The sequence below is a fragment of the Anoplophora glabripennis genome, unplaced genomic scaffold, assembly GCF_000390285.2.
Source record: "Anoplophora glabripennis isolate ALB-LARVAE unplaced genomic scaffold, Agla_2.0 scaffold11, whole genome shotgun sequence".
Taxonomy (NCBI): Eukaryota; Metazoa; Arthropoda; class Insecta; order Coleoptera; family Cerambycidae; genus Anoplophora; species Anoplophora glabripennis.
In genome coordinates this window covers 1,984,215-2,056,303 of record NW_019416496.1, presented here as the reverse complement: position 1 = coordinate 2,056,303, position 72,089 = coordinate 1,984,215, and the positions used below count along the sequence as shown (strand labels likewise).

General features: G+C 32.8%; 1 protein-coding gene across 1 annotated transcript; it reads left to right on the top strand.

The window, feature by feature from the left end:
* Positions 1–11,552: 11,552 nt before the first annotated feature.
* Positions 11,553–70,961, top strand: LOC108907985 (the record flags this gene model as incomplete). The annotated part of the gene is given in 9 exon segments (XM_023454749.1): positions 11,553–11,685; positions 22,121–22,829; positions 32,141–32,571; positions 39,291–39,844; positions 52,890–53,045; positions 55,044–55,239; positions 60,696–60,939; positions 63,114–63,333; positions 69,390–70,961. Coding segments are annotated over 9 exon segments (4,215 nt in total), but the record flags the coding sequence as incomplete, so codon positions are not given.
* Between the last annotated feature and the right edge of the window lie 1,128 nt (positions 70,962–72,089).

Sequence of the window (72,089 nt, the reverse complement as noted above, 5' to 3'; positions counted from 1 at the left end):
TGTACAGTATGGATGCACCAGAGGATGATACACGAGGCACAGGTGGCCCTAGAGATCAATCACGTGTTGTCTGATCTCGTAACACGTAAAGATGCAAATATGGAACTCATCCAGTCCGGTGACAGACAGGATTACCCAGCATGCAGAGAGAAACAGCGAGCTACAGCGATCGTGATAGCGACAGAGAGGCCTAAATTGAAATAATGCGTATAAATATGTATTGCATTATGGGCTAAATCATATTGTTAATAACAAAGATACTGTTATTACCTTTGTTCTTGAGCGGCCTCGTAGTAAAGGTTAAAACCCCTTGGTTTTCCTTAATTTGGGACTAATCCAACACAAAGTTGATATAATCACAACCAGCACAAATGCCAGAACAACTATTCCCAAATTATTAACAATTAAATCCGCAATAGCGTTAATTTATGGTTTCACACCTACTTAAAATTTTGTCAGGAAAACGGAATTAATGCTTACTTCGCTGAGCGACAAGTAAAGAAATCCCCGCGCAAAAAGTGACCTATTGCCGATAAAAAGAGCGAAGGAAGAAATGTATCGAAAAATAGATTTCAATTATACAGGGCCGCGTTTTTAGTACGAACCTTCCTGAATTAAATAGTCGGTAAAGTCAGTTTATTACTTATTAAAATTATACTATGTTACTACAATATACACATTATTTACTAATACAAAATAAACCGTAACAAGTGAAATAAAAAAAAGGGGAAGAAGAAGAGAATGGGATATATGACTTTTACCTCGAAAATAAAAGAAATCCTACCTTTCTCTCACCCGTTCCATTGAAGTGCCTTCATATATTATTTCCATTACGGCCCTATCATGATAAAATTTTTCATAGAAGCCAACGTAATTTCCAGTGTTTTATAGAAATGACTCAATTAGCGTAATTTAAAACTGGTTTTTACAATCAAATTGTTTTATAAGCCGCAGCCATTTTAACATAATGTTTAAAACATTGTGGCGTATAACTATAAAGATATCACAAATTTAGCTGTGTTCCTAATATTAAATAGCAAAACAAAAACAATTATGAACAGTTATGATGATTTTAATGCTTTTAGTGCTAGTTTCAACGTCAATAACCATGGCATTCCAAAAAAACTTTTTATTTTTAATTATGATAATATTGGAAATAATCACTTGATACGCGCGTATTCACTAGATATATACCATAAAATCACAATAAAATTTTCTCCGCAATAAAAATTGCTTACCCAAAGTGCAGTAAAACGCGTAAAATAATATTGGGTAGGTACTTATTACACCACATAACATTCTGGTTGCAGACATTCTGATTAAACAGAGATGCTTGTTAAGTGTATCTTCTGACACCTTTACGATACAGTTAATAAATAACTTACTTTTGTTGATAAATCTTATGCTACAAAAATGTCGTATTATTGCTACTAAAGACACCAAAATAGAGCCCTTATAAAATTGTTGTTTAGAGATTTTGTTGCTATTATATAACTGACAATATAATCTACTTTATGACCCAATTATAAAACCTTTAAAAAACTATTTTATAAAGGTATTGGCATATTTTTATAAGACCCGTATAAACATTTATATGAATATTTTTTAATTGTTTCCAACAGGCCTTACAAAACCTAGCGGTGACTAAAGTGCTTTATAATAGTGCCCATTTTGGTTGGATAGTTGCTGTGTAAATATTCTGACAATGTTTTTGAGACTTATGCTGTTTTATAAGATTGGCCTCGAAAATGTTCTTGCAGCTTTTATAAATAGGTACCTACCCAGTTGCTAGTTGGGTATGATTAAAATTTTAAAAGCAAGAAAAATCAGATAAAATTGATCTACTAAAAGGGGAAACTATAGACATATACTATTAATTCGATAACTAAATGTGAATTTCATTTTAAATCTGTTCTGTTTCTCTACTTCATTGTTTAAATTAATTTATTTTTTCTATGCGAAACGATAAAAATATTCGATCTCTCTGTGTGAGTGCTGAAAGGATAGAATCTGCAGCGATATGGTCCACCAAATATCGAAGTTTCACCGTTCAAAACCGTCGCAGTCCATTAACGCAGATACCGTTTGAGATATCTATGACACATTTAGTTATAGCATGAACGGTGTCGTACATTTTATTATAGTACCGTTGAAATTAGGTTAATTAACAAGAAGATTTAGGTAGTCGACGTTTTATTTAAAAAAATAATGTATTGACATTTTCGACTTAAGAAAGATGAAAATAACATTTTCGGCTTAAGAGAGAAATAATGTCACTTTCGAGAAAACCTCTACTTTAGAAAATTATAGATTATTATAAAATAATTCAAATTATTATAAAGGTTTTTTTTTAGTTGAGTTGAAAAAGATCAAATGAATTCGGTTTAGGTACCTTTAAATATTGCTCAAACATCATCTGTACACTGGATAATTAAAAACCGTCGTTCTTCATAAATATATTGTTCTCTAAATGGAACACCCTGTATGTAAAATACAAAGGATTTATACATATATTAGTTGGAAATGAATGTTTATTTGCTTTAACCATTAAAACTTCATTACTTATAATACTAAGGACTTCAAAGATTTCCTTAACTGGCCTCAATTACGTGTGTAATTCTAAGCTATTAAAAAAGGCTTTCGTGCGAAGTACACAACTTATACTACGATCTAAGGTGTCGTTTCCACAACTTACGCAAGAAACTTACACCACCCTTCCCCATGTGGTCAGTCACAACTTACACGAATAAAAGTTCTCTATTATTATAATCAATAATGTACTTTAATATTTAATAGTCCGGTGGAAAACCACAAACTTCGATGACCATTGGTCAATGAACTCGTATGTTTCAATCAGTCAGATTGTCAATGTGCGTTCAATGATATATTTATGTAGTTTCATTCTAATTGATTTTTTGTAGAAATACGGATACCCGTCATTTGTTTCGTGAATATTTGATTCTTGATAATACTCATCACTAAACAATTGAGACAAAATAAAGTAATAAGCTGTAATTAAATCAAAAGTAATATTATTTGTGTGAGCAGCTAAAAATTTGTATCTATATATGTATTTTCTCACTTATTATTCTGAAATTAAATTACTTGCTAATAGGCGAGCGGTTCACCCCTAAAAAGATGCTTCTAAACGAAGGTAACCGACTAAATTTTTAAAACAAAAACCTACAGCATGAAACTTTTTTTATTTTATAAAGTGCATTTTTCTGATAAAAATGGACCAAATTAAACACTTTTTGTTCTTTGACAAAAATTCGAAANCGAATGTCTTTGAAACGGACCAAAATAAACACGTTTTGTTCTTTGACAAAAAATCGAAAAATGCTTTGTTTCCGAGATATTTACAATTTAATGTGAAAAAAGTGACGAAATCGACAAACTTTCGGAATTTTTTTCTCAAAAACTACTGAACAGAGTTTAATTCTAAAAAAGCATAAAAATTGGCAGATCTTCTACTTTAAGATATATTTTTTTTGGTATTGGTCAATTATTTTATTGAAGATCTAAGCGAGTAAAAAACAGTCTACAAATAGAGAAATTGTAACTCTAGATCCATTGACACATGGATGGAAAATCGAAAATGGTTGTTTGGATTTTAATTATTACGAAGGAGAAACTGCGTTAGATATGCTTCAAAAATATTTTTGTTCATGTAGTGGAAAATGTTCTACGAAAAATTGTAACTGTTTGTCATCGAATCTCTGTGCGTGCTCAGATGAATGTCAGAATGTTCCATCCGAAATTGATGATGAAACGCTTATTTCAACTCAAGAACTTGTCGAAAATAACGAAAAACTTATTATTAAAAAATTAAATAAAAAAGAAATTAATACACTTTTATTGCTCTTAATATTTTTGTAAAATAAAAATAAAATAATTATCCTATACAATAAATTATCCAATAACTTTTTTATTTTTCGAGACCGCTAGGTCAATTATTATTATTAGGTTAATTTTACGATTTAAAAAGCTTATTTAGTTTAGTTGGTATAACTTTCATGTCAATTTTAGCCATTTATGATCCCAAAAATCGATTTTTTAAATTTTACTAATTACTAGCAAAAACCTTATTCGGGCTACAAAACTAAACAAAATGATCTTTTAAACATTTGTACTGTTAACATATCGATTAAAAAAAATCATAATAATGTTTATTGTAAATATAATCTAATCCAAGATATTGTAAAAAGAAAATTTAAATTTGAAGTGTTATCATAATTTTCTTTAAAAAACTGTTTTTTACTCGCTTTAGACCTTCAATAAAATTATTGACCCATCCCAGAAAAATATATCTTAAAGTAGAAAATCTGCCGATTATTATGCTTTTTTTAGAATTAAAATATGTTCAGTAGTTTTTGAGAAAAAAAAGTTTGTTGATTTCGTCACTTTTTTCACATTAAATTGTAAATATCTCGGAAACGAAGTATTTTTCGAATTTTTGTCAAAGAACAAACAGTGTTTAGTTTGGTCCATTTTACAAAAACAAAACTACTTAGTCATTCGGCGAGTAATTTTTTTTACAACTTTTTTGTTTATAACAATTGACTGACGAAGCCGAAAAATATTTAAAAAATATGTAAATTATCAGAAAAATACACTATAAAATAAAAGAAGTTTCATGCTGTAGGTTTTTGTTTTAAAAATTTAGTCGGTTACCTTCATTTAGAAGCATCTTTTAGGGGTGAACCACTCGCCTGTTAGTAGCCATAGTCCCTTAAAAATTTTGTTATTTGCTTATATTTTGCTAATATATGAAAGTATTTGAATAAAAAATTGTAAAAAATATAAACTCCAACATATTTTAAGAAAAATGAGACTTAAGATTGCTTTTTCGAGAGGAATCAAATGGTGCCAGAAATATTAACAGCCTCATGTTAAAAATAAATAATAATAAAATTAAATATGGAAACGCATCCAATATTAACAAACTATTACCACATATTTATTGATTATTGTTTTTCACTAAGTAACTTTGACTTATTCAACCATCTTTCTATTTTTGACGGTTTTCATTCAATGTGAAGTACGTACCTTTTATACTACGTAAAAGTAACATTTCTAGAAGAAATTATTTATTAACAATGTAAAGAAATTTTTTAGTCCTGTAGATTTGTTTAAACCGAGAAACAGTTTGGATGAAATATGATATATATCAACGGACAGTCTTGCGTGATTTCCCAAAAAAAAGCAAAGATATTCATTACACCAGACAATGACAAATTCTTCTTATACTTTCTCTCTTTATGCTCTTATACTTTATTATTGGCTATGCTGCCAATAGTAGTTAGAGATGCTAACGTCAAATTGTTTTTAATAATTTTTCTAATTCGTTAGGGCCATATTACATTACGTTTATGGATTACACAACATTGTGAAGAAATGAACGTTTTGGATTCAGTGTATTATTTTTATTTTATTAGTTATTTTATTGTACTATATTATTAAGAATGTAAGCATTGTAAGCTATAACTGTACATAGAACTATTTCTAATAAACTAAACAGTCACGCTCACAAGTACCTACTATAATTGTTTAGTTTAATGTCAAGTAGGTAATTAACTATATTTAGGTACACTTTGATAATTTCTTATGATAATGAATTTCTTTAGTATCAAGCTCGAGCCAATACTTTATTGCTTTTAAATTGAACAGATGTATATTAATTAACTAGTCACATGGTGTCTGGTGTCCTCTATTACTACAAGGTGAATAGTAGTAATTTTTAATTCAGGAGTTAATCGTAATTAGTAAATGGGGACTATCTTAAAAATACGGCCGTCTGTATTGATTTAATAGAGCAGGAATGAAGATTTTAACGCATCTTACATACACTTTTCTCGAAACGATCCCATAGATGCTTTATTCTTCGGAATGTAAATACCTAAAGTATATTTCACAGAAGTATTAACTAGAAGGTGGTAGAAGTAGGAGATAGGCACAGGGTCATCAGGTGAAAATGTTTTATAAAGAAACAATAGACATCACATTGAGAGAGATATGCCCCAAATCTGTTTTGTTATAGAATCGTGTATACTATTACGCTGTTTTAAAATTGGTTTCTCAGAACTGTAGCAATATACAGGGTGTAAGAAGTTTGACTGCCATTATTTCAGCATGAGATAGAACAAATGAACAAAAAAGTTCTATATGATAGGGGTGTAAGATTAACAGTTTTCAAAATACAGCGAGTATTAATATTGGGGAGTTTCATCACAACGTGACAACAGCGCTTAACCTGCTGATGCACACCACGTCTACACGAGGAAGACTTGTCCTACGGAAAAAATGTAAACAGCTATTATTGTGAAACATTTTGTAAATTTCCAGACAATTGTTTTCTAGTTTTTAAATAGATAAAGTAATGTATCGATTTTGTAGTACGAAGATAGTGTTGTGCTTAAATTTTAGCTAGAATTTTAATAATTATGAATCTTAACTTTTATCAAATTACGTATTTGAAAAATATGTAATTAAAGTACCCAAAGATTCACGTTGTCCAAATAATCATATGTATTAAAAATAATTTAGGTACTAACCAAAAAGAAAAATTCAGTAATTTTTATACGGACAAGTACAAAACAAACTACAACATTTGCTCAAAATGTCCACTACCATTTTCGATGCACGCACGACACCTTCGAATTCAATTTTCGCCCACTCGCTGAAAAACACCTCAAGAAAAGGAAATAGTGGTAGGCAAAAAACACTCCGACACGGTCCAATTCCAGAAACCAACACCAACTGAATTGCATAATGCTGGACAGCTTAGTACCTCATGTTATCCGCCGCACCCTTGTCACATTGCTCTATATAAATTTTATCGAATTTTAAATTTATTACAACGCTAATTATTTTTTAGAATTAAGCATAAAGAAGTCCAAAAATGTGATAAATATTGTATTTTATGGTATTCTCTGCACGCAGTTATGTCAATATTTCTTAGTTAATCAAACTTATGTACATCAAGTTGGAGAGTTTGATCATTTTTCTAACACCCTGTAAATCTAATAATACCGGAAATATGGCCAAAAATATACAGTGTGTCCCAGAAATAACGCAAAAAAATTCGTATTTTATTATATGTTGCGTTTTCGCAAAAACGCTAAAACACGTCGATTAGTAAATAGGAATTGTCATTTTGTCACGTTGCTTAAACCTTTTTTGCGCTATGTTTCATAAACCTATGACGACATCGACATTTTTTTTAAATAGCACTACCGAATTTTTTAAGCATAAATGGACAGGAGCGAAAAAAGTCAATGACTGGAATGGACATGGTTTAAAATAACAACAAAAGTAGGTATCATAAACTGATGCGAGAACAGTTCCACAGCAAAAAATGGAAATTTGTGGATGTTTTGTGTTTTGGTTGATTGTAGGTACGTTTTTATGTATTGATATGTTGGCGTGTTCGGCGATACGACGAACGGCATTGTGTGGATTTTCAGTAACAGCTAAACATAACATTTTGCCTATCATTTTCTATCACTATCGTTGGCCTTCCAGATCTAGACAAATCTCTAGCATGTCCAGCGTCTTCAAATCTGCGTACATACTAATCTGCATACCGTAGACGGAGGTATTGGTTGTTCTTGAATAATTGACATACTTTATCATAACTACGGATCCTATCTCCGTATCCAACCATAATTAGGATTTCAATTTTGTTTCTCATTTAAACATACCATCATAATGTAAAGTTATGGTATTTGTAACTGTGACAATGATATGAGGCACTATTGCATTCGCTAACTGTCGTCTTCAAAACAATACCTACATAGCTGCTGTGGTCGGGTGTACCTACCAAATCTACATAAAAACAAGTACATACATTCAACCAAAACACATTTTTTGCTATAGCACTGTTAGCGCATAAGTGATACCTACTTTTGTTATTAATTCAAACCATGTCCATTCCAATCGTTGGCTTCTCTTTCGCACCTGTCAAAGTAAAGTAGGACAAACCCTATATCGACGCATTTCCCTTCAAAAGGGCTATCCACTTATGCTTAAAAAATTAGGTAGTGCTATTTAAAAAAAATGTCAATGACGTGATAGGTTTATGAAACATAGCGCAAAAAAGGTTTAACCAACGTGACAAAACGACAATTGCTATTTACTAATTGATGTGTTTTAGCGTTTTTGTAAAAACTCAACACTAAGTAAAATACGAATTTTTTGCGTTACTTCTGGGACGCACTCTATACCATAAACGTAGTGTATTAGACAAAAAATTCGATTAAAACTTTGCCTTCGTTCTCACGGGGGCGACACTGGTCATGCTACAGAGATAGTACAGGCCCTACCCCTTCATAAATGATTACAAGCTATACGACCAGTAATTTTCCTTTACACTGGAAAATAAATTTCAGTAAAATTAAAACAATAAAATCAAGATTACATTGAAAAACAACATTCTGTTTCACCGCTTGTGATTGGTATAATCTTCTATTCAATCAATCAGCGATCACATTATCTCGAACGTACACGTAAAGGTAGGTAAAGGTTTATTATTATTCACTGTAAACGAATCGATAATATTGGTAACGCCAAGATTTAGGGAATTTCGTTACTTGTACCAGCTCTGCAATATTGGTTGTCTAAACCCGGTCGTCACGTACCCTGAAAACATTCATGAAGGCTATATAACAATACAGATCTTCTTTGTAGATCTCAGGCAGTTAGCATTGACCACTAGGTGTAGCTCTTGTTGCTTACCTATTAACAATAATAATGGTGGTTTTAAAGCTTTCACAGTCCGTGCTGATGTTTAATGTACAATGGTTTTTCTGATTGTTATGCCATGGTGTACCTGGTCACCAGTCACAAAATTACTTGCACTTCCTTAGCTTCAACTTAACCGGCTCTTGTTGTTCTCGGGCTTGGCTTTATGAGGGCGGACTCGCTGTCAGAACCCCTAGGCCTGCCCCGATGATTTTAGTTCTTGTTTGTCCTAAAACTGTTAGGGACGAAACTGTTCCCCAAACAACTGTAATCATCTGAGGCATTCTGTAGTGATCTCTGTCTATCAAATAGGATATATTCATAAATTGAATTTAGCCTTCCATAATACGTACCAAGGCCGTTGTTATTTCTTTTTCATATAAATGATTTGCCTGCTTTTTTCATCAATCAAGTTAATCAAGTTTGTTTATAATAATTCCTGTTTTTGTTAGGGAAAAACTTTTGAAGAGGCACGTATCACTTAAAATCAATAGACTCCTAGGTATTAAAAATAAAGTTTAAAAGAAGAAATATGAGCATAATATAAATCGAACAATAGGAGTAAACATTTCCAGGTCCTAAACATAACTCAATGTTTAAAGTAAGACAAAACTTGAATAAAAGGATCAAACAATGTATTGCAGCAAGTGGTGAACTTTTCAATATTTATTGTAATTTGTCGCTGTTTTGTTTCGAAGATGATTATAGATTAATTTAATTTAGAACTTCTTTTCAAATATTCATTTTGTCAACCACTCATTTTTATTTAATTAATTTTACATTCCTTTTTACTTAATTGCTTTGTAAATATGGATGGAAGACATTGAGAATACATATTGTTTGCGTTTGCATAACTTTTTGACATACAGTTCTTTTGATTTAATCATCTCATTGAAAAATTACGTTTAATTCGAAAACGGTCTACTTTTTTTACTTCAAAGAAGTATATCTTTTGTGTGAAATTAATGCCATTTTTTTTTATTTTTGATCGAGAATGTACGTACACTGCCGGCCCTTTGAAAGTGGACGATTTATTTTTCTAATGTGATGTGGTCTACTTTTTATTATGACAAGTTTTTATATGTCAGTGTCATTAGTAATTTTCTTGGTAATTCAAGATTCCGCGTTTAACGGAACCAGAGAAAGTGAAAGCTATAACTTTACTTTAGAATGATTGTTCACTTGCGCATGATCTGCATGTATGCAAGAACAGCATATTTAAACTCAAAGAAAAATGGATTGCGGAGGGTCACGTATGTTATGTTCACGGAGGTGGACGTCGAAAAGTAAGCACCACCTAAGAATAAATCCTTTTGCCATGACAGTAGCGGCTTCCTTTGAGACGAATTTTCCTGGATCAATGCGAACTGCAAGGAAGCGGGTGAAAGATTCGGAGCTGAAGAATTATGTGGCCGCAAATACAGTCGCTTTGACTCCCCAGTATAAAGAACAGAAGTTAGAGTTTGCAAGACAATTTGTAGGAAGCCCAGACAACTTCTGGGAGAATATTATATTTTCGGACGAAAAAAGTTTTCAATCTTGCTCCGATGCTTCTGTCTGTGTCTACCCACCAGAGATTATGAGGTATTCGGAGCCTTATGTGAAACCCACACAGCGCGGCGATGGATTCTCCATTAACGTTTGGGCTTGGATAAGCTGCCAAAGTCCTGATGTTTGCTGTGACTATGCTGTATCCTCAGAATTTCACTTTCAAGCAGGATAATTGTCGTCCAGGGGATATATGGTGAAAAAAATTTACGACAGAAACTTCCGTCCAGTTAACGCCGAAGAACTTTGGGAGGCAATTGAAAACGCATGGGATAACATCACTGAGGATTATAACAAGAACATTAATTTTATCAATGCCATGTAGATTGCAGTGTTATAGACAAAAATGGTGCTTGGACAAAATACTAACTTTACGAATCGCGTTTTTTTAACGACGAAACGTGTTTAATTTTTAGATCACGTTGAGGGCGAATGAATGGCCGTTAGAATGTATAATATATTTCAGTATTGGAAAAATAAATAATTTGCTACCTAATTTGGATTTGTTTTGTTCATTAGAACTAGTATGATAGACACACACATTAAATTTGACATAATGACAGCCGATTTGAACCTCACATTTTCAAGTCAGCTTCACAAAGGCCAATTATAGACAATTTGCTTAAAAGAGTTGTCCACTTTCAAAGGGCCGGCACTGTACATACAAGGTGGACAAAAAGTTACGGACCACTGTTGCTGTAGGTGGCGTCATCTAGCGGCAATGGTGAAATTTATACTATTTTCGTATTACGCATGCTGAGCAATAACACCAAATTTCATCGAAATCCGTTGAACAGCTTTCAAGATATTTGAAACACTCTGTAGAATGAAAACGAGGAACATTTTGCTGAGGCATGTTGGACCCAAACATTTTATTTTGATAAGCTTTCACCTCTTAGCTAATGTCCAATTAATTATTATGGGACACCCTGTATAGTGCTTGTTTATTATTTTATAAAAAAAGTACATTGTATTTTGTATATGTGGCAGTAAACGTATATATTATTGTTTTATTACACTGTAACAATAAATATTATGACTAGTTCTATACTATTATTGTTATAGTCTTTGGGATAATATAATAATAGTATTTGCAAAGCGACACCTGTCGACTGGACTATAGAGCGTCGCGGTGCCTGATAATGCGTCGCCTGAGCTAATGCACCTCCAGTAGCGCGTGCACCGCCCGTGAAAGAGGTAGCAGCTCTGGCCATGTCTTCGAATTACCTTCACGCACATCTGTCGCCTTCCAGTAGAAGAGGATGATAGAGTACAAACCGAATCAGGGCAGCGACGAAATTTTCGAGAATAATCGCCTGATTGGAACCCAGAATGAGGAAAAGCTCTCGCTAACCCAGCTATGGGAAGTCATCGTACGCACGAAACGTCTTCCAGGTAAATAAACTTTGACTTGACGGGGGTGAAGTCATCCTTAGAAATAGCGACCTTGTCTGCTCGAACAATAGGGATGATAGGGGTTAAGGTTAATGGTATGATAAAAGAGGTTCTGTGAAATTGCTTCGTGTTAATTCCGTTGAAAAAATTAATGAAAGGCTTGGTATATTTTCTTGTATAAAATACGTCCATTTATTTTCAAACTTGATTTATAATGAAGTGGAAGTCAAGTAAATTTTATTTATTATGTTCAGATAGCAAGCAGAATACTGAATAGAAACTGGTATGTTAATAAAACTTTAAATATTAGATTGCCACAAGTTACAAGCTTTGTGGATGTTTTACGAATGGGTGCCATCGTCTCTGAATACCTGTATCTAATTTATATTACATTCTGCAACCCGTTTTGATTTTATGTACTAAAATTAACCCAAGCAAAAGGAATGTTGTATTTTATAATACTCGTACTATCAATTATTTAGCTATATAAAAACTGCCTTTAGGACTAAAAATTATTTCTTTGGATTTATAAATATTTAGCAAACTTTTCTTAAGACAATAGTTTTGTGACAGTCTTTAATCTTTTATATGTACTAAACATGTAGAGATTGGAAAATGCTCTAAATGTAAATGTACAAAATATACCTACATATTATATTAAAACTATAAGTATGAACTATAAAACTATAACATGTCTTATTGGATTAAAAATGTCTCTTTTAGATTTATAAATAATTTGTAATGTAATCACTAATTTTGTGAGTCCACTAAGCAAATTATTATTTGGACAATAGTATTGCGACAGTATTTAATAATTCTGAGATGCACTAAATATGTAAGGTTTTAAAATATGGTTATTTAAAAAATGTATACCAATACTACAAATGTCAACCTAATACTTAATACAGACTTATATCTATAAAGTATAAAAAATACAACGTAAAGTTACACAAATCTAACAAATCAGTTTCTTTAGTTGATTTTGAATATTTTAAACTTTTTCTAATAAGGTGCAAAATACTGTAAGTAAATTTGGTGCTAATTGCCACATTATTAAAACCATAGACCTCTTCATATCAATCATAAACATTTCTTAGAACAACTTTTTGGAATCAAAATACCTACCAAAATTGTTTCTTGGGAGCTATAGGGTAGAGGAGTGTAAAATATAGAAAAACACACTGTATGTATTTATGGTAAAATTGTGTAAACGTCATTTTTATTTTTCGACTTCTTTTTATAAATTTTGAGCAGATAAATAAAAAATTACAAAGAGAATATAGGTCATTCCTTTATCTGTGTATTTTACAAACACAGGGAGGTAACTAAAATACTACACTAAACAAAAGAATACATATAATCGTGTATTCGTATTCACTTCGTTTTATAATACTCATACAGGGCGTTTAAAGTTAGTGAAAAGATACAATATAGATGTTTAATTATTGTCATTATTGTTTTAATATTATTAAATGTCCTTCGAGATATTTTATTCATATTATAAACATTATCTCGAGACATCAGGGCACTAATTTACAAAGTATTATTCAAATCCCACATATTATGCAAATGCTGTTCTTAGGGCAGGACTATTATCATTGCATCGTCAACTTTTCTTTTTCTGAAACAGTTTAAAAAATTTGAGCCCCAGAATCTTAAGAAAAAAAGGTGCTGTTGTTTAATTTTGTTTGATACAATGGTTTTTGAGCAATTTAGGTTTATATAATATATGATATATTTGTATATTAGTTTTGTCACACATTTCGAACAATTTCCTTCAAACAAACTAGTTATGTTATCGCTTAAAAAAGTGAATTTGTTTTTCTTGAAGTAAATAAATAATGTAGAATTTTTTTGCGTCAACTTATTTAAACTACCTGTCTTTTGGAAATTGTTCGAAATATGTGACACTATATCTCTCGTAAGTAAATTAAAATTTCTGGAAAATAGTTTGATTTATCAAAATTAAACAAGATAATAATGTTTCCTTAATAGTCCAGAGATCAATAATTTGAAACAATTTTTTGAACGATTAAGAATTAGGGACGAAAGATAGTCATCTCTTGAAATCTATTACACGACATGCAGGATTTGAATATACTGTGCAAATTATTGTCTTATTGCCCTCAGTCTTTATTTAATATATCGTTAAAGTATATAATTATATTCCTGTAAAAGGGTTTTCGGATAAAAAATTTAAAATGGAACCCTTATATTTAACATACTGTTGTGAAAATATCGGGACAATTAGGACCTATCTATACAAGAATATATTCCTTAAATCGTGAATTAAACTAAAACTTCTTCAAAGAAGACGTTGTACTCGAAAATGGAATTATTTCTTATGGATACGTATAAATTCTGCAGCATATCCATATATTTACGGAAAATTATATACTAGATTTGAGTAAATTCCATTTATTAGTTTTTTTTTGCAGTAAAACAGAATAATATTTTTTCATTAAACTTTAAGTCTAGCAAATAATTAGTTTTCTATATTTTGGCGAATGCGCCAGTCATATCGACATTGTAATCGATAAAAGATCATTAACCCAAATAAAATATACAGATTTCTTTTACTGGCAGGTATATGTTATACATTTTTATAGTTCAATTTTTTATGAAAACTTTATCGTTAACTGAACCGAAGTAATCATAGAACATTATACGAGTAGTTTAATGGCAATGGCACACACACTATATCGCACTACACTAAAATATATTTTTAACGATTAATGTTCTCGTTCTATTACCCTATTTACCCAAAACAAATCAAACTATTCATAGAACTCAGCACGAAACTCTTCTAAAATCCTTCCTCCTTTTCAGCCTAATGAAAGTAGGTAACTCGCAATCAATAAGTAACGTAAATTAATATTAATATATTCTTAACCGATGATATTTAAGATTTCACGTGCGTGCTCACTTAAATTTAATATTCCGTAGATAGATAAGGCCTGTTATTTCCGTCCAAGGATGGTGTTTTTATAGACGAAAGTACTTAACACCGGAAAATATATTTAAGTACTAAATTTAGTAAGGAAGGAAATATACGTTGTTACAATAATGTGTTTGTATCTTGAAATAGCGACAAGGACGTTCGTTATACGGAGGCGAAGATGTAGTCGACTGGTATGACTTTTCAAAAGTGTCATTAAAATTTGACATACAGCAGTGGGTGTTTAACATAGGGTGTAACTAAAATGCTTAGCCAAACATTCATGTAGAACTTTCACAAATTTATAAAAATAAATTCTTATAAAAATGTGTGCAAAAGCCACCACCAAAGCTAATCCCAAAACTAATTATATTATTTCAAGTTGCAAAAAAACCGTTGAAGAAATCTCTTGTGTTTCATAAAATTCTAAAGCTGATTAAACACAAAACAAGTTCTCTATTTGGTATGGTAATATTTTCCTACAAATGGTACAATTTTTTGAGAGTCTAACATAGAACCGCTAGCATATTATTATTATTTTAGAAATAAGTTACATCCAACCAAATTTGTTATCAAAACCAGATAGCAATGAGTACAATAATTTCAAATATATTTTATGAAAACACCGTTGTGTGAATAATCTGAGTGATATATTAAAATGTAATAATTTATCAAATTATAAATTTAAAATATGAAAGAGATGTTTTAAGAAAGCTTCATATCAACATATTGAAATATGTTCTTGCACCTTTTTGCTCATTTTTTCAACCAACCCTTCATAAAGATTAATTTCTCTTACTCCAATTTTTATTATAATTATGCCCTAAGAGATGACAATTGCCTAGTCGAACGTAGAAATATCCACACGACTGGGTTTTTCTTCATTTTTTTTTCTATGTACTTTATTTATTATAATATTCCTTCAATACTGAAGAAAATGGGCAATTTATCCGTTGAAATTTTAAGAGAAAAATTATGAATAACACATAAAAGAAATATGATGTATGTGATCAAATTCGCGTTTTATTTAAAAAAATGTCATCTAATGAGGTATTTGTGTGATAAAAGTATGAGGAAATATCGTCTCGTTTATAAGGGACATTTTCTTATCTGTTTATACGGATTATCTTTAAAGTGAGCTGAAAAATTAGTTTATTCAATAATTTTGATTATCTAGCAAACATTATTTTAACTTTCATTTTCGTAGTTATAATTATTATTTTAATTTGACATTTTATCTTTCAACTTCGCAGTTATAATAATAATCATTAATTATTATATAGAAAACTATGAGAAGTATTTTGTTCCTGTCATGTGTGTAGAGATGTGTAAACATGAGAAGAGATCATTTAACAGAACTAAGTATTTCTAAATAACTGTTAGTTATGAAAATAAGTAAAGAAAATTAATTATTTACTTCAGCTTGCAAAAAACAGTTGAAGAAAACCATTTTATGTAAAAAATAACTGTGGTTATACTTTAGTATTAGGTACTTATACGTGTATGACATTTTACTATTTACCTGAAAAACGGCATTAGTGACACGTAACAAGAATATAAGTACTTTTGTAAAGCTTTTAGTACTTCATCAAAAAACATATATTCTATTATTAACTCTCACATGTTTCTACTCTTTTTTGAAGGTGTTAAAGATAATTTAAACAAATTAAAATAATAATGACAATATTTTTTTAAATAAACAATCCTATTATATTCTCGTATGTATATGGGTGACTTAGAAAACATAACGAGCAAATAGAAAATTCTAAGCAGCTTGATTTAAAATTCCATCTTGGTAAGTTTACCATCCTAAGGGATGTGATGTGTTAGAAATTATTCCATGCGTATTTTGTTAAATCATATGAAAACTTTTATTTCTCTCAATAGCTTTTATTATAAAAGATTTTCTACAGGGTGATACTACACGTAAAATGGTGACCATTGGCGCAAACATGCCTTATTCGAAAGTTGATAGTTTCGGAAATACAGGGTGTTGAAAGTTAAAATTTTAAATCGTTTTTTTGCGATTATTCTGAAAATATCTAGGTTATGAACTTGAAAATTTGTGAAACTATATTTTTTAGACGACGAATATGATGCGTGTTGTAATTTCAGCATTGCTCATAGAAGGCGCTACTTACGACCAATTTTATCGAAAATTTAGTTAATAACTTTTTACCCTGTATATTTAACATGAAACTTGAATCAAAACCGAATGAGCTATCATTTTTCCATTAATTATATACTCTTGTTTAGTTTCGGTCTCTCGATCCGTTTTCGAGAAAAATCGATTTAACGAACACTATGTTTTGATAATATGAGAAATTAAAAGCGAAACAAACCAAGTGTTTCTTCGTGTTATTACAACAATTAACAATAAAACAAATAAAATACGTAATTTGATTTAAAGTTATTGTTCCAAGAATCCACCGTTGACACTGATACACTTTACACGTTTTCTGAGAGATCTTCGAGTTTGAAACAACATATTGGGATTGCGTCTGACTTCGCTGGCAGCAGATTTGTATTCTTTGCCACAACATTTCACACGAGCCAATATATTCTTTGTAAAGTATATCTTTCATTCGAGACCAAATAGGAAAATCAAGAGGATTGAAGTCCGGACTTCTGGATGGCCAAGCAAAATTGCTTACATGGTCAATCCAGCTATTTGGAAAAACTGCATCTAAATATGCACGCACTGGCCAAGAAAAATGCGGTGGAGTTCCGTCGTGCATGAACCACATGTCTCTTCTTAAATAAAGTGGAACTTCTTCAAGCTGTGGAAGCATTTTTACTTGGTCACCCAGAAGTCCGGACTTCAATCCTCTTCATTTTTCTATTTGGAAGAATCTACTGGTTCGTGTGAAGAGTTGTGGCAAAAAATACAAATCGCTGCCAATGAAGTCAAACGCATTCCCTATATGTTGTTTCAAACTCGAAGATTTATCAGAAAACGTTGTGTAAAGTGTGTAAATGTCAACGGTGGATTCTTCGAACACTGACTCTAAATCATTATTACGAATTTCATTTGTTTTATTGTTAATTGTTGTAATAACACGAAGAAACACTCGTATTATCAAAACATAGTGTTCAATAAATCGATTTTTCTCGAAAACGGATCGAGATACCGAAATGAAACAGGAATATACAATTAATGGAAAAATATTGCTATTTTAGGTTTTGAATCAAGTTTCATGTTAGACATACAGGGTAAAAGTTATTAACTGAATTTTCGGTTAAATTGGTCGTAAGTGACGGCCTCTATGAGCAATGCTGAAATTACAACACGCATCTTATTCGTCGTCTAAAAAAATATAGTTTTACAAATTTTCAAGTTCCTAACCTAAATGTTTTCAGAATAATCGCAAAAAAACGATTTAAAATTTTAACTTTCAACACCCTGTAATTCCGAAGCTATCAACTTTCGGATAAGGCATGTTTTCGCCAGATGTATTTATTTATTATTTTTTTTTAGATTTCGATTTTCCCATTGCTAATTAATCATCCTGTATATATTTCTGTCTGTTACTGATTTTATCAGCGCTGGGCTGGAATGTAAGATACTTTCAATGATTATATTTAAAACTGATATAAATAATGCATTTTTATAAAGCTATACTGCTAATTTCGAATCATTCCAAGCTTCCCCAAAAATCAGAGTCATAGTGGTTTTGGTCATACTAAGGCTTTCACGGCAGCGCTACTACTTAAAGTATGGTTTTTCGGGTTATGTTGTGGACTATGTACCTCGTAGAGTCATATTTAATACTTTATTGAGTAGTCATAAACATTGAAAGTATCTTGTTTTCCAAGACAACGCATTGCTGGTATTGTTGAATTCCTCTATACATACATATTGCCTTATATCTTTTGAAAGCGAAACAATATCGAAAAACTTTCACATGACATAACAAAATATTTACGAAATTGGGAAAAAATTATTTCGATATCACAGTAAACACAGGGCAGTAAACTCACCAAAGTAGAATTATAAGTCAAATTTTTTAGGGTGTCCCGCATAAAAACCGACAAAGAGCAGGTACTTGTAGGCGTGCCCAAATATTTTGTAATTTTACCAAACTTGCCTATGTATATTATATGGAGGTTTTATTTGTTTTTTTTTTATATTATTTTCAATATTATCTAGATACATCGAGAAGAAGACACGAAATTACGAAATCGGGGTATTTTTTGAGACAACAAATTCAAATTCATTAGTTGTTTTCAACATATTTCCATATCAAAAATGTGGGAAAAAAACAATTGGTTGTTTATCTAGCTAAATGCATAGTATCAAATGACGTCTGATGTTATATACTTACTTTGCTGCAGAGCCGGATTAACATATGGTGAGGCCTGGAGCTACAAGTTCTGCGCGGGCTCTCTTTCTAAAAAAAAAATCCGGATCTTGCCGAGGTCCCGATCTCGTCAGGCTAGGGCATTTCATATTTTTAACATCATATGTCGGAAATAGTATATCTTTATCATTAAAAGTGATTATCTCGAAAAAGGTTCCTCCTAGCGACTTCTTTATACAGGCTGTTTGTAAATAAGTGCGAAATATTTTGGGGGTGGTTGACGAAGTTATTTTGCGAAAAAAAGTTCTTATAAAGGTAGGTCGAAATATGCTTCGTTTCCGAGATACAAAGTGTTTAAATCTTAATTTTTTATTTATTTTTATTAATTATTTCAAACTGTTTTAAAGATATTGACTGGAAATTTGAAAAACGCTTTGGAGGAATAAATGTATATTTTTTGGAGTAATCCGAATATTTCTACTTGCATCAGTGGCGTTCGTGCCAGAATGCCACAAACTTTTTAATAAAAGAAAATGGTACGCCAATGACTTTTTCCTGTTTTGATATTTTTTATAAATCCGCCATCAATTCTGAATGAAATTGGTATCTTCAATTTCTTTCGTAGAATGCACCGTTTTTGAACAAACTAAAACATAATTTATTGGAAGTTGTGAATTTTTAATTTCTATTGATACATTATCTAGTAGGTTGCTGTTGATATTTCTAAATAAAATGCATCCATCAAATTTCGAGTTAATATCTTTAAAACTCTTAAATGATTAACAAAAATTAATAAAAAATTAAAATTTAAACACGCTGTACCTCGGGAACGAAACATATTTCGACCTACGTTTATATGAACTTTTTTCACAAAATAACTTCGGCAACCACCCCTTAAAATATTTCGCACTTATTTACAAACACCATGTATAAAATATGTATCGATTGTGTCAATAAAGTCGTTCCGTTTAAAATATGCAGGATGAGGAGATGCTCCATTAGTGAAATTATTAATGAATTTGTATTTGTCGCCTCAAACAATCTACCGAATTCTTATTTTTTATAGCTCGGTCAAAATAGACATTTCAAATAACGAAAATTCTGACAGAGCTAAATTTTGGTGAAGACCTTAGGTACACCATTAGAAATAAAGTATCAAAAGTCCCCATTGATCCCATGTGTGCTAAAAAAGTTATCGGGGTCAAAGATCAAAATTTGAGTTTTTTTGGATTTTTTTCGAAAACGGTATGTTTTATCAAAAAAGTAGCCCTGACAAAAATTATAGATCTCAAAATTATCTACAAAGATGATCCTTATACTTTTTTTTTAAGAATCACCATTCCTGAGATATTGCGATTCTAATAGTTGAAGGAGTCACGTTCTACATGATATGCACACATTTCCACACCACCTGTGAGGTAGTGTACTTCGACGCGTTTTTTTTTAACGTGGTTTCCCCCGTAGGCCTACTCCACGAACTGTTATGACGGAATTTTCAGAGACAATACTCTTCTAACTGTATGATGATTTTATTGATATTGATATTGGTTATTGACTTTAACTGTAATTCTGATTTCTTTTGATATTTTAATCTGATTCATACTCTTCAAAGTCGACTTCAACAGTCATGTCTTCTTCGATTTCTTCTTCTTCCTCCTCCTCTTCTTCTTGTTGGATGTTCATAAATTGTTCAAATGAAGATGAATCAGCTGTCTCTTCATCGAAATCACATGAATCTTCGTCTGTTCTATCCAATTGAACATTTGAGCAAGACTGGCTTTGGCAATTAGTACACTCTGGAGAACACAGTAACCCTACTCTTCTACAGCCACATTTAGCACTACAACCTTTTTTTGCAATTGCAAAAAATAGTGTTTAGGAGTTTTTCCCGAGCAGGTGGAAGTAAAGTTTGAATCGGTTCCAAAGTATTATCTGTTAATTTCCAACCCCAGTCTTCTGGGTTCAGTTGATTGCCTAGCCATGTCAGAACTTGATAGTATACTCGATACAAGTATTGATTAGCAGAAGCCGATGTTTTAGGAAGACAAGATAGTTGTACTTGTTTCTTGTTTCGTGTATTTTTTACAGAAGTTAAATATTTATATTTATCTATACAATCAATTTTTTTTGGAGTTCCTTAACAGCAAGGAGGAAGCGAATTCCTTTTGTGATTATTGTTTGAGGTGAAGAATCAATTTCTGCAATCAATCAAATATTTTTTCCAAATAATTTTAATACTGATGTTTTACCTCTTCTGCTGAACATTGTTGATGAAGTATCGCAGCCGGTTATGGCATATAAAAATATGATATGGTTTTAACATTTTGGATAAGTAGATAAACTCTTTGAAGAATATATTTCTGTTCGCTGTTGAGCCTTTCCAGGTTTTAAAAAATACCTATATAATTTTATCAATTGGAGTCCTTGCAGTGAGTAGTATTAATAAGTCAACATCTTCGCCAACTACAATAGTTGTATTTGTTGCATTAAATTGTTATATTGTTGTTTCAATTATAAGGACATCTGCGTCATTTTGACTAAGGAACTGAGTTTCTTTTGAGTGTATATTCTCAGAATAGTATAGTTTATACATATAAGAGACACAAATAGGCATTTTTACTTGCATTAAATGTTTGACTTTGTATATACGTTGCATATATGTGCATATCATGTAGAAGGTGACGCTTTCAACTTTTAGAATCGCGATATCTCAGGAATGATGGTTCTTAGAAAAAAAGTATAAGGACCATTTTTTGTAGATAATTTTCAGGTCTATAATTTTTGTCAGAGCTAATTTTTTGATAAAACTTACCGTTTTCGAAAAAATCCAAAAAACCTCAAAATTTGACCTTTGACCTAGAATATTTTTTTTAGCACGCATGGGATCGGTGGGGACTTTTGACACTTTATTTCTAATGGTCTACCTAAGGACTCCATCAAAATTTAGCTGTCGGAATTTTTGTTATTTGACCACTATTTTTATGACTAATTTGACCGGACTATTAATGTTATCTGGGTTTATTTAGATATTATTTAAAAGAAATAACGCCTTTTGCAAGCAAGTAAGTTTGGTTAAATTGCAATATTTTTCCTATACTGGAGATAATATGTTTTTTCCATCTTAACGCCCTGTAGACCTAGCATTTTACACCGTATCACTCTCGATTAAAACTAGAAAAACTCTTTTTTTTTTTAGATGGATCCGACGAGAACATCCTCTACGCCGGAGTCCGTGAAAGACTCCGTGATCCTGAACGAGAAGTTCGCCAGCACGCCCTGAGAGTTCTCATCGACCTCATCCCCGTCACCCAAACCCTATCCCTCGACGACCACATGCGTGCCTTGCTGCCCGAGCTGCTCTCCAATCTGGGTCACCCCGCTCCCGCCCTACGGAAAGGCGCCCTAGATACCCTACGGATCTATCTAAGTCACAGCAGGAACCGTGACCAACTCTTGCGAGACCTGATTTCGTCCACTCTAGTAGAGGACAACCTCCTAGCTGCCGCTCCGTTTCTAGTGGACGCCAACACGAGCAACGAGACGCTCGGTCACGTGCTAGAGCGGCTGGGCAGTGAAATCAAGGAGCAGGGTTATCGGCAGGAAGTGGCGGCGAAGTCGTTGGCCAGGTTGAGATATTCCCTGGGAGATGAACGGTTTAAAATGCTCTTTGGAGTTGAGAGGTTCGCAGAGCTGCAGAAGATTTGCGACTTGTACGGGTTTCCAATTGATTATAGTGACGGGGATGCTAGTGATGGGGAGAATGTGATGTGGGCCGAGGAGGAGGATAAAGTGATTCTTGAAACTGAGATTACTCTGAGGACCGGACCTGCAATCACCATGAAGATACATGAAGAGAGTCGGTCTGGTAGTAGGGAGGAATATGCGGAAAGTGAAGATGAGGCCAGGTATTATTTTTAATATATACAGTTTGCTTTCTTTATTATATCTATTAAGAAAATTAAACGGCCTGCGTAAATCTTAGTCTGTTTTAAATTTACAATCAGTAGATTAAACTGGACAATAAATAATAAAAAAAAATAAAATAAATAATACAAACGAAATCCATACCAGCATAAAACATTATTGAATCTTTCGTTAACCTTTTTTTTACAATATACAGGGTCGTCCGAATTTTATGCAGGAAACTTCGAGGGCAAATAGATCTCTTTAAAATAATATGTGTTTGCCTTATAAACATTGGTCTGGAACAGATACAGTGTGTTGAAGTTGTTAAAAAATTGATTTTTTGTTTATATCTCCGGAATCTCCTAACCGATCTCATTAAAATTTCGTACAGATAATCTATGATAGTAGGCCCTGCATTCACTAAAATATGAGCTCTAAAGGTATAACCAGTGGTGTACAACTGGGCGGGGGTCATCTCCTTTTTTATAAAAAACCTACGCCACTGCATTTTTTACAAGTTATTGTAACGGATTTATATTCTAATGCACAAAATAAGAAAAAATGCAACTTGATTTTTCCCTAAGATTCGCCCTTTTCAAGTTATTCATATCAATACAATCCCCTTGTGCAGACATTTCTAACCATAATATTACAATTATATTTATGTTTAAGATTAAAAGTAAGTGGAATTTGTAAACACATCAACAAAATTCTTTACATTCGTTTCCACACCACCTGTGAGGTAGAGTTCCTTACGCGTTTTAGTTTCCCCTGGAAGCCTAACCCACTATCTTTACAAATAAGAACAACTTAAATCAAAATAATAATAAATGTACATTTATAAAAGGCGAGGGGTAGTGAATTTTCACAATCTGCATATTTGGTTACAAGAAAATCCTCATGAAATTCGGACAAGATCTTTTCAACACGAATTTTTTGTGAACGTGTGGCTCGGAATAATTCACAATAAAATTTGTGGACCTTTCTTCTCGCCACCCCGTCTAAATTCCCAGTCATTTCTAAACTTTCTAGAAAAGCATCTATTTGAATTATTGGAGAATGTTCCATTAAATATACGACAAAATAACTGGATACAATGGATGGTGCTTCTGCGCATTCTGGGAGAAAAGTATAAGAATGGCTTAATGAAAATTATATGGGGCGATGTATAGGTAGAAGACCAAATGCCAATAATGATGCAGAGGATCCAGTATCTTGGCCAGCCAGATTGATATATCTAAACCACCTGGACTTTTATGTTTGGGGTTATCTAAAAAGTAAAGTTTATTCTACTCCAACAGATACAAGACCACAACTACTGCAACGAATAGAAGACGGGTGTAATGAATTAAATGAAAACCACCACTTGATATTAGCTTCAATTAATTCCATTAATAGAAGATGTCAGAAATGTATGTGGGTGGTTCGTATTTTGAACAATTGTTGTAATACGTAACGTTAATTTAGTTTCTTGTTTAGTTGCTGTTGCTTGGTAAACATATTTTTATTATTATTTTGATTTAAACTGTTCTTATTTGTAAAGGTCTCCAGGGAAAACTAAAAACGCCAGGAACACTACTTCACATGTGGTGTAGAAAGGAGTATAAATAATTTTTTTGATGTGCTTACAAATTTCACTTTTAAGCATAAACATAAATATTCTTGTAATTGTGGTTAGAAGTGTCTGCCACAAGGATATTGTATTGGTATGAATAACTTAAGAACGACGAATCTTAAGGAAAAAATTCAAGTTACCTTTTTTACGTATTTTGTGCATTAGAACATAAATCAGTTACAATGATTTGTAAAAAATACAGTGGTGTAGTTTTTTGTAAAAAATGGGTGACCCCTGTACACCACTGGTTGAACCGTTAATGCTCGTATTTTAAGGAATATAAGGCCTACTATTATACATTATCTGTACCAAATTTTATTGAGATCGGTTAAGAGATTCCGGAGATATAAATAAAAAAAATTTAACAACTTCAACACTCTGTATCTCTAAAACGGTGCTGTTCCAGACCAATGTTTATAGAGCAAAAACATATATTTTAAAGAGATCTATCTGCCCTCGAAGTTTCTTGCATAAAATTCAGACCACCCTGTATACAGACGGATTCTTCTGTAACTCTGTAACTGTAACTTTAGCTTTACAGGGTGTTCCATTTCGCGTGGAAGCTACATAACTTTGTTATTACTTTGTTATTTTAAATGGAATATCCTGTATATTATTGCGTTTTTGAATTCCTTGGTTAATATTAGGTAGAGTTTATTTTATTTATTGTACATGGTGTTTAAAACTTATCGTTTTCGATATAATCAGGATATCAACTCTTTAAATGAGGCTAGATAGCGTCTAAACCGTAAGACTTAGAAACCTGCAGTTTGCCCAGTTCGTTTTGGCATAAACTACTCTATCTTGTCATCTGTGAGCAAAACGTGTACGTCATTCAGACTCGGAAATACTGAGACCTACATTTAATAATCTTACGAGTTTAAAAACTTTTTTTTTCAAATGTAATGACCCATATTAATTGTCATGGTGAATGCAAAATTGAATGCCCTTTTGACTGATATACTTGTCCATACTTACCTCTAACAGTTTTCCAGAAAAATCAGGTTCTTTTCTAAAGTCCGAAAAAGTAACTATGTAACAGCGTCAAGAAGGACTTGCAAAACCACTACTACAATATTTACTGACAGGTTTAAAAAGTGGTTTGACGAACAAAAGTAGACCACTAACAACAACTAAAACAAAAGGCAAAACGAAACAAACTGAAACTCGGAACACAACAAGGAGAAGAATAATTAAACCGCTGATCATCAAGTTATGTAGTTATGTAGCGCCCACGCGAAATGGAACACCCTGTAAAGCTAAAAATATTTTCTTTACGTGGTCCACATGATTCCAGGCAACTTTTATTAAAATCATTTTTTTTATAAATTTTGCAGTTGCAGAGTTACATAAGAATCCCTCTTAGGTGGAACACTCTGTAGGTATATTTCCTAAATTCTCTTTAAATTACAGGACTAAATATAATGCCATATAAATCGCAAATTCTGTAACTAGTTGATTTTGGTTTTTACGTCTGCGCTATTTCAAAAACGATTTTATATACACTATATGGTCATATACAATTTTTTTAAACAGAACGTGATTATTTTTTACTATTCGCTTTACAAATTAAAAAATTTAATTATGTAATTTCCGTTCTTGTATTTGTAAAAACGTGTACCTACTATGTACAGGGTAATTAATTCATACCGGTTGGTAGACCATCGTAGGACAATGGAAAGAGCAGATAGGAAACCGTAAACGAGGAAATTTATACGTTATTGTTTCAGTATTTAAAATAAAATACCGCCTTGTCTCTAAGGGCTGTAACGTCATAGATATTAATTTTCCTATTTTAATAATAATCCAATAAAGATGCCATTTTATAAAAAAAAATCCAAACAGGCAAATTTTTTCAGGGTTGCTTGGGGACTGCTTTCTGAGTATCCTACCAAAAGATCACACTCGAATTCCTAGTACGACTTGCGCTATGGGGGTGGTTTCCTAAATATTTTTTTAAAGCAATATGACCTTAATAAAAGTTGTGGATCAAATTTTGAACAACTTTTCCTTATAAAATTTTTGTGTGTGTCTAATCCTTAACGAGTTACTGCGCGTGGTCTTGTAAACATGTTTTTACAAAAAATTACGTTAATAAAAGTTGTAGACGATCAAATTTCTTATAATTTTTTTTTGTATCTCTAATACTTAACGAGTTACTGCGCATTATAGGACTATAAATTCCTTTTCCACAGGACTGGTCTTGTAAACATTTTTTTTTAATAACTTTAATAAAAGTTGGAGAGGAGTAAATGCTCCACAATTTTACTTTATACATTTTTTTATTATCTCGACTACGTAACAAGTTACAGCGCATTTATTTAGGCCTAATTCACGATCTGCATGAAAATCATCAACTCAGTTTAATCATCCTCTTTTCGTGGAAGTGTCAGGTGAATTCATCTCTTCCTCAACGTCGTCCGGATCGCTGTTTGAACTATCATCCTACCTGCGTGCGCAATGTACTGTTTTCAGGGTCATCACCAATATCATCATCATCATCACCACCACTGCAGCTTGTGCAATTTTTTTCATATAATGCGCAGTCACTCGTTAAGTTTTACAGATATAAAAAAATATATAAAAGAGTTATTCAAAATTTGATCATCTGCAACTTTTATTAAGGTCATTTTGCTCAAAAAAAAAATTAAGGAAGCCATCCCCATAGCGCAAGTCGTTCCAGGAGTTCGAGTGTGACCTGTTGGTTGGATACTCAGGAGGCAGTCACATAGCAACCCTGAGAAAATCGTCCTATTTGGAATTTTTTTGCGGCTCCTATAAGCCGAGCACAACTTTATTAGATTATAAATATTTGTTTATGTTATCGAAAGTCCTCATTTGTTATCAACTACTTTTACTAAAATAAGATTTTATATACAGGGTGATTCAGAACTTATAAAAAAAATCTGGATGTACAGGGGACCCTTACAAATACAATTTCGTAAAGAAAAAATCAAAAGGGGCAATTCGAAAATGATTTAAAAATACAGTTCTGCACGGCACTGGAAACTGGTCCACTGTAAAACCTAACCTCGCACAATGCGACCGGCATGGCGGTGTGATAAAAACGGACAAAAACTTTCGCAAGGAAAGAAATAAATACAATTTTATATCACCTATTTTATATCGGGAAATTCAACAGCGTTTGCCTTTATTAATTAATAAAATTAATTTGTGTTTTTAAATAATAAAATCAATTTACATACCCGATGTTACAACAGCAATCGTTCAAAATTTTATCCACCAACGTGTATACACATTTGGGTCTGTCTTACTCAGTTTCTACGAACTAACACAAATGTTGTCTTGTTTCACCACAACACAAATGCTTCACCATAATACAAATGTTGTCTCGTTTCACCATAAATTAAAACGATATCCATCAACTCCGAGTTGCTATACACTCAAACCATTTTTGACACCAACTACTAAAAAATTATTGTAAACACCACAGATAAAAGGTAAACACTATGGCAACGACAATTGCAAAATCGGATTTCAGTATTTGCTGTCGCTGAGGCCACGTAGCTCTCCACGCCTATTGCAAATGACGCTAGAGACTTCAGTTGTCCAGCTATGTAGTGGTTGAATGTAATATAACTTCAACAATTTTTTTCTCGGAAACTATAAGAATTTTACAAACAAATTTTTTACGATATTGATTCCATATCTCAAGTCGCATCTATTCTCAAATTTTTTTGGATAAGTTGTGAATCACCCTGTATATCTTCCTTTTCTAAAGATATATGACGACACGTGTAGAGAAATTATACACTAGCAGATTAAATTTATACAGGTTTTGTCACCGTTGCCATGGTAAACCAAACTTTAAAGCTCATTACTGATATGTTTTATTTGTTTTTGCAAATTTACTATATTTATTCAAAACATTAACACTCAATGAAAAATTATATATTACTCTGTTTTTGAGGCAGTTCAGAAATGTTCGAAATTAATAGGACCGTAGGGTCAAGTGATTTATGTCAATAATGAATACAAATATTGAAAGTCTTATTTTCCACAGCAACGCTGATAAAGTCAGTAACAAATTTGATTGAACTAATATTTTTCTATGTACATATCATTTTATGTATTATGCAAGAGAAATCGAAAAACTTTTTCAATAAATAATATTGTTGAGAAAAAAGATTTTTATACAGGGTGTCTCACATTTAAATAGCAGGACTTCAGGAATCAGTAGAAGACCTCATTTTGAGTCTAAAAGTTCCTATATATATGGGTCCTAAAACGCTTAGTTTCTGAGATACAGGGCGTTCAATTTTATTTTTGTTTTATTTATTTATTTTTTAACTAAATAACAGCTGACAAAAAAAATCATCATGTTGCGGCGAAAGACTTAGTATTTGAGGGAAAATAATTTGACACAGAAAATTATCGCATATTAGTTCCAGTGGTGCAGATAAAGGGGTCTCTATGCATATTTTTATAAAAAAAAGTATAGCCGATTTGATATTTTGCAAATGTTTTCGAAAAATATGAAAGAGCATTCAATTTTACCCAGAAAAGGCCCTCTTGTCCAAAGTCGATAGGAGGTGGCGTTTTCAAGAAAAACCGAAAATACTGTTTAGAAGTCAAATAATAATTTTTAAACATTGTGTTACAACTAAATTAAATATGTAGTTCAAAAATTCGGTTAAAATTGTTTTTAATTAATTAAATGAAAATAAATACAAAAATAAATAACGAAAACCATATTACATCAAAGCAAATGTTCGAAATGTAAACCATTTTCTTCGATACATAACTGACACCGACGCTGAATAGAACGTCTCATTTGAATTAAGTTATTGTCTCTGATTTCACTGCATGCGTTCCGAATCCGACGAATAAGTTCATCCCTTGTGTCCACAGTAGTGGTATAAACTCTCTCTTTAATAAAACCCCAGAGGAAAAAATCTAGGGGTGTCAGATCAGGGGATCGGGGAGGCCATGCAACGATACCCCCGCGGCCAATCCATTTTTCGGGAAAGTGGGTGTTCAACCAGTTCCTGACATTTCGGCCAAAATGAGCTGGACAGCCATCAAGTTGAAACCATGCTCGCATTCTTAAATTCAGAGGAATTTCCTCCCACATGTTGGCACTCTCGGTCTCTAAGAACTCTAAGAAATTCGCAGAATTCAGTCGTTGAGGTAAGATGTAAGGGCCGAAAAGACAATTGTTATAAACGCCGAGCCAAATATTAACACTAAATTCGTGCTGAAAATTTCGTGGTCTGATTGCATGCGGGTTTTCATGTGCCCACTCATGCTGATTGTGTAAATTTGTCACACCTCGACGAGTAAAACATGACTCGTCGGTCCATAATATGTGTGATAAAAAATTTCCGTCGTTTTCAATTGAGTTAAGAATCCACCGAGAAAAAGCTATTCTATGTTCCTCGTCACCCGGACGTAAACCCTGAACAGGTTGTAAGTGGTAGGGATGTCTATGATCTCGTCTTAATGTTCTAGAAATAGTGCACCTGGAAACACCAATAATCCTGGAAATTTTTCTGGTACTCGTCGTGGGATCTCTGTCAAATTCGTGCAAGATTCGCTGATTCCTCCTATTTCTGCCAATATTAACGTTAATTATGTTGCGATCCCTATGGACCAGATTCAATCCGTCATTAGCGAAACGTTGATGAATATTAATAAAAACGTGTGGATGCGGCTGTCTTCTATTAGGAAATCGTCTCCGATATTCCCTAGCAGCTTCTGCCGAGTTCCCATTGGCAAACCCGTATACGAAGTGAATATCTGCGTATTCTTGGTTCGTAAACTTAAACGGCATTTTGAATTTGTTGCAATTTTTTTTAATACTCTACACACAATTAGAAACTATAATAAAATAAGCGCAAATGTCAATATTAGAATGACATTTCAAGTCTGATTTGATTTCTAAACAGTATTTTCGGTTTTTCTTAATTCGACTTCTAAACAGTATTTTCGGTTTTTCTTGAAAACGCCACCTCCTATCGACTTTGGACAAGAGGGCCTTTTCTGGGTAAAATTGAATGCTCTTTCATATTTTTCGAAAACATTTGGAAAATATCAAATCGGCTATACTTTTTTTTATAAAAATATGCATAGAGACCCCTCTATCTCCACCACTGGAACTAATATGCGATGATTTTCTGTGTCAAATTATTTGCCCTTAAATACTAAGTCTTTCGCCGCAACATGATGATTTTTTTTGTCAGCGGTTATTTAGTTAAAAAATAAATAAATAAAACAAAAATAAAATTGAACGCCCTGTATCTCAGAAACAAAGCGTTTTAGGACCCATATATATAGGAACTTTTAGACTCAAAATGAGGTCTTCTACTGATTCCTGAAGTCCTGCTATTTAAATGTGAGACACCCTGTATAATCTATCGAGCGACAAACTTATAAAAATGGAATTTTAACTAAAATGCTTACATCATCTGCCATAAAAGATCCTCGCTTGCGGTGTTCTGTTTGTTCTATCTGTTTTCCTGTATTTATAATTTTATTCATCATTAAAATTTAGAGGGTCACTATATTAATGTTTAAATAAAAAAAGATAAATAAAATCGATTATGAAAAATTTAGGTTATGTGGTTATTCATAAATGTGGGCAAGCTGTTATGTCAACGTTGGAAAAGTTATCATACTTGTTTTTCTGGAAAGAAATAAACTGATATATTTACTTTGTGCAAATTTTAATATTTTTTAAGTGATAATTCAACTACTACAGGTATTTGCTTGACGAATATTGTTCCAAATGTGTGACACTTACGATAAAATTGCACTGATATTTATGTAAACTTCAAATTATTCAATTATCTGATAGTCTGAAGATTAAAAGTTCGTAAGGAGGGTAAAGGAGGGCAGTAATTTGTTTCTTGACACGAAACTGATGAACTGACAAAGCTGAGCGGGCGTATTGTGATGGTGCAAAAATCATGAGTTGTATCGTCACAACTCTGATCGCATTTTACGGCTTTTTTCACTTAAACACATAGTCAAATAACAATATGACGAAAACTAACTCAGATGTCAACAATCCAAGAACATCTGGTTACAGAGGATGTTATGCGCAACGCAATACTGCCAACTGTATATCACTAAATATCTCAATTAGCGCGTAATTTAAGAACCTATTTTCCAAATAGACTTCGTATGATGAGATATATCTTAAGATACTCGTATATGATTCACAAAGATACTTTCGATAACGTTACAGTCCTTAGGGCGGTAAATTAACCAATATGGCATTTTAAGTCAAACACATATCATTCTGTCATAAAAATTCTCGCTTGCTATTCCTTATTTGTTCTTTTTGTTTTTCAGTAATAACGACGAACCATTAGTTTTGGATCACCCTAGTGTTCTTGACACAACCTACAGGGTATTCTTTGATCAAAGATAACACATAAATCATGTAATTAATCAAAATCTCTCGAAAGAAAACATATTTTTTTATTAAATTCCATCGTCTTTTCAGTTCAGTTAAAATGCAAAAAAATAGATACCTTTTTATAAAAAATAAAGTGAATTCAAAAAAATATAACTAACGATTTGGAAAACATTAAACTGAAAATATTATCAATATCAAGTCAAGTAGCTATAAATGTATTTATAGGGATACAACTTCATGTATTAATTTAAACCATCGAACATCCTGTATATGTTTGGTCTTATTACACTACATTTCGTTATAATTTGTAGTGAAATGTATGCCTTTATATCAAATTACATATTCTTATTCCACGACAGCCAAAAAATGGGGGTAATAAAAGTCCTTGAAGACGACAGTGACCCAGACTTCTACGAAGCGGCGCGCCGTACCCCCCGAAAAGTGCGCTTTGGAGGCGAATCCGTGAAGATGCGTACGCCAGAGAGCGACAGTAACCATGAAGATAGTGGATCGACCATACGCATAACCGTCACGGATGCAGTGTCCATTAAAACCCGTAAAAGTTTGATTCCGGTCCGGATAACATCCTTGCCTTCCACTCCTAAGAAGGAGTCTTCATTGGTGAAGCCGCGTCTTCACAAATCAACGCCCGATTTAGGTGGGAGTAGCAGTAAATCGAGAATACCCATGAGGAAGGGGTCTAAGATTAAGAAAGAGCCTCCAGTAGATGTAATATCCCCAGGTAAGAACTTTTTTCTATATAGAATTTTATTTCGCTGCATCATTGTTACTTAACTGCTACTCGTATAATACGCACCTCTATTTTTTGTAATCGTCACACATTATTTAACTTTAAAGTTGTATAATATTAATTTAAATTAATCCTGATTTTTTTTGCATTTATTTTATATTTGAAAAAATGTCTTTTTTCGAAATTAAATCTCTGACACTGTTTATTTCATTTATACATAAAATTTCCACGATATTATGAAATAATAAAATGTTTTTTTATAATCTTCATAAACCAGTATGTACTTGTATTATACAGGGTGTTCTCGTTTATAGGTGTACAGGTGGTTAACGCAATATTTAAAATACACTATTCTTTATTAAATAAACCCGATGGCAGATGTTTGGACACATTAACTGCCTAAAAGTTGCAAATCTTAATCTTGCTTCAATTTTTTTATATGCCAGTTTCTATTAAAATCAACATTTATTTTTTATTAGGAATTTTTTTATGCAAAATTTTACTTTATATAAGTTCGTTTATGTTCAATTTTTAGTCAATTTAATTTAGGTCAATTATATCATTTTTGGTATATTTATTTTTTCTGAATTAATATAAAAAATGCAACTCTCGACTTTTGCACAAAAGTGCACTTTTACTTGCACAATTAATCTATAATAAAGAAAAAAAATCAGCCAACTCGTAAGGTTCTTGCATACCATTGCATCTCACAAAGTGAATTTTGAATAATAGTTGCCAATTATACATAGCACAGATAGGAAGATTTTCACATATTTTGACATGCAGGTTGCCCCACGGTGACGAAACATTAGACATATTTCAGAGACTACTTCAATTTTAATTTCGAAAATTTGGGCAATAGTGTTTTCGAGCATGCCCTTCTCAACTAAAATAATGGCGTCTACCTAACGCTACCGGTTATACCGGAACTTGACGTCTCTTCGTTATTTTAAATTTAACACCCTGAATATTATTGCAATTTTGGATTCTACGTCAATTTTTAGGTGAACTTTCATAAAGGTTTTTTATTCTTAAAGTTAACCGTTTTTGATATTTTAATTTTTTTTCAAAAAAAAAAAGTAAAAAATACACTGTCTAAGATGTGTATTTTACAATAATAAAGTTAGAGCAATAAAATTTGTAGGGGAAATAACTAAAACTCTAAGCTTCCCTGCCATAATTTCAAAATGACTTTATTTCATACAGAGTGGTAGAAATTTAATGCCGAGTTGAGTCAACTTTAAACCATCTTAACTTCCTCCATTTTTAATAATCCTGACCTGTCAGCTGTAACGCTGTCTTTTTTTCGTTGGCAACACTTCATAACACAAATGGCGACAAATTCAAATCTTTCATGAATTTTGGTCACCCCTGTATTTTATTATTTTTGTTATTTGTTATTTTTACTATTTCCAGAGTAAAATTAATATTTAGCTTGTCCTTATTTGAAGAGAGATTCACTTTGTTAAATTCCTATATATAAGCTTCAGCTACTTGAAAAATGTATGTTATATATTCACATGATTTATTTATATTCCTGAAATAATGTCGTTAGATGACGTCATTTTAAAAAGTACACTCCTATATTTATACCCTTTCATGTAATCAATGCTGCATGAACAAGTTGTATAAAATAGAGTTAACGTTTCGATGACCATCGCAATGATTTACTATTTGTTCTGGTAATAATGCAACAGACGTTATTTACGATAATATTTGCAAATTGCAGACCTCATGAATTTATACACACAGTTTGCATAATATCTGGAACTATTAATATTTATTAGTGCGTCATGAAATCATAGCACAATCCTTGAACTTTTCTCTAATTCCATATCTCAAAGCTCTGCATATTGTAGTAATGTTAAACTAACAGGTATAGAACTAGAAATATTCGCAAATAAAACAAATGACTAGGTTATTAAAAACATATTGTAATTATTAATACCGTTGATATTGTTATTAAAGTGTAATATTAAATAGAATAGAATAGAAAAATTTACTGAAATATAGTTATAACTGAGTTTTCTTTGTTTGAAATACTCGTAAGAGTAATATATTTAGAATATTCCCTAACGATTTTTGGTTTTTTGTTTTTCAATAAAGCATGACAACACATAAATTTGTTCGTACTTGCTATATGCAGACATAACTAAAATGATCAATACCTACATTTGACTCTCACACGTGTATGAAGCCTTAGCTGATAATTAAATGTTGTAAATATAGATCTGAAACTTTTCTTATATGTAGTTGCCGTAATAATACCTATTTTATATGTGAGGGGTCATTATATTTTAATCGAGTTTCACGATAAGCTTTTTGTGAATATGTTCTGGTTACTGAAAATCAGAAATTGTAATTTGTATAGGCTTTAAAAATTGTTTCTTTTTATAGATAGTTCATGACTGTATTAATAACATAAAAAAATATTTGTGTACAACTTGGAGTTTCCAAATGACCAACTTCCTTTAGAATCACTTGTATGTTTTATTAAACGTTAACGATTCTCCATTTAGTAGAGTAAACTGATTTTTTAACATTAAACATTAGATTTATGATTTTAAAACCTCTACGAACGGCTTTGCGTTAGAACAATTATTAAATTATTAATATTTTGGGGATTTCTAACTTATCAACAATATCTAGCACAATTTACATTTCGGTTATTTGATTTTTTGTAATAATAACAGAGTACCAAAAAAATGACAACCTTGTTTAATAACTCGAAAATTTGTGGACACTGAAACTTTAGTTAATATGTGAATTCTATAATTTCTTTATCTGATTTTTCATTTTCTTCCCTTTTTAAGCAATCATAAATATTTAAAATGAGACGCTGACATTGAACATGTAAATCTTTATTTTTTAATTCTAAATTTGTTTCATTAACAACCGGTTCTACGAATTCAATATTGTCTGGCAGTATTTCCTTTTGTTCCGTTTCAAAAAGTCTCCAAAATGCCATTTTGTAATATTAGTAAACAAAATATCCCTCTTATCTCTCCCTTTTGCAATTGTAATATGATTAATAGAAGGTGCCTATAATAAATTAAAATTACCTAAATCACCAAATTCCACATTGCTGCACTGCAATACTAGGCAATTTGTCAACAACTGAAATTTATGACCCAGTCGCCCAGTGCGGCTGTGTTTGAGCGCCGTTTGTCCGCGCGCGCATTCTTCAACTGAGCGACCAGACCTGTATATGGGTATGGCTAAATAAATATGGGAACAAGTTTTTCAAATATTTCAATACCGAGTAGCTGTGTAGCAACTGAGCCTGGTACATGTAGTATGTACCAGCTATTTGGTCTTCAGTTGAGATCGGAAAGACTATACTATATTGATTTACCATTTTAGTATGTTTGTTTGCAATTTACACACATCGCAGGTACACTGTGCTTTCACAAAGAGAAAATGGAGTTCAAAATAAGAATCTGGGAAAATAAATTACTTCATTTCATTTAAACATACATGTTTGCTAATAATTTTCAAAATAACAGGTGCACATTTCAATAATGAAAACTGACGATTACGTTGCTTTGAACTAACAATTTTTCTGTTTACTGTAAAAAGTATTAGGCAAAAAAGCGTACTACAAGCCATTTACTGCCACAGTGATTCACCTCTTATTATGTAGAATGTAACTATTGCAGATGTTCTCAATAAGTTTTAACAGTTTTGATTATTAATTTTAAAAACCGGTTTTCAGTTTCGACAATTTTGGTTATGGAAAATATTATTAAGACATTCTACTAACCATTAAAAAGTTTATAAATACCCTGTATTGAGAAGTACGTAATACCTTTTTTTAATAGTGAGTTTTTTAGTGAGGAATATAGGACAGTTTGACCCTTTACCTTTCCTCATTCGTCTCCTTGTGTCGGTGTTTAGCCATAGTAGCAGAAATAGGCCGACATAACATAAGCAAAAACCAATATACAGCCAATATAGACGGTGTTAATTATGTACATAGACAACTTTGAGGGTGATTCTTTGAGTGATTTTAAGCCAAAAAGGTTGGATAAAAGTGGATCCACAAATCAGTATATTTTTCTAGATGCAGGTTGTTGAGATTGAAAAAAAAAATTACACGTTCTAAATTGTCTTTGAAGAATGATTTATCAAATTAAAGGTAAAAATCCACTGATTTTGGATATAAATACTTATACTATTGGCCACTAGATATTTTAAAAATTTGATCACAACTATGACCCAATGAGTCATAGTTCCCTGATCACTTTGTGTTTTAACCCTAACATCAAGAAACTCCTTCAGAAACCCTATAATCTCGTAAAAAACGTAATAGTACAATTGGCTGTACAATTAGTAATAGTGAGTTTTTGCAATTAGAATCGTTAAAATAACAGTTTACGGAGTTAAGGTTACGAGGTTGCGCCGTTATGGGGTTTTAGGGTTGTGAGTACAATGAGTACAATATAGTACAATGAGATCATGCATTTCAATGTTTTCCCAGTCACTCGAAAACTGCTTTCTGGAGGAGTTTGTTGATGTTAAGGTTAAAATTTGAACTTATTCAAGAATTCTGACGGTCAGAATACCATAGGATACAGTGCCTATTTTTTCTGTGGCACAGTACTTTTTTCAGTATAGATGCAAAGAGAGAAAAGTCCAAGGTGAATTTGTAACCCAGCATGTCTCAGATCATGGATCTACGGGCTGTTACAGAATGACGTTTAAAAATTTGGGAGACTATAGAGGATGGATTTCGGAACATTTTGCAATAACAACTAAATTAAACACCAGCATAGTAATAGTTTGGAAAACTTTTATTGACAAAATAGTAGAGTACAATTAAACACTGTAAACCAAGTCTGTGGCTTCACTACTTTAGAGTAAATGTTCAATATGACAACCGCCAGCTTTATTACATAATGTGCGCCGATCCATGTTTTGTCTGATTCTCTGTAAGATTCCACGCTTCCATCTGATGGTATCAAAAGCAGTGAAGATGCGTTCAATAAGCTTAGGTACTGGTGTTGAGTATACAAGGGACTTTAGATAACCCCAGGGGAAAAAGTCAAAAGGGGTAAGGTCAGGGGAGCGCGAAGGCCAAGAAACTGAGCATTCCCTTCTAATTACTTTCGGCTTGAAGATGTCTATGATGTATACTCTGGCCCGACGATCAAAGTGCACTAAAGCATCATCGTACTGAAGTCACAAACTAACGCGTAATTGTAAGGGAATGTCTTTCAGAAGTTCAGGCAAGCCATTTTTCAGAAAGTTCAAATACCACGCACCATTCAAACGATCTGGTAAGGTGTGTGGTCCAATAAGGTGATCTCCAAGAATTCCTGCCCATTTGTTTACTGAGAATCTCACCTGGTAACTTCTCGTACGGAAAGTGCGTGGATCTTCAGCAGTCCATTGGTGGCTTTATAAAAGTTGACATCAGTAGACAGCACGAAGTCTGCAAAATTGGGAACAACGGCACATTGATGAAGGAACCACTTTGAGAGTTGCTGCCATGGTTTAAAGTCGGGTTGTCCCATACTTTAAATTGGTTAATCATGGAATATAGGTAGGTGCTTACTGTGCAAAACCCGCCAGACACGCATGTGGTCTACGTGCATTGCGTAGGCAATTGCACGTGTGCTTGTTGTTGGATTGGCAACAACATGTTCCATAACGTCTTCCTCAAATTCAGACGTTTGTCTCTTTCTTCTTGCACCTGCCTGATGTGTATCAGCTGACACTTTTCCTCTTTCTCTCAGTTAGCGATCGACATTGGTGAAAAATGAGTCGTCTGTGTGGGTATATTTCTGTGTACAACCAACAAGCTGCTCTGGCGTTCCCACGAGCTTCTCCATAACACAAATGCATATCAGCAAATTCTCCAAATGTGTAATTATCCTCCATGAACTCAGAATTTGACTACAGTAAGGCACTATAAGCACACAGCTATACACTGATTAGTTGTGTGTTTACAGCACAACGCCAGTGGACGGAAGGGGTGAACTGAAAGACAACAAGCACTAAGTAAATGACTTCCTCCCTCAGATACACTACTGTAGTTGTGTGTATACAGTCTTTCATCCGCGGCAATAACATAATGTTAATGGATTTCTAGGTTCCTTATTGCAAAATATTCCGAAGTTCATCCTCTACAATCTCCCAAATTTTTAAAATGTCATACTGTAACACCCTAAATAGAATATGCTGAATATGCGGTTAGGGAGTTTTTGGATTATGGGGTTAAGGAAGCCTCAAAGCCATATTATTTCGGACTCTTGCTGTATGAAATCTACGTTTCACAGAGTTTCCTGGTTGTACATCCTCACATACCCAGGATTACGGGGTTACAGGGTTATGGAGTTAAGAGAACTCATCATGAAATTATCTGTCTTGTGATGTAATTCTTAAAATGGTGTGCCATAGTACTGTACTTTTTATTCATCATTAACACTTATTTTGAGATAGGAACATTAACTTTTTCCTTTGTGCTACCAAATTTGATATTCTTTTATCTTCTGTTTGCATGATTTGGGAGACATTGTATTAATTATTTCCGTTCTCGTACCTCAGTACAAACTACCAACTAATATTTGTTGTAAATAAGCTTGCAATGTGTTTTGTATTACATATAATGATACAGTAACAAGAATTTCGTATTCGAAAATAACGAATTCAATGTCATCGACTTCTTGAAACAAATATTATATTATTAATAATTATTATTTCTACAGCAATATCGCCGAAACAAGAGCCAGATCCACCAGAAGCCAAAAAATCTTTAGCGAAACCAACACGAAGGAAAAGCAGATCAGATGACGCACTCAGCCCTATCCCTGTTCACAACGAAATAGAAGTTATTCACAACCTCACAAGAAGCCCTGAACGCAAAAGAACTCGTAGTCCCTCCCCCCAAACTGAGGAGACGAAGGAGGAAATAAAAAATCAGACCGCTTTCAACAGTTTCCAGTTGTGTTCTCCAACTTCTACTGCAACAGAACATAAAATAACTGTTAACCAGCTTGAGGAAAAAAAGGAAAAAAGTGAAAAGCAGGCCGCTTTCAATAGCTTCCAATTGTATCCTCCAACTCCTGTTGCGCCCGAGGCAGAAAGTCCCGAAAAAGTGACGATAGTGACCTCTACTCCCCAAGGAAAAGACAAAGATCAGAAACAAGAACAAAATACTACTGCATACAATAGCTTCCAGGTGTGCCCTGAAAATTGCAGAATAAGCGAAGAAAATTTAAGTGCAATGAACAAGAATAGTGATGAGTTGTTAGAAAGGCCAGTGAGTTTACATCAGCCTTTGCAGATTGCTTCTTTCAGCACTGAGGTAACTTACTTTAACTACGACCTTTATTTTTTAATTTGTGTGTGCAAGCAGATTGTTGTAAAGTATTTGTCACTGTTTTTCTTTATTTCATCTATATAAAATGCCTGGGAATGTTTGACGAAGTAAATTAATATTTTCTTAAAAAAAAAACGTACTTTACTAGTCACACCGCATAGAATCACTTTTAAACTATTTCTGGGTGTCCAAAGAACATCCGACTAATTATTTTTTTGTCAATTTCTAACGACAATTCCGGTAGTAGTAAAGTCGATGACGCTAATCAAACCCGTATTTGCATCACCCTAATGGAAAAGTAGGTCAAATAACCCAATGTGAGCGTAGCCGTAGTGTGAGCCGCCCCTAAATATATGTTTTCTCGTGATCTGAAATGCCCACCAAATATTTGCATGAAATAGGTAGGTACGTTACGTGACAGCCATCGGCGTATCGTCTAGAAATAATCGAAGAAGTCTGGGTATTTCACTGTTTACGGCGAAACAGATTTTACATTATGTCCGTAATTAAATATAATCCTTTGCTTACAAAATATCCATTACAATTTTGATTTTAAATAATTTACCTTTCATCTTACAAAAAATAGCACATCTTATTGAGTATCATTTTTCCAATACCTGAATTGGCTTCTTTTTTGAATAATTATAATTAGTGCGGATGGTATGTATCTGTTTCAAAAGGTCCATATTTGGATGAATCCGTATATTCACGGAGATTTTTGGCTTTTTGGCTTTCAAATATCACTAGAAATGAAAATATTTCTATGCGCATAAAAAAAACGTGGGCTTAACTTTTGACGGCACAATATGTTAAAAAAATCGAAAAATGTCATATTTTTCCTCCTATTTAATTATGTATGTTTTCAAGAGTTGATTTTAGGCGAAAATGGAAGAGAAAAAAAAATGTTTGTAATTCAATTTTTTACAAAATATCACTAGTTACAAATCGAATGAGTCATGATTATTATTGTAAAAATCGAAAAAATCGCCAAAAACATTACTTTTTAGGATTTTTTTGGGGTCTTTAAATTGGGCCTAGGTCCTATACCTTCATACCTTGGCTCAAGAATCAAATTTCATAAAATCGGTTCGATAGATTTTGCATAATAATTTTGCAATCCAGATTTTGAAAAAAAAATTGCAAATTTTCAAAATTTTGCACAGCAAAAACCAAGGCCCTTAGATAATTGAAAATTTAATCACATACAGAAGGGCTCCCAAACTTTCAAATGCTTTTTGAAAAATTCGAATCCGTCAATTAGGAGACCTCTGGCGCTTGTTTGAACATTGGTCGAATTTTTGTACTTATAAACAATTAGAATAACTTTTTAACTCAAATTTTTAAACATAGGTTTTAAAAGTTCTTAAAAAAAACAGATCGATTGGTCAGTTAATTACGTAGTTATAGCCGATCAAAGTTAACCGTCATTTACACTAAATTTAATGTACTGGGACATCCGGGCTAATTTTTCGAAAAATACCTTTGGCATCCCGAGTAGTTACCAGGTCTAAGTTTGCAATACTTTTCTTCATTGGCAACCTACTTTTTAAAACGTGGTATTTATACAGGCTAGAAATTCAAGAAAATCGTACGGTGGTGGTGGGGGAAGCAGAGAGCACGGCCGCCCGCTTCGGCCTGCTCGAAATTGCATCGGTGAGTTCAAAACCGCGACGCGCTAAAAAATTTTTAATAAAAAAAGTTACAGGAAAAATTATATAAATATTTGAAACTTTTAACACCCTGTATATCCGTAGGGAAGCATCCTATCAAAAATTTTTATAGGGCAAAGGTTGATTATTTTCATCGGTAAAATACGCCATTAAAGTTTGGCAAAACTAATCATTAGCACCCTGTATATTTATGGTTCCTCCAACCATTTTTGTTTTTAAAATTGCTTTGGATAGATATACTATGTTTTCTTTATTGCTTAGAATATTTTCTAGTTTTTATCTAACTATACTCAACAAGATCTAAAATAATATTAAATATAAAAGTTTAAGCCTCTTTTTCTCGGTTTGAGTGTTCTTCTTATCAAATTTAGAGATAAACTAAATGATTAAATTAGCTATTGAATCAAAGAAATCAATCGGGGGTTGTTTCAATGAAATTATTTTTGACTACCTAATCAAAGATCCCATACCGAAAAAAACGGTCAATAAAAAATACCTACCTACGTGTCACATCACTTTAACTTGGTTTAGTTTCGGAAATTGATATATTTTCATTCTTAAAACATTGCCCAAAACTGGCATTTCTGTTTAAATGAATGTGACAGTTTATGTTTTCTGTTTGTTTATATATTTATTATTACTGACTTCTTTCAATATTTGTAGGGCAGTTTATTTTATTTTTTCTTATTATTTTTATATTCAAAAGTTTAACCCAAACTATTAAATTATACAATCATTTTCCCAATTTTTATCCCCACGGTTTTATATTTCTATATTCATAATATTCTAACAGTTGCGGATCTATAGATATGTCCAGTGTTAGTCGAGGCAATGAAGCACTAAAAAGGCCAAAAGTTCGGATTTTTTTCCATAAAGACGGATCGGAATGCGGTTTTTTGCATTCTCTTCCAAAAATTTTTTGTAAAAAATGTGGCTACTTTTTGTTTCGGACAAACCTGAAATTGCATTGCTACAGCCAAAAATGCATTTAAAAAATGCATTTTTTGAGACGCCTTTTGGAAGATTTCAAAACTTTGTAAATAAGAGTCAGAACTGGCCCAAATCGGATACTCGGGGGTTTTCAAGGTCGCTGATCACGATTATGATGTTCAAATTGGCCCCCCGAACACCTGGAGCTCAGGAACGCCGATGAACGTCATCTCCGTGGGACTCTCCCACAAATCACGCGGGGAAGGAGAGAAACTCGGCGCCCGGTTTTTTTTTGGGTCGCTGAATTCAAATATGCCATCGTGACACCCCCCGGACACCTGGTGCGCCCGAACCTGGACGTAGACGTCATCTCCGAGAATTTTCCTGACAAGATTGACAGAAACAACTCGAAAATCATTGTGGTGGCGTTTTTTGGGGCGCTTAATCCAAATTTCACGTCGAAAACTACCCCCTGTACACCTGGTGCACCGGAATCTGGACGCGGACCTCATCTCCGTGGGTTTTCCTCGCACAATCGAAAAAGACGAACCGAAAATCGATATGGGGGTGGTTTTGGGGCGCTGAATCCGAATTCCACGTCGACAACGACCCCCCAAATACCTGGTGCACCGGACCCTGGCCCCGAACGTCTTCTCCGTGGGGCTCTCCCAAAATTCAAGTGTGGAAGGAGAGAAACTCAGCGCCCGGGGGTTTCTTGGGTCGCTGAATTCAAATGTGGCATCGGCGAACACCCCCCGGACACTTGGTGCGCCCGAACCTGGACGTGGACGTCATCCCCGAGAATTTTCCTAACAAGATCGCCAAAAATAACTGAAAAATCATCGTAGAGGCGTTTTTTGGGGCGTTTAATCCGAATTCCACGTCGACAACGACCCCTCGAACACCTGGTGCACCGTAACCTGGGCCTGAACGTCGTCTCCGAGGGTTTTCCAGACACGATCGCAAACACTAACCAAAAATCAACAATTCCACACAGCTACAGCAGTATTGATGTCGGTCTCTAAGACATCAGGTTTGGTTGACATTCATGGGAATGACATCGATGTCAAGATAAAAGTTCGGATGCACCAGGTGTTGGGAGGGTACTTTTCGACGTGAAATCCGGAATCAGCGCCCCGAAAAACCCCCCATAACGATTTTGGGTTCGTCTTCGATTGTGTGAGGAAACCCCTCGGAGACGACGTTCAGGCCCAGGTTACGGTGCACTAGGTCTTCAGGGGATAGTTTTCGACATGAAATTTGGATTAAGTGTCCCAAAAAATGCCCCTTCGATGATTTTTGAGTTGTTTTTGGCGATTTTGTTAGGGAAATTTTCCGGAGATGACGTCCACGTCCAAGTTCGGGAGCACTAGGTGTCCGGGGGGTGTTCGACGATTGCATATTTGAATTCAACGACCCTAAAAGCCCCCGGGCGCCGAGTTTCTCTCCTTTCCCGAGGGAATTTTGGGAGAATTCCACGGAGATGACGTTCATCGGCGTTCCTGAGCTCCAGGTGTTCGGGGGGTCAATTTGAACATCATAATCGTGATCAGCAACTTCGAAAACCCCCGAGTACCCGATTTGAGCCAGTTCTGACTTTTATTTACAAAGTTTTGAAATCTTCCAAAAGGCGTCTCAAAAAATGCATTTTTTTAATGCATTTTTGGCTGCACCAATGCAATTTCCGGTTTGTCAGAAACACAAAGTAGCCACATTTTTTACAAAAAATTTTTAGAAGGGAATGCAAAAAACCGCATTCCGATCCGTCTTTATGGAAAAAATTCCGAACTTTTGTGCTTCATTGCCTCGCCTATGTAATGTTTATTGCATTCAAAAGGTTCTAATGTTAAATTAAATAATTAAATAAACATATTCGTTTTAAGTTTTTTTTATAATATATTATGCAATTTCTTTTTATTATCTTATAGAATTTGTTTTATTATAATTCCAATATTCTTAAATCGATTCGATACTATTGTTAAACGTTTAACTTATTGAGAAAATTAATTTGATCTCCATCTAGTTCTGCCTGTTGGTTCCAGTTAACGTGCAGTTTTCATAAGCAAACGTAATCGCCGTGTCCCAGAACAGTATAGTTTTATACAAGGCCAGTCCACTATATCGAATTTTGTGTGCAAAATCCAGTACATATCCGATCTCAGATTACTGATGATTTGATAATTGTTGATAAGGCCACTTATTATATTATATAAATACTTAGCAGGAGTTATTTTAGTTTGGATCATACTTCTATTTTCCTCAAACTGGGATCTAGGTTCGTTGGATATTTAATTGAAAAAATCAATAAACAAATAAATGTCCATTAATTCATTGTTATTGTATTGATGGGTCATTTTAATATGTTTATTGGCACTTAACTTATTAACTCAACACAAAATAATAATATAGAGAAATACTCAGTAAATCATTTGTTCACTAAAAAAGGAAAAAACAAATACGCTTTAACGATTTTTGTTATTGAAAATGCTTATTATTATCGCATTCTACCTTCCCTTAAGAAATACTCTCCAAGCTTATAAACACCCTGGGTACCTTTCTTCATATCTATGTGATGATTAAAATGACAACGTATCACCGTATCAGTATGAAAAAAAAAAGATACTTAAGTAATAATAAAATAAATATCGTATCGCTGTGCATATAAATAAAGAAAATTTATATTTATGTTATTTAAACAGAAACGTCTGTGAATAGAGTGAAGCGATAGTGAAAAGTACTTTATTTTAAGCATTACTTTAATTTGTGTTCTTTTCAGTGTAAATCTTTTAGTTAGGCAAAAAGATTCATAAAATCAATCTATTTAACTTTTTCACAAGTGTCAAAATACCCATATAAATAGGGACTACTACTGGTTAACGAAATAGAGTGTCCTTTACTAATTCTCATCTACTGAACACAGAAGTGTTCCAGCTATGTCATTTAATTTTTATAAAAATATCTTTTTATATGCATCTGAACTTAAACCATATAGAAGAACTAATAACTAATTAGATTACAACTTTAAATATCAGTACAACGTAAAAAAGAAAATCAATAGTGTTGATTTCCCGATGAAACCGATCTCCAAGTTCATAACTTACAGCACCAAGGTATTCACAGAAAAAAATTCAGGCGTGACTGTAGGAAATAAATTTTCAATGACATGCAACACCGTAAATTTTTGTACTTTCTTAGAAGTTCTGCTGTCAGTTGCTGATAGTTATTTGCTTTATGATTGCCTTAAAATCTTTTCATCACATAAACAAATGATTATGAAAATGGACGTTTTCAAAATTTTTCTGATTTGAGGACCTACAAATATGACTTCTTTTATTTCGGCATCACTCAGAATAGGAAACATAGTTTTCAGGGATTCAAAAGCATCACCTTTTTATCAAGGGCCTACACAAAATTCTTCATCATTCCTAGTTTGATGTGCAAGGATGGAAGAAGTACCACTTAAGGTTACACTAACGGCTTATTAACATTTTGCTGTCTAGTCATATATTTGTTTCGTACAGATCAATATTCCACCACGTAATGCTGATCTGTAGCTCGGCTATCCAACAAAAACAAAAAAAAATTTTTCAGTGTTATGATTTTCTAAAAAATTCCTTACGTTTTCATAAAAATAAGATATTTTTACAATCTGTGTTCAAACTTGATGCGATGGAAAAATTTGGTTTCAACATGAAAATCTGTTAGAAATCATTTATCAATTTCAGAACAACATAAAACACGTTTTAAAATTTTGATTGTGATAGGTAGGTACATATTATTTTTTCATATTTTCGTTAAACCTAAATGCCTGAATAAAAACTCTACGTGATGGAAAAAATCTGTATATTATCATGATATAACAAGACGTTATATTCAAATATTAATATCCAGTATTATTACGCGTCTTAAAAATCACGTGACTAAATGTTTATTTAATATTTTAAGGCCGTTTTCCTTTAACTGAACATTTATCTAAACAGTATTTTTTGTATTTAGGTAATTCCACTCCTTTTAGAATTTTATTTCTAAAAATACTACAAATATTTATCTCAAGGGGGTTAATCAACCTACATTTTAAAGAATAATTTATAAAGGGTGGAAGTCTGACGAACTACGTGATATAAAAAACCCAGATATAACGTTGCGTGCGAATGGGTCCGAAGTACATTATAACTTTGCATAGCAGTACATTCGTTATTCATCTAATTTATTTTTTAATATATCTTGGACATGACACTCAGATTGGGTCAGTGGCTTGGCGGGGTTCGCATTTACCGAATTGTTCTTTGCGATTTATGTTTCAGTTTCATAGATATTAAAGATTTTGTTAAAGATAGCAAACCAATTAGAAGTTTTTACGTTAAAAAAACGTGTTCAAGAAGCGCTTGTAGAATGTATTGAATAATAAAAATAAGGAAAACTGCACTTTGTACTGTTATTGTAAAAAAGCTTTAAATTAAAACGATTTGCGTTCTGTCTATAAAATTTTGCCTCGCAGTGTGTCTTCATTTAGATGTACAATTCATCTTAGTTAATCTGGGCGGTGAAGGATTTAGTTTCAGCGGTCTTAGGGCAAAGTAAGAAGCCCACTTCAAAATTTCAAATAAAATAATAAATGCACAAAGCATATAAGTTATAAATAATAGGTTAATTAATAAATAGATATGCACACTTTAATGTAACTAATTGAGTTTAATGTACTTAAAGATAGAAGGTAATATAACGAGCGTTCAAATAAAAACGTGGTCGAAGTTGGCTCTGACACATTGGACGTAGGGAGTAGCTTATAGCGACCAACTTAACCTCATTTCTCAACGAGCTGTATAGCAGCTGTCAGTTTCAATAACGTTAATGACTATATAACTTTATTTTAAAGAATAATCGTGATAACAATAACAAACAATTAAAGGAGCTGCGGAAAGTGTCCCCCTCCTTGTTATAACAATAAATTAAAGCAGCTGCTGAAAGTGTCCCCCTCCTTGTTCCAAGCACTTTTCACACCTGTTCCTCAAAGAATTAAAGACATTTTCTAAGATGCTCGGGGTATTGTTAATTTCACGAATCTTGTCTATAAGTCGAGCCTGCAGATGGTTTAAATCAGGAATAGGCAGTTCAAAAATAGTGTTTTTAAGGTAAGGCCACAAAAAGAAATCACACGGCGTAATATCACATGACCTCGGTGGAAATTCATGTTCAGCATTGAGACTTATTAGTCGATTTTGGAAAACTTCCCTCAACATATTCATCGTCTCGCCTGCCGTATGTGCCCTTGCGCCATCTTGTTGAAAGTAAAAGTTTGTAATTTCGTTTTCTTCCAGCTGGTTAACAAAAGGAGCGATAATTTCTTCTCTATACCTTTGCGCAGTAAGAGTACCATTAAAAAAAATAGGTCCATAAATCCTCCTTCGATTGAGAGCACACCAAACTCCAATTTTTTGAGCGTGTAGAGGGCCCTCGACAAAAAAGTTATCTGGTTTTTCAGAAGACCACATTCTCATATTCTGTGAGTTTACGTAACCACTTAAATGAAACCAGGCTTCATCAGAAAAAAAGGTGATATTATGAAGTTCACCGTAGTTGTTTAAAAACCATTCACAAAATACAGCCCGTCGCGGAAAATCAACTTCATGAAGTTCTTGCTGACAAGTTAAACGATAGGAGAACAAACGCAAATCTTTTTTTAACACTGTGTGGCAGGTACCGACTGATACTCCCACCATTTGTGATAAAACACGTACAGAAGTTCTTGGCGCATTTTCCATTATTTGTTGGACATTTTCTTTTAATTCTTCAGTCCGCTTTTTAGGTCGGCCGCTTCCTTCTTTTCTTGTTACACTGCCCGTTTCACGAAAAACATTAACACAACGCTGAACTGCACTTTGAAAAATTTTGTACTCAACAACGCCGGGAAATTGATTTTGAAATTCTATGAAACATTCCTCAATAGAATACTTCCATATTCCATCAATCTTGCGTCCATTTCTAAAGTAGGACTCTATGATAAACACTTTTTGTTCTTGAGAAAACACCATTTTAAACGCTTTTTAAAACGAAAATATTCAAATTGATAGCGGCGATATAGCGCTTTGACAGATGACGTTTAAGTTCATTTGCTATACGCTACGCCCTACGTCCAAATTTTCAGAACCAACTTGACCACGTTTTTATTTGAACGCTCGTTAAATGGTGATTCAGAACTTATCCAAAAAAACAATTCTGGATGTACAGGGGACCCTTACAAATAAAATTTTGTAAAGAAAAAATCAAAAAGGGCAGTTCGAAAATGATTTAAAAAATACACTTCTGCACGGCACTGGAAACTGGTCCACTGTAAAACCTGATCTCGCACAATGCGACCGGCATGGCGGTGTGATAAAAACGGACAAAAACTTTCTCAAGGAAAGAAATATGTAAATAGAATTTTATCGCACCTATTTTATATCGGCAAATCCAACTGCTTTTGCCTCTATTAATTAATACAATTAATTTGTGTTTTTAAATAATAAAATCATTTGACATACCCGATTTTACAACAATTGTTCAAAATCCACCAACGTGTAAACACATTTGGGTCCGTCTTACTCAGTTTCTACGAACTAACACAAATGTTGTCTTGCTTCACCATAACACAAATGCTTCACCATAAATTTGTTGACACTATCTACCCATTTTTGACACTAACTACTAAAAAAATATTGTGAACACAACAGATAACAGGTAAATACTGTTGCAACGACGATTGCAAAATACGATTTCAGTATTCGGAGTCGCTGAAGCCACGTGGCTCTCCACGCGCATTGCAAATGGCGCTAGAGACCACAGTTGTCCAGCTATGTAGTCGTTGAATGTACTATAACTTCAATAATTTTTTTCTCGGAAACTATAAGGATTTTACAAAATTTTTTTTCCATATTGACTCCATTTCTCATGCCGCATCTATACCCAAATTGTTTTGGATACGTTCTGAGTCACCCTGTATAGACATCGGAAACTTTGTGGCGACAATCAAATAAATAGTGGTAATCTATAGGTATTATGCTAGTAACAGCAATGCGCGTTGTAGTAGCAGAAATAAGCTAAATCTGTAGTGGAGCCGTGTGCCGCTCTATGCTCACAATACACAATGCTACTGACCGCTGTAAAAACACGTGCTATATACTCGACCAAGCCAAACGTCAAATTCACACACACGCACAAAAGACAATGAAATGTACACCGTCAGCAAAAAAGAAGATTGTTCACTTGCACGCAAGGCCAACAACGCAGGCATTAGGATGGCGCTAGATACGTATCGAATAAATTGATCGATGCGAAGCTTCAGACCAAAGGCAGACATGTACAAATGTGAAAATATACATCTAGGACTAATACGCCAATTAAGAAAGCTAGCTGGGGAGTTTAGCTATCTCTCCAAAGTGAAATCTTCACACCCATAATTTCAAAGTTCCTTACTGGATACAGGATACTGAGTCCTAGTCTTTCTAAAGGAATACATACATAGGTACATCTAATACATACATCCTCATAAGTATACATCACAAATCCTTTTGTGTTCCCCTTCTGCAAATTTTAGTTAAACACAAAATGAAAATCTAACATATCGTTTAATTTTCAAATTGTGTTTACAACGTTAAAGAGAAATTAATACACACAACCGTTCGAATATCATAAAAAAGCCAAAGATACATAAACAAAATAAAAATAACTTCATAGTGAGTATATAGTGAAAATATTTATTTTCATACCCCGATTTGAATAATAGTGGATATTTTTTTTTGTTAGATCATAATCCACACAAATGGGCTGGGATCAATAACCTCCGTACAATAAAAATTGTAAGAAACCTTAATGTGGATCGATTACTATTGTAGATGTTAATTTAATGAAAGTTTGAGAAACGACGATTGATATTCTCTAATTTGTTTACAAACAAAATGGCTGTAAATTAATTTTATAATAAAAATAATAAGTCTGTTTGAAGTGAAATTTATAGAGGTTTGTAAACTATGAAACTTTAATCTTAAATTTAAAACAATTACACTTACAGACAAAATTACTGATCACGTGGCTTATAATCGTTTATGAAGACTGTATTAGCTTTCAATAGTTTCTATTTTATGTATATTGTGCCTTATATCAACACTAAAGTATATTCTGATGTTGCGTGCTTAAATTTACATCTCAATTATTCCCATACTATGTGTTTCATGGACGATGAATAGAAAAAAACGGAAATATCCAAAGGTTGAATTTCAAGGAAAGTTACTTCATTAATTTTAGTGGAACATACGATGATGAAATGGAAATTCTGATCCACCATAGCAATGAATTATACCAAATGAAGGGTGTTTATTTATTTTTGCAGTTATTTATTGCACATTGCGTTAGTTTCTTAGCACAGCTCTTTAAAGATATTTCAAAATTGTTCGAGGTAAGAAAATTAAAATTCGAAGAATAAAATTACAAAATTCACGATTAAAAAATATTTCTAAATTTTAGTCAGAAGCCTTTCAGATTGAGGGTGTTGTGAATAAACATTGAACATTATTTGATATGAAAATTATGTTTCTCATGTCGAACATATATGAAACGCATGTTGTAAACACTCTGTAACAATTTCACTTATTTCATTTATGGTATTCACTTATTTGACTAGAAAATATAAGAACTCCAAACTAATTGCTATAATTTATGCTCAAAAAATGTTCAAATGTATGTATAAATAATAAGTTTTTTGAGAAATGCACTATTAAAATGTTTTATCCACAATCACCTTTTCCTCGGACTTTTATCCACACATATGAACTATCTAAAGTGATATTTTATCCACTAGTAGAATGATGAAAAAATAATAAACCTATTATAAATTTTTGATTTATTTACTTACATTTATATTTATAGTAATACACATTTCGTATTTTGTTTTATCACATTTAACTTCCTTTCCGTTAATAACAACCCGTGTAGTATTGTTGCCATCATTTTCGGAACGCATAACATCTGCCGAAGTTGTGAAGAATTTGCATAAGTTGCCGATGTCTCTTCTTGTAAGGAACAGCTATATTTTCCTTGGAATATCAAGTTTGTTAGATATAGACTCCTCAACACAATTTTCTGCTACAGAGGAGCTCGTCCATATACCATGGCGTTTGATGGTTGTAAGATCAGCCTTTATTGGTAAATAAAGTTGTTGAAGTGCGCCTCATACAATGGCTAGTATATGCTTCTGAATTTGCGATATTCAGGAATGAAGCAATTATTGAGGGTACCTTCGCCAATGTGTTGATTCTAACAGGCTGAGAAGTACATTTTTGATTGATGTATCTTAAAAAGAATTTGTCTTGTGTTAGGCGAATTGGGCGCAGAGAAATATATTTTCTGCATTCACACAAAATCCTTCCTCTATAAATTGTAAAATGTAAATTTTCTTAAAATGCCCGTCTTGTTGACAAGTCGGTAACAGCCAATATTCTGTACGTCACTAATTTTCAAATTTGTCAATTTGCACCAGAAACCCCCATTATTAGTGCAATCTAAAATAATTCAAAGTTCCCTATATACTTACATGTAGAAGATAAAGTGATCATTAAATATTCTTTGTCGGAAGTCCTGTCAAAAAATTTTCAATTAATTAATTTGAAGTTACTATGGTTCTGCAAAAGTTTTTTTAATATTCAATTATGTTTTAATGAAACAAGAAATATAACAACATTTAAAATTAAAAATAGATTCCATTAAATTCGATGGTTCCTTATCATTAGCGAAGTTTTCAAAAATCAAATATGACAGTTATATAATGTTCTAGACTTCTGCAGTGGTCACAATTTTACAGCTTTTATAATACATACATATTTATATACCTGCTTATAATAAAATTCATTAAATGGACAAAATTATTGATTATTTTCGAACATTCTTTTCATGATATTCTGTTAGTGTACAATAATGGAATTATAAATTGGAAATTTAATAATAAAAAGCGAAGATAAAGTTAGACACTTACCCTTAATTGGAGTCGGTGTTCAGTGTCTCACTGCAAAATAAAAGAACAATTAGCCAGCGGTGAATCGATCCTGTAGCGGGTAATGTTGGAATTGAATTCTTTTTACTCACGGACAGAGTCTTTGTTCCGATATCACACCTTTTTACAGTAACTTCTAAGATTTAACGTGAACAAAATATGGGGCTAATTTAAGTGATTAGTTAATAATATCTAAAGACTGCACAAATAAACTACTAAATTAATAACTAAGTAAAGAACAGAACACACCAATAGGAAACAATTTTATTTGATCAAATACTCGTTATTTCAATACTTGTAAACTAATGTTATACACCAATGATAATATACCTATTTACAAATTGTCACTTTTATTTGTTTCTAGGACGAACTTTGTAATAAATCAGAAGCACTGGATAATCTTGTTAAAATGTTGAAGCAGCCAAATACGTGCGAGGCTCTGGAACCAGGACCTGCAGCATTACTTTTCGAGGCTTTGTTCGCGTGCCAGCATCTAGATGTCTTGCACTTCCTAGCTGACGTAAGGAAACAATTTATTTAATGTATACCATGTTCCACTTTTTATGCAGCCATCTTTATATTTCTGTTATGTAAATATGAAATGTTTTGATTTTTGAACTATCTATAAAAGTGCTCATGATTTTCTTATTTTTTGTTTTTTCTTATCTCTATTTTTGCTATAGTTACTTTACGTTACTAGCATGATTTAGACAGGGTAATTAATTAACAATGGGAAAATCGGAAGTTGAAGATACTACACGTGAAATGGTGGCCATTGGCGCAAACATGCCTTATCCGAAAGTTGATAGTTTGGGAAACACATGGTGTTGAATGTTAAAATTTTAAACCGTTTTTTTGCGATTATCCTGATAATATGTTGGTTAGGAACTTGAAAATTTATGAAACTATATTTTTTTAATAGGCGAATAAGATGCGTGGTGCAATTTCAGCGTTTCTCATAGAGGGTGCCACTTACGACCGATATTACCGAAAATTTAGTTAATAACTTTTTACCCTGTATGTCTAACATAAAACTTGCTTCAAAACCTGAAAGAGCAATCATTTTTCCATTAATTATGTTTTCTTGTTTCATTTCGGTATCTCGATCCGTTTTCGAGAAAAATCGATTTAACGAACACAATGTTTTAATAATACGAGAAATGAAAAGCGAAACAAACCAAGTGTTTCTTCATGTTATTACAACAATTAACAATAAAACAAATGAAATATGTAGTAATGATTTAAAGTAATTGTTCGAAGAATCCACCGTTGACACTGATACATTTTACACAACGTTTTTTTAGAGATCTTCGAGTTTGAAACAACATATTGGGATTGCGTCTAATTTCGTTGTCAGCGATTTGTATTCTTTGCCACAACTCTTCACGCGAACCAATAGATTCTTTGTAGACTATATCGTTCATTCGAGACCAAATAGAAAAATCAAGAAGATTGAAGTCTGGATTTCTTGGTAGCCAAGCAAAAATGCTTCCACGGCTTGAAGAAGTTCCACTTTATTTAAGAAGGGACATGTGTGTTTATGCATGACGGTGCTCCATCGTATTTTTCTCGGCCAGGGCGTACATATTTTTGCTGTTTTTCCAAATTGCTGGATTGGCCGTGTAAGCATTTTTGCTTAATTAATGGAAAAATTATTGCACTTTCAGGTTTTAAATCAAGTTTCATGTTAGACATACAGGGGAAAAAGTTATTAACTAAATTTTCGGCAATATCGGTCATAACTGGCGCCCTCTATGAGCAATGCTGGAATTGCAGCACGCATTTTATTCGTAGCTTGAAAAAATATAATTTCACAAATTTTCAAGTTCCTAACCTACATATTTTCAGAATAATCGCAAAAAACGATTTAAAATTTTAACATTCAACACCCTGTATTTTTTAAACTATCAACTTTCGGATAAGGCATGTTTGCGCCAATGGTCACCATTTTACGTGTAATATCGTCAGCTTTCGATTTTCCCATTGTTAATGAATCACCCTGTATAGAAATTTTTATTTTGGTTTACAATATCATTAAACCAAAAATAATTTTAGTTGTATTTTTACGTAAAAGGATCTTTCAAAATTTAATACTCTCTTGCAGACAAACAAAAGAAACTTAATAATAATATTTCTAAACATCACTTTAAAATGAATAGCTGTACCTATAGAAAATCCTACCAAATGCAAAGGGTACGCTTTTATTTTTTTACTTTTTCAAAATCTCAAGGGCTATTTCACAAGGGCAGTTACATGTATAAGAATATCTAGACATAAGTAATCACTATGTAGATACAAAGTTACTCAGAGCGTACAAAAATAAATACGTATTTCTAATAGTTTTTCTTTAAAACTAATATTTAATTCTTTAATTACTGTATTCGTATTCTACTCTTTCTTTCAGCGTGTTTAATTAATCAAATTTATCTAATTATTTGTAATTCTGACAAAATAGATCGAATAAAAATTCGATTACTTTCGAATTCAAGTTTCTATAAGTATTTCTTTTGCATTCCAGGATGCTCTAGCTCTTTTGGTAAAAGGCGTCCGGCCCCAAGTCCTGGAACAGTGCCTTGGCCGCGTGGCTCAAGGAATTTGCAAAATTGGAGCTCCTTCAGGAGTGAGTCTTGGCTTGATGATCATGAAGAAATGTCCGGCCAAGAAATTGCAGTTGGAAATAATGGATAAATGTTTTGCGCATAGAACTAGAGAAGGTTAATATCCATTCCATAAATAAACAACAATATTATTTTACGAAAAAAAAAAAAATTAAATAAACTTTCTACTATTCCAAAACATTGTCAAATTAGAGAAAAGTAATTACTTCTTGCTTATAAAACTTGTTTTCTAACTACTTATAAGCGGAAAATATTACTGTTAAAAATAAAGAATAGTCTATAAATAGTTTCTAAAATGAAATAACAACTTACCATAAAATGCAGTTTTACGAATTCATTAAAAATATTGATTAACGAAGCGAAGTCAAATTATTAAGGTTGATGGAGAAATTTAATATGCAGCAAAAGCAAATTCCGCCATGATAATAAAACTTTTTAGCGATGCACAAGTAACAATTTTAATATACCAAAAAACATTCGTGACACAAAGGATTCAATAACTTAATGTATTTTAAATCAGTAGCTTATTTATCCGCAGCAATTTATTCCATAATAAGCTTTGAGCTATTACAGTTACTAGTAGGTATATTCAATCAAAATTACTCAATTTTTGGAATGAATAAAGTTTACAGCAAAAAAAACTAATTACATTGATTAAAGGATATTTATTTAATGGTTATTTTTCAAAATTTGTTATATTACTGTAAAGTTTGTGAGTATCTAAATTTTAGTTTTAAATAAGATCTTATAGAGAACACGTGATTTTTCTTTGCTTCATCAAACTATATTGTCACAAAATGTTATTGTCATTGTGAAAATTAAGTATGATTAAATGTTAATTAATAACATTTTACAACAAAATATTTTGAGATTTGCAGGTGTCATATTTAAGACCCCGCCGGAATCCTTATGTAAATTGGCTTTCGGTCAAATGTTTGAAACCATGTTGTTTTTGTAGCTTTTGAATTGTAGATTAAAAATGTCAATGGACGTCAAGCCCTAAAAATTCATGCTTCAAAGTTGCAGCTTGCTGAAGCTACAATGCTTTAGATTTCACTACCTGCATAGTATAGTAGAAAATACTACATTTTTGCACAATGCCCAATAAACTATCGCCGATATAACGAGATATCTGACTGAAAGGGTTAAAAACGATATTGAAATTATCTTTCAGATCACGATGAGTACAACCGATTTTTCACAATCATTATCTTCAATAAAAATCATAGCGGTTGCCGTCTGCATTTGCGTGACCTGATGTGCACTACTGGGAGGTTGCTATAGATCAAACTTAGCACATCATGGGATTCATCGGTGTACTTGATATTATTTCGAAACCGCTCGTAGCCTAAAAACCAAAAATGCAGGTAATACGAGCGCATGTGTCTAAAGTCCAATCCGTTCATTTGTGCTCGTCAACAAACTCTTTTTATTTTATCGTCATCTAGTTGTTTCTGGCTTAAAGTTCAGCAAGTCGCCGCAGCATGCATAAAATATTATGTTGCTTTTAGTTGCTCGAAACGAATACTGCGTTTTTGAAATAAAATGTTACTTTATGCATAAAAGTATTAAGCTATCATTTAATATATTTGAAAAGAATTAATAGATAGATTAACATTTTTTTACATTATTTCACCAAAACGTACTTTTGAATCAATCAATCGATTAATCAATAGTATTAAATGAAGTTTCTCATACTTTTGTAAAGGTATTGATGGAAAATGTTGTTTAAAAAAGTAAACATTAATTAATTGCTTAATCCTATTTCAAGATTACATATTGGTTTTATGCATAAAGTAACATTTTATTTCGAAAACGCAGTATTTGCTTCGAGCCACTAAAAGTAACATAATATTTTATGCATGCTGCGGCGACTTGCCTAACTTTAAGCCAGAAACAACTAGATGACGATAAAATCGCAAGGAAAAATGATAAAGAGTTTATTGACGAGCATACAAATGAACGATATAAGATGTTATTGCACATGTTTATCTGGTGACTGGACTCGTATTGCCTGCATTTTTGGTTTTTAGGCTACGAGCGGCTTCGAAATAATATCAAGTACTTCGATGAATCCCATGATGTGCTAAGTCCGATCTAGCAACCTCCCCGTGGTGCACATCGGGTCACGCTAATGCAGACGGCAATCGCTATGATTTTTATTGTACGATAATGATTGTGAAAAATCGATTGTACTGTTTGTGATCTGAAAGATCATCTCAATATCGTTTTTAACCCTTTCAGTCAGATATCTCGATATATCGGCGATAGTTTATTGAGAATTGAGCAAAAATGTAGTATTTTTTTACTATACTATGCAAGTAGTGAAATCTAAAGCATTGTAGTTTCAGCGAGCTGCAACTTTGAACCATGAATTTTTAGGGCTTGACGCCCATTGACACTTTTAATCTACCACTCAAAAGCTACAAAACGCACCTTGTTTCGAACCATTTGACCGAAAACCAATTTACATAAGGTTTCCGGCGGAGTCCTTTATCACAGCTTCTGATCTAAAGAACGCCATTACAAAATTTTATGTCTTAAATATGACACCTGCAAATCTCAAAATATTTTGTTGTAAAATGTTATTAATTAACATTTAATCATACTTAATTTTCACAAAGACAATAACATTTTGTGAAAATATAGTTTGATGAAGCAAAGAAAAATCACGTGTTCTCTATAGGATCTTATTTCAAACTAAAATTTAGATACTCACAAACTTTACAGTAATATAAAAAATTTTGAAAAATAACCATTAAAGAAATATCCTATGCAAATTTTTTTACGTGTTTTTAGAGTCTTTATTAGATAAGCATATGATGTTCGCTTGAACAGTTTTTAATGTGTTTTCGCGTAATTCTGTTGGTGACATATCAAAACAAACTTAAATAATAAAATAGTATGTCCTACGTATTTTGTTACAAAGTGCCAATTTATTTAAATAACAAATAAAAGCGAACACCTGAAAGGAAATGGTGTGTCTGTATAATATTTTGCATAAATTTCCACATAGCTTTTATGAGATTAAAATATGGGAAATATACTTGCCTTTAACTTTTAATTAGAAGTTTCCCGAACCGAGAGGAAAGCTAGCAAAGAAAGTAAAGGAATTTGTGTCATCTATTCTAAAAAGAACACTATTTTAAGTAAGTTTTTGAAATCAACGTTTTAGTCATAAAAGTCACACGTTATGTAGAAACTCCCAACTGTATCAGTAATAAGTGTATATGACATAGTAATAATATAATTTAAATACTGTTTTATGTTAATTCTGTTGTCTTATTATAATTAATAAATTTTTCATTAAAGATTGGTCAGTGACCGAAGCAACGGAAAATTGCTTCTATTAGACCATTACCAAAAAAGCAAAATCCAAAACAGTTGAAAAATTTGCGCCCAACCAGTATGCTCTCTGTTTCTTTCAAGATTACGGAATCTGCTATTTTTGATCAATTGTTTGAATATTGTGTTGAACATTCAATAATAACTCAATTAGGTTTTCAGAAAGGTTCTTTAACATTATTGGCTAATGTAACTGATGATATTTTGACATCTATCGACAATTCTCTGATTTCGTCTCTAACTTTACTGGATTAAGGCATTTGACTCAATTGCCTTATTGTTAAATTTCATTATTATGGTATTTCTAGCAATATATTGTGCTGGTTTTGTAATTATTTACACGGTAGAGAGCAATATACTAGATTAAATACAGATTCCTCGATACTAACATCACCTTATAGATCAGTTGGTTCTGGTGTTCCTTAGGGATCTATATTAGGACCACTTTTGTTTAATATGTTTACAGCAGATTTGTCGAGAATTCCTTTAAATTGTAAACTAAATATGTACGCTGACGATCTACAACTCCTTTATAGTTTTAAGCCTTCTAATTTAAATATTGCCACAGCAGTTATTAATAATGATTTATAATTAATTCATGACTGGACCATAAAAAATACTTTATTAGTTAATCCTAATAAAAGTCAAAACATTCTATTTAAAACATCAACTCAATTGCGAGGTCTGGACAATTTTACTGTTTTAATTAACAATGAAAATATTCTTGCAGCTAATGTTGTTAAAAATCTTGGCCTGACCTTTGATTCATCGTTGACTTTTTCGAATTATGTAACTGTTATCTGTAAGAAAGCTTTCTAATCATTAAAACAGTTTCAATGCTTTAAAAAATATCTAAACCCTCAAACCAAAATTTTACTTACCGAATCTTATCTATCTCATTTGAATTATGCTGATGTTGTATATGGCTCCTTCCTTTCTCAAGAAAATAGACGCCGTTTGCAAAAAATACAGAATTGTTGCATTCGTTTTATCGCTAGTGTCCCGCAGTTTAGTCACATAAGTGTAATGTGACCCTCCAGGTCCCACCCCCTGCCGCGCCCCCGAGCGATTGTGCAGTATGTCATCAGACAGAAAAGCGGTTTTCATTTCCGCCGCTTTTGGCGTTTTGCTGTTTCCCGCCTAATATGTCATTACACTAACTCCATATTTAAGTTCCTTCAATTTGTTGAGCATGTCTAAGAGTTAGTCATTTTGCCAGTTTCATACTCAATATTTTAAAGAATAACAAACCCACATATTTATGTGATAAAATAAAATAGAGATCTGAAACACATACCAAAAATTTGATATCACTGAGTAGCAAAGCGTGTATTCCTTCCCAAAAAACTGAAAAATTTATTTTCATATTTAGCTTATTTTATTAATAATTTACCACTCCAGTATCACAATTTGTCAGTGACCACCGTTAAACATATTTATGTTAAAAAATAATATACTTTTTTCTTATTTGGTACTCTTTGATGAATGTAGGTTTTAACTGTATTTAATTGCGTTCTGTGTTCATTCTTGTCCTTTTTATTGCTCTGTTTATTGTAATTATTGGTTTTTTAATCTGCTATCTTTGCACACAGGAGGTGTTGTAAATCAACATTGTTGATACATTTTCCGTTTGTAAAAAACGTTGTTTATACCTATTATTACCATGTATTTTATGAAATATTAGTAAACTGGCAGTCAGTCGTTTTTATAGATTCGCCGCACAGTTTATTTAAATAAAAATAAATGCACAAATAACAGATTTATTATTTGTGGAGTTGGGAGTTTTCCACATAACGAGTAAAAAATTTCAGTTTCTGACTGTTATCAAGAGTTTACAACACTAGTGATGAAAATTATATAATTTAGATTTGGAAATCAATTATATCAATTCGTGACATTCTCAACCAAATTCTGGACTTTTCCCTCTGTATAACCATGAAATTATTTCACTTTATTTGTTTTGTATCTTACTTTTTCTATAGAGTGTTGCATTTTACAAATGCAACTTTTTTTGCGGTAACGCCATAATTAACGTACAATTCAATTTATATAAGACATATTGATATTAAAACTTGGAAAAGAAATATTAACAAATATCGAGAACAAAATTGTGGAAACCTTCTAGATGTAGATGCTAGATTTACTGAATTTTTAAAAGATATTTTAATACTACATTTATGTTTATTGCATTTTTGTCCTAAATGTAGGAGCGTTGCAAATTTTGATGGCTGCTGCAAGACTGCTTCCAAGTAGCGAAGTTGAGGTTAGCAAAATTACGGAATTCGCAGCCTTTGCACTTCGAGATCGTCGTCGGAGAGTAAGGCATGCAGCCCTGGAAACTCTGGCCACTCTTGCCCAGCTGTCGTCGAACGTGGAAGTTCTCGATACAGTTAATAAGATTTGTGAAGCCTCACAAGACCGACAGTATCTGCTTAGAGTCGTGAGAACAAGGTATGTGTGAAAATTGTGTATGTATTTTATAATACATTATACGTATATTAATACATATTTCGGGATATACTTATACAGAAATGCTATTTATAAAAGTATGTGGAGGTACAGATGCTAAAAAAATATATATATATTTTTTTTATTACTTAATAAGTATATATCAACAAAAATAATTGGAATATATATTTTAATATTCCTAGGAAATATAATGTAAGTTTTTCTATTTAACGCATAACACAACTTCCACTGAAGATACAAATACAAATACAAATACAAAATTGTATAAGTTTTGTAAAGTGCTAGTATAATTTATAATTTAGTAAAAAAAAAGCATTTTAATAGAAGATGTAATAGATACTGCTTCATTTGAGAAAACAGCAGTTGATTTATTTCGAGGCCTTTATTATGTCAATTTATTTGATTTGGCAGAAGTGCTTCAGCGAAATTCATACATCTCTAAAATATATTTGACACTTTTGTCCAAAAATAATAATTGGCACATAATGGCGAAATATTTTTCCTAAATGCTAATTTATTGTTTTATTTAAATTATATCTTAGCTATCCTCAAACCATGTCTGTAGATAGATATCAAAATAATTAGATCATTCGTCGGTTGTCTCACCTGTGGTATATTAATGAGAACCAATGATGCAATTTTTAAATAAAAACCATATCCTCCATTTTAAATGTATTTGAGAACTTTTTTTATGCAAAATTAAATTAAACAACACTAAAGACGTATTAATTATGTGTATGTACTTTCATATCGCTTTTAAAACAAAAGTAATGTGTTTTTTCTGTAAAATAAAAACCATCTACGTCTTCTTCATGTTTTTTCAGAAAGCTTCAACTTTTTTAGATTAGTGAATTTTATTTCAAATTTAAATGTAAAATTACATGTATCCTAGACAACATATATACAGGCTATTACAACTTCGCTTCTCACTACAGGGAAACGGTAAGAGCTACGAAATAGCTTAAATGGGGGCAAAGTTGCATAATCAAGGGATCAACATTATGCCTCTAAAAAATCAAGGCTAACATAATTAGTTATCGAAATATTTGAAAAAACCGAAATTTTGGATATCCATTTTTGTTTAATTTCAGCCTTGTTTGAGGAGATATTGAAAAAAGAAGAACACTTTCTCATGGCCACTTTTGCCCTCTATCGAATGGCATAATCAATTTTTATATGTAACGTTGCGTTGTTAAAAAGAGAAACGAAAAATAGAGGGACTAAACGAAAGCGTAACCCTTTGCATAGATTCTTTGAAGAAAAGAAAACACGTTATAGCGACAAAAATAAAAATGATTTGTAGATATCGTTTTCTTTTATTTAGAAAGTAGAGTATTCTACAAGTTTTATTGCTTTCTCAATCTTCTAGGCTGTTATCTCATCTCTCAGTACAAAAAGTAGATGGATAGATGGGTGGACGGGTGGGTTTTATAGGTGGTACAGGTGGACGAATATATATGCTTATTCATGCATGAACGACTGGATAGAAAGATATATGAATTCATAAATGGGTGGGCGGATAAAAAGATGAATCCAGGAACTCTGCAACACGAATTATGCCATGAAAATGGTGTTTTTGATCTATTTTCAGTTTTTGAATGAAAGTGGACCAGCTTGTCTGACTCTATGATGATAAATTGGAATTAAACGAGTGAAAAATCATACGTCTATTGAGCTGGTAGAATAATTTGATTTTTTATAACTTTCGTCGATCGTAAATGACGTTTTTTGTGAATTTTGACCTGTTTTTTGAATTTTCCCGAAAACTCAGACCCGTTGAGTCAAATCTGAAGGCGGATTCGGATTCAGAGAAAAAAATACATGGAAATTCATGGGTCTGAACGCCAGATACGATACTGTTTTTTGTGGGGCTGTGTATTCTTATTAAGAAGTTGATGCATCAATTCATAATAATTTAATGATAAGTGAAGATATAAATTGGTCAAAGTATCGTTTAAAAAGTAGTCAAATATTTAGACACTAGTGAAGCACTATTTCTGCAAAAACTATTTAAGAATAAAATAAGAATTTATGAATTTATTGATATTAATGTGATGTAGTTAAGGTAAAATAACATTTCATTATATACTTATTAAACCACTTCTTTCAATTTTATAGAAAGAACTTTTTCTTTTTATTGTGTATTCTGTTTACAGACTATCTAGACGTCAGTTGCCAACAGTGGAAATGGATGGTAAAGTACGCTATTCCACCCCTCGTGACCAAACAGAGGTTGAATGGTTAGCTGGTATTACTATACCTGCGTCTCCGCCATCTTCAGCTGCTTCTTCTTCTACGTCTCTTGTGAATTACTGGAGGTACAACTCTCGCCACATAGAGAATGCAAATGTAAATTTACAATTCGGGTCATCTCAGGTGAGTTGACAGGTAGGAAATGTGTGTATAGGTGTGACTTATAGAAATATAGGACTAATTTAGTATAATGAGAAAATATTGAAAAGGATATTTTACGATGTAAGTTATTAGGTATATAAAATTTTTGTACTGTATGCATTTGTTAGCAGCATATGGATCAGCAATCAACAACATTCTAATATGGAAATGTATTACAAATTAGCCTTTCAATTGTTACTCTGGTCGAGTGTAAATGAAAGTGGTGGCTTAAACAGTATCCTGACTGACTTTTCTTGCATAGAGTCATAGGTTTCGTAACTGTCCGAACCCAGTGTACTTCCTATTTGTCCAAATTATTAAATATGTTCAACAAAAAAAAAATACATAAAAGTTAATAATACAGTGTCTAAAAATACTCACGTTCTACAAGTTTACTTGTTCAAAATATATGTTTTACAAGGTCTACAGATTTTTTTCTAAATAAAAAATGAATTTTTTATTTAGAATATTTATTCTATTATTAACGTCTGTAGGCTATAGAGACCTTTAAAAATCAATGTACATCTTTCTCCTGAAAAACAAACAATTAAGTATATTTATACTTAAATCATTAAATAGGTTGTCAGTAGATAGGCTACCTTCATTCTGTGACAAAATCCCATGTATTTTCTTATGGAGGTTCATTTTGCAAATTTTTGACCAATTTTACCCCCTCAACTCCTCCTTTTGACCCCGCCCCCGCTCCTGCCCAAGCTCCTGCCGCCTCCACGCCGCCTGGGAAACTTAGTNTCGGGTGTACCTACCCAATCTACATAAAAACATGTGCCAACAATCAACCAAAACAGATTTTTTGCTATAGCACTGTTCGCGCATAAGTTTGTGATACCTATTTTTGTTATTAATTCAAACCATGTTCATTCCAATCGTTGGCATTTTTTTCGCTCCTGTCAAACTAAAGTAGGCCAAACCCTATATTGACGCATTTCCCTTCAAAAGGGCTATCCATTTATGCTTAAAAAATTAGGTGGTGCTATTTAAAAAAAATGTCGATGACGTCATAGGTTTATGAAACGTAGCGCAAAAAAGGTTTAAGCAACGTGACAAAACGACAATTCTAATTTACTAATTGACGTGTTTAAGCGTTTTTGTGAAAACTCAACACAAAATAAAATATGAATTTTTTGCGTTACTTCTGGGACGCACTGTATAAATCTAAGGCAGTAATTTTGAATTTTCTGAATTCGTTGAGATGTCACTTGAGCTAAATATGGACCACAAACAGTATCTCCGTAATTAAACACAGATAAAATCAAAGATTAGTTTTTCACTAAAGATGTGTCTGGATTTGTATAATATTTTTATATTAATAATGGATTTTTTTACACAGTTTGATATATGTTTATTGAATTTAAGGTCACTATCAATAGTAAGACCCAAAACTTTAACTTCATTTCTAACTTTTAACTGAACATTATCAACAGTTATATTAACCTCGGGTAATAGTTGGGCATATTTCACCCGACTAGCAAAAAGCAAAGTAACACATTTTGTGGGGTTTAAACACAAAGAGTGCTCCAGTGAAATTCGACGAAGTGTTTCGAGTTCACTATTATTTATAATACAGCTATTTTGAATATCATTAGGATGAAATGAATAGAATAGTTGATTATCTGCATACGTTTGAATTTTACAGCGCTTTAGAAAATTAGGGAACGAGGATGTATACAATGGGAACAACGTAGGTCCCAATACGGATCCTCGAGGCACTCCACAATTAGTATTAATATAATTCAAAATATCGTTTTTAAGTACTACCCTTTGTTGTCTACCTACTAAATAGTTAGAAATAAATTGTACTACAGATATATCAAAACCAGCAAACATTAAAATGTTTTCCAAAATGTCATGACTAATTGTGTCAAATGCTTTCGAATAGTCGAGTAAAACTAAAATCGAACATAATCCAGAATCTGTAGCCCTAAAAATATGGTCTGTGATATTTAATAAAGCAGTAGAACAACTATGTCCTTCTCGAAAACCAGACTGTTCAATAGGCAGTATGTTATTAATAGTTAAATGATTCATAATTTGATCTTTTACAATGTACTCTAAAATTTTAGATGTAGCAGGAAGAATAGAAATAAGTCTTAAAACTTTTAGTTCTCTAGGTGTGTTTTTTTTTGGAAGAGGAATAACATTCGACATTTTCCAAGCATGAGGATAAATTGAAAATTCCAAGCAATAATTTATTATGTGACAAATGTATTTTAAAAGAGGGCAGCACAAAACAATGAAATCTATATGTATTCCATCAGAACCAATTGCTTTAGATTTGACCTTAAGTAAATATTTAAATACTTCACATTCAGTAATACCTCTGACTTTAAGTTTTGAGGAAAAACATAGAAAAGCTTTTTTTTCACGTCTGATAGTAGAAGTAGTAAAATTTTTTAAGTAGATATACTATGTGAGTACGGAGCCAAAATCCCATGTATTTTCTTATGGAGGTTCATTTTGCAAATTTTTGACCAATTTTACCCCCTCCACTCCTCCTTTTGGCCCCGCCCCTTCCGTTTAGATCGACCAATCAGATTGCAATATTCCGAACCAATCAGATTAAGGCCCGAAATTCAAAATCAGGCCGCCTCCTGTCTAAGCTCCAGGACTTCAGCCGCCTCCTAGCCCGGAAAACTTAGTCAGTGGATGACGTCATTGTTGGCGAAGAATTAATAATTTAAAAAAAACCTATGCCGGCTGTGGGGATCGAGTCCCGGTCCTTCGGATTGCGAGCCAATCACACAACCCACTAGACCACAACGCTCATGTACCGGAGATGCGATGTATTAGGTAGGTATGCGATGCTGGAAGTCGGCTGCGGTCAGCGGGGTGCCGGCGTACGAGGGGGGAGCGGGGTGCCGGCGTACGAGGGGGAAGCAGGCGGCCGGTGCCGATCAGCGATGCAAGCAGCTGGCTGCGGGGGGCGGCGACGGCGACGGCCTCTTGATATCAATCTTTTTGTTATAAGGTAGAAAATTTAAGAAACGAGCGCTATGTGAGAGTGACGTAATCGTCTGGGAATTTTTTGTTGCACAGCTCATATCAGATAAGAAGATAAAATAAACAATGCTATAAGGGGCGTTCTAAAAACGGCTGAAGTTTTAGCATTTGAAAGCGTAACAATTAATATGAATTTTATTTTAAAAGTAAAAACAATCTGATGGCTTAATATTTTGAATTATTTTTGAAATGTATAGTAGCTATTTTTTTGTTACAACGCTTGTTGTGACACATATTCTCAGAAAAACAATGATGATGTCATCACCATTTTCGGTCCAGGTGTTTGTTTAATGTACTTAAAATACATGATTTATTACCCTTTTCTTGGAATTTTGTCGGGCTTTTAAGCAGTTATGTAAACAAACTTCAAAGGCGGTGTGCGCCATAATTTTTTCTCGGAAACTGATATATAGATGTATTTCTAGGAAAATACGTGACCAAAGCGTTGTTTATATTACCGTTACGTAAACAAATTTCATGGTTTATTTCCCTTTTCTTAGAATTTTGTCTGGCCTTTAAACAAGTTTTAACCTGCAGCTGGGACTCTGGCGTGGGAACTTATAGAGAAAATATATATAAATTTAAGCGCTATTAAACATATTTATTTTAGATTTACACTATAAAGATTGTATTAATATTAATTATTTTCAGGGTATATAGTACTCATCACAACATTATAATACAAAGTTAGAAACTTATACTATAAAATAGCATAGAAAAAAGATTACATGAACCTATCTCTCCAACTGATGTGTGTAGTTTGCGGGAGGGAACTGCTGCTGATGCTGCTAGTAATTTTCATCATTCTGGTTAATAATTATATACATGTAGGTGGGTATGGATGTATGAAAACTGCTAAGATTTATATTTGTAGCTGTAGATTCCTGTAACAAATAAGAGGTTATGTATGAGAAATCGACTAATTTAACAAAAAAAAATACTTGCACCAATGATTTTTTGGATAAAATTAACCAAAAATCCTTGGAATCAATAATTTTTTGATTAATACTGTACAATTATGTGGATACTAATGTGGATACTGTGGATAGTAATGTGGATACTAATGTGGATACTGTGGATAGTAATGTATACAAGTGAGGACAACATTGAGGACAAGTGAGGACAAGTTAGGACAAGTGAGGACAATATTGAGGACAAGTGAGGACAACATTGAGGACAAGTGAGGACAATAATGTTGATAAAGAAAATCCTCATAATGAACGATACAATCTAATGGTGTTTTGTACAAGTCCTTATGTAACGGTAGGTACTAAAAATAAGTTTTGGTTATAAACTAAAATAACATCAATATATAATAAAAAAAATATGTCCTCTCAAGTCACGTAAGAAATCAACTGAAATCTGTGAAAGAGAAGAATACTAATATCAAAAAAAGATCCTAGAGGACGGCTTGTATTTCTCCCCTACACCGCTCTTTTTTCCATTAATAACATTATAACAACGAGGGATTCTCTCATTGAACATGGTAGTGAGAATTCAAGCTAAAATTTAAAACGAAGAGCAAAAAATGATAATCAAATTCTTTCATGGAGAAAAAGCCCTGTGTGCAATTAAGAAACTCAATATTTTTGATATTGTAATTGTATGGAGATAAGGGACCTATATGCTACATACTGTGCGACAGCAACAACAAACCTTTATCATTTGCCTTATTATCGAAAATGGACTTTAACCCCCTCAATAAGCACTCGAATCCGAAGACTTTGAATTATATCTACACATTGATGGGACATCGTGGAAAAGGATATGCCACAATGCTGATAGAACATGTCAAGGAACGTAACCACTTTTCGACGTTTTGTTCTAACAAAGCTTCAGAAAAATTATTTACAAAATGTAACTGTATAAATTATGTTGAAATGTATGGTAATACAATGTATAGATACCCTTAATAGAAAAATCTAATTATTATACTTTTTTATTTTATCTTCCACCTTCCTCAATAAACTAAAATCAACTTGAAGGATATAATTTTAATTAATCACATTTTTTAAACGGTTCGCTTTGAATAAAATTTTATATTTTCATTTAATTTAAACACCGGTTTGAATGAAAAAATTGTCTTTAATAATTTACATATTACACATTGTTATTAAATACTGTGTAATATCATACAACACAAAAGAAAATCAATTATCTATCTATAGCATTGATGTTTTGTCTCCAATTACATGTATTAAATGGTAAAATGTTTCACGTCGCAGAATATCGTAAATTAACACTGATTCTTATGTAAATCGCACACAAACCAGCGATTAAAGGAGGCCTTTTAGATCGTTGTAGCTGGTTTAGTATTGCGCATCAGTGAGGTGACCTTGTTACCAATTGCTTATGTGTGTTTGTCTCAAATTGCATGTAACTATATGGTAAAATGTTTCACGTAGACGAATATCGTAAATTAACACTGATTCTTATGTAAAACGCGCACAAACCAGCGATTACAGGAGGCCTTTTAGATGATTGCAGCTGGTTTAGTATCGCGCATCAATCACGTTACCTTTTTTAATTACATCTCACCGACACTAGTCTGCCGAACTTCTATGACTAGAAGGCTAAAAGATGACAGACATTATTTAGTTTTACATAAACCTTCAGAGATCATGGCGGCATCAGATATTTTAAAGTATTTGTGTAATCAAATTTGTGTGATACTCGGACTTCTGAAACAATCACCTAATGAAGAAACCGCTACGGATGGACTTCGGAAGTGCACGAAAGCTGTGCGAAATATTAAAAATCAACTAAAAACTGCCAAGACCATTGGAGAAAAACAAAATCTTTTATCTACTCTGGCCCAAATTAAAAGCTTTCGTGTCCAAATTAAATATTCGATAAAACATGGGGCTGGAACATCAGCGAGAAAGGAGACGGCGACAAACAGAGTAAAGTGGGATGACTCTGAAACAGCCTTCGATAGCCGCATCCGCACTGGAATAATATCCAACTTGAAACACAAGGAGCCTCGTGAATTCCTTCATGATTGTTCAGTGTTGTTTAAGAGGAGAATAAATAATGCTTTAAAAAAGGACGAGGCAGTGAAGGTCAACTCAGTGTTTTGCGGAAAGTTTGTTCTACAAAAAGCTGACAGAGTTATTGAGGAGTTTAAATACTTCAATACTCAAAATGCCCCGATTTATCGCCACGACACCGATTTAGAAGAATGGTTTAATAGTCATGTGACCGCTCCAATATTAACTCAGCTTGGAGAATTTGAAGAACGTGAATCAGGCTGGTCTTTGATGGCTATTACGAACCTAGGAGTGAACATAAACAAATTCACGCCACAGCTGGGGTCATCATACATCGACCTTCCGCAACAAATTAAAAGAAAAAAGGCGTGCGTTAACGTAAAAAATGACGATAACGCCTGTTTTGCGTGGGCTGTGACATCGGCCTTGTATCCTGTTGCCGACCATACTCATCATCCCGACAGGACTTCGTCTTACCCACATCCCTCAACGGTACTCAACCTGACGGGTATACAGTTTCCCATAACTATGAAACAATTACCCAGGTTCGAGAATCAAAACGATGTATCCATCAACGTATACTGCCTCAAAAAGACAAAAAAGAACTTCACTACACACCCAGTTTATTTGACGAAGAACAAAAAAGATAAGCACGTCAACCTGCTTTTAATACAAGATATGTACGCTGATGAGGGTGAGGATGGGAGTAATAATGGTACTACATCTGTGAGATACCATTACGTATGGATAAAGGATCTATCACGCCTCCTATCACAACAACTTAGTAAAGATCATGCTAAGAAGCATTTTTGTGATCGATGCCTGCACTACTTTTCATCCGCGGAAAGACTAACCAGCCATTATATCGACTGCAAAAATCAGAATTACTGCAGAGTGCGATTACCTACTGAGGACCAAAAAGAGCTTAAGTTTAAAAACTATAAAAACAAAGAAAAAGTGCCGTTTGTTGTGTACGCCGACCTCGAGAGTGTTCTGATAGAGGAGGACTCTGGCAACAAGTACCAACGGCATGTGCCTGCTGCTATAGGATACTTTGTCAAGTGTTCATACGATCCCTCTTTATCATTTTATCAATCATATCGTGGTGAGGACTGTATGTCATGGTTTGCTAAACAAATGTCAGCGTTCGCCGAGGATGTTGAAACGGTTTTTTTGTGCCCTTTCGACATTTCCATGACTTCTGCTCAAGAGGCTGAATTTGGTAAAGCAACACACTGCCACATCTGTGAACAGCCATTTAAGCCTGATGACATAAAGGTACGTGACCACAATCATCTTTTTCCAATAAATAACTATAGGGGCGCCGCACACAATGATTGCAATATTAATTACAAGGATGAGGTAATTATACCTGTTGTCTTTCACAATTTGAGCGGTTATGATGCACACTTCATTTTGGAAAATATCGCGAATGATATGTCGGAGCGTGTTGATGTACTTCCGATAGCAAAGGAAAAATACGTATCATTTACTAAAAATTTAGACCAAAATTTAATAAAATTCCGTTTTATCGATTCATTCCGTTTCATGAATTCCGCATTAGATACGTTATCATCATACTTGACCGAGTTTCCAAATTTAAAAGCCGAGTTTTCCGAATTAGATGACCATCAGTTTGATTTATTAACGAAGAAGGGGGTGTATCCGTATGACTTCATGGACAGCTTTGATAAATTTAAATTCGGATCTTTACCGGAACGACAAAATTTTTTTAATCGTTTAGAAAATAAAAATATATCCAGTAAACAGTATGAGCATGCACAACGTGTATGGACCGCGTTTAATATTCAAAATTTAGGCGAGTACACTGACTTGTACATGAAAACCGATATTTTATTGTTAGCTGACGTTTTTGAACAGTTTCGAAGCAGTTGCCATAAAACATACGGTTTAGATCCTAGTCACTATTTTACCTTACCGGGCTACACATTTGACTGTATGCTCAAATATACTGGGTGTTCGTTAGAGCTTCTAACGGATATTGACCAAATTTTGTTTGTAGAGCGAGGTATTAGAGGCGGGCTAAGTCAATGTTCTAAGCGAAAAAGTGTAGCAAACAACAAGTACATTAAAAATTTCGATTCAAGTAAACAAAATAAATATTTATCATATTTTGATATCAATAATCAGTACGGTTGGGCCATGAGTCAGTATTTACCATACGGCGGGTTTGAGTGGGTTGATTCAAATATCGACATAACAACTGTATCGGACACTTCATCTGNGTATGGCCATTATTCTATAATGAGTGATGAGTTGAAATAATAATCATTTCCTACATCAGCAGCAGGCCTTTTAAAACCAAAACTTGATAGCTATTATTTATATAAGTTAATTGTAAATATTTCTATATATTTCTTTATTATATTTTATATACATATTTTTATTATATATTTATATCTGAGAATTTACTATTATAATTTAAACAAACTTGTTAGCTATTATTTATATATTATACGTTAATTGTAAATATTTCTATTTTTATTATATTTTATATACATGTTTTAGTATATATTTATATCACGAGTATTTTAGTATTATAATTTATATAAGCAGCAATATTATTATTTATATTACAATTATATTCAAAATGTTACACATTTAATTATATATTATTTTTTACTCCATAAATAAATTAATATATTTTATATAATTGCAAAACTGATATACCTTCTTTAAAATATTATATGTTATGCTATTGAGTAAATA